This window comes from Schistocerca gregaria, unplaced genomic scaffold (assembly GCF_023897955.1).
Source record: "Schistocerca gregaria isolate iqSchGreg1 unplaced genomic scaffold, iqSchGreg1.2 ptg000066l, whole genome shotgun sequence".
In the NCBI taxonomy this organism is placed as follows: Eukaryota; Metazoa; Arthropoda; class Insecta; order Orthoptera; family Acrididae; genus Schistocerca; species Schistocerca gregaria.
The window spans coordinates 6,954,335-7,026,423 of NW_026061707.1; the positions used below are offsets into that span (position 1 = coordinate 6,954,335).

The 72,089-nt window shown below is 27.0% G+C and overlaps 3 pseudogenes; 2 read left to right on the top strand and 1 right to left on the bottom strand.

Annotated features, from left to right (window-relative positions):
- Positions 1–11,047: 11,047 nt before the first annotated feature.
- On the top strand, positions 11,048–12,761 carry LOC126301267 (NADH-ubiquinone oxidoreductase chain 5-like; annotated as a pseudogene).
- Positions 12,762–13,756: 995 nt separating this feature from the next.
- On the bottom strand, positions 13,757–58,312 carry LOC126301305 (NADH-ubiquinone oxidoreductase chain 5-like; annotated as a pseudogene).
- Positions 58,313–65,172: 6,860 nt separating this feature from the next.
- LOC126301269 (NADH-ubiquinone oxidoreductase chain 5-like) lies at positions 65,173–66,875 on the top strand (annotated as a pseudogene).
- The last annotated feature ends 5,214 nt before the right edge of the window (positions 66,876–72,089 follow it).

A 72,089-nucleotide genomic window follows, 5' to 3' on the forward strand; every position in this document is an offset into this window, starting at 1 on the left:
CAGGATTATAACAATTATTGGAATAATAAATCTAATGAAAACTCTTGTTGATAGAATTAGAATTGTTTTTCTTGATTTATATCAAGCTTTCTGATTGGAAGTCAAATGTACTATTTATACTAGAAAAACAATTATCTACCTCATCAATAAATAGAGATATATAAGAATAATCATACTACGTCTACGAAGTGTCAGTATCGTGCTGCTGCTTCAAATCCAAAGTGATGTCTTGGTGAAAATTGATTTATTGAGTGTCGAAGTAGACATGTTGATAAAAAGATTGTTCCAATAATTACGTGTAAACCATGGAATCCTGTTGCAACAAAGAATGTTGATCCATAAACTGCATCTGCAATGGTAAAAGGTGCTTCTCAATATTCATATGCTTGAAGTATTGTAAAGTATAGTCCTAATAACACTGTGAAGAATAATCCTTGTAGTGCTTGAGTATGATTAGATTCCATTAAACTATGATGTGCTCATGTTACTGTTACTCCTGATGCTAAAAGAATAGCTGTATTAAGTAATGGAATTTGTATAGGGTTAAAGGGTTGAATTCCTATTGGAGGTCATAGTATTCCTAGTTCAATTGTTGGTGCTAATCTTCTTCTAAAGAATGCTCAAAAAAAAGAAACGAAAAATAATACCTCTGATGCAATAAATAAAATTATTCCTCATCGTAATCCAATTGATACAAATCCTGTATGTAATCCTTGATATGTTCCTTCTCGTACTACATCTCGTCATCATTGAATTATAGTTAGTAGGGTAATTCCAAATCCAATTATGAAAAAGTTAATATTAAATAGGTGGAATCATTTTGCTAGTCCTGATACTAGGACTATTGCTCCAATTGCTCCTGTTAATGGTCAAGGTCTATAGTCTACTAAGTGGAATGGGTGGTTTGAGTGAGTTGTTAACATAGGTTTAATATACTTCTCTAGAATATAGAGTTCTTAGAATTGAGAAAACATAGGCTTGAATTATTGCTACTGCTGATTCTAGAATTAATAGAAGTATTTGTCCAATAATTAGTAATGAGATTAAGTTTATTGCTATAGATGGTCCTGTGTTTCCTAATAAGGTTAATAATAAGTGTCCTGCAATTATATTTGCTGCCAACCGTACTGCTAATGTACCTGGTCGAATAACATTACTAATTGTTTCAATTAGTACTATAAATGATATTAATGCAGGCGGTGTACCTTGTGGTACAAGGTGTGTAAATATATGATTAGTATGGTTAATTCATCCAAATAATATAAATCTTAGCCATATAGGTAGGGCAATTGCAAATGTTAATGCTAAATGTCTTGTTCTAGTAAAAATATAAGGGAATAATCCTATGAAATTGTTAAATAATATTATAATAAAAATTGAGATGAAAATGAATGTTGTTCCATTAAATGATTTTGGTCCAAGAAGTGTTTTAAATTCATTATGTAAGGTTAAATTTAGTTTATTTCAGATAATGTTAATTCGTGATGGTGTAAGTCAAAATAGTGATGGGATTAATAATAGTCCTAGAAATGTTCTAGTTCAATTTAATGATAAATTAAAGATGTTAGTTGATGGGTCAAATGTTGAGAATAGATTTGTTATCATTTTCAATTTAAGTTTTTTATTTCAATTGTTCCTTTTTCTGCTCTTTTAATAAGGTTAGGTTTAAATGAGAAGAAGTTTATTTGATTAAACAAGATTAATGTAGCTGAAAATATAATGAATAGTGAGAATCATATAAGAGGGGATATTTGAGGGATTTGGATATAATTTCCCCATCAGAAGTAGTCGTTAATTTACTATTATTTGGTTTAAGAGACCATTACTTACTTTCAGTCATCTGATGAATTTCAAGGTGTACTAATTTTTTTTAGTTACTTTAGATTGACACTCTAATGTTATTTATTTTAACTAACTCCTTAAATTATCTTAGATAATCACTTAATAAATAAATTTACTGAAGTTCTTTCAATTACAATTGGTATAAATATGTGGGTTGCTCCACAGATTTCTGAGCATTGTCCAAAGAATAATCCAGGTCGATTTATTGTGAATGTTCCTTGATTTAACCGACCTGGCGTTGCATCAATTTTAACCCCTAATGCAGGAACTGCTCATGAGTGTAGAACATCTGATGCTCTTGTTAATACTCGTACTTCTGTATTTATTGGTAGGATTGTTCGGTTATCTACATCTAGTAGTCGGAATCCATCATTTTCTAGGTCTTGTTCTGGTGTTATATAAGTGTCAAATTCTACGTCTAAAGTCCTTAGTATAATGAAATTAAGGTTGATGTTGAAATCAATCCTATTGTTGAAATTATTACTGTTATAGGAAGAATGATTCTTGATTTTTGGGACTTTATCTTTATAGATCACGAATTTTCTGTGTATGATATAATTAGAGCTGAGAATCTAATACGTATATAGTAGTAGAGTGTAATTGTAGTTAATACAACTATAATAGTTATAATAGTTGTTATATTGTTTTCTATTAATGATTGTATTACAATTCATTTTGGTAAGAATCCAAGGAATGGTGGTAGTCCACCTAAAGATAATAAAGATAAGAATATTATGAATTTAATTTCGGTTTTTATATTTCTGGCTGAATAAATTTGATTTATAAAAAATAAATTTATTTGCTTAAATAATAAAACTATAATTAATCTTAATAGTGAGTAAATAATGAAGTATAGTTCTCAGATGTTTTCTCTGAATGTTAATGATCTAATTATTCAACCTAGATGTCTGATTGATGAATATGCTAAAAGTTGTCGTAAGGATGTTTGATTTAAACCTCCTATTGCCCCAATAATAATTCTTAAGATAATAATTGTTCAAATAAAAGTTCTTAATTGAATACAATAAGATAAGACCATTATTGGGGCGATTTTTTGTCATGTTATTAATGTTAAACAATTATTTCATCTTGATGCTCCTATAACTTCTGGAAATCAGAAATGGAAAGGTGCAGCTCCAATCTGTAATAATAGTCTAGATCTAATTATTATTGATGGGATAAATTCTGTTTCCCATCCCATGGGATATTTTATTTGAATCAGCAAAATTGAAAATAATAATATTGTCGATGCTATTGCTTGGACAATAAAATATTTAATTGATGATTCATTTATTATTATATTTTTATTTCTTGTTAGGAGCGGAATAAATGAAAGTAAGTTGATCTCAAGTCCTATTCAAACCCCAAATCAGGAATTTGATGAAATGGACAGGATCGTTCCTATCATTAATGTTGATAGGAAGAGAAGTTTTGTAGAGTTGTTGGTCATTAAAAAGGAGAGGATTGATACCTCTATAAATGGGGTATGAACCCATTAGCTTGTTTAGCTTACCTTTTTACATTAAGGTGTATGATGCACGTTAGTTTTTGATACTAAAGGAGGTAGTTTAATTCTATCTTATGTAATTTTAATGAAGGTAATTTTATTTACTTTATTTACCCTATCAAGGTAACCCTTTAATCAGGCACTTCATTTATTTAATATATAAATCGAAAGTTTTTTTTTGAAATTCTTTTATGTATTATTTTGTTTCATTAGGATTAATTTATCCTGCTCATTTTATTTTTTATATATATATATATATATAATAAATAATTTATATTAATATATTACATTTAATTGAAATTAAAGTATTATAAGTTCATCTTACCATTATCAATTGATTATTTTAATGCAATTATTTACCTAGGATTATAGCTACTTATGTTTTTAGCTTAAAATAGGTTATTATAATATAATATATATAATAATATGTAATTTAATATTTAATATTATTATAATTGGATATAATAAATAAAATTATTAATGTAAATATAAAATATTATAATTAATATAAATAATTATATTAATTATAATAAAATAATTATGTAAATTATCTATAATTAGATTATTTAACTAATATATATGAAAGTTAACTTAATATAAAAAAAGAATTCATATTAATAACATATTATATTAAATTACATAATTGTATAAAATATATTTATTATATTATTTAATCTTTCTTTATTTATTAGTGAAAAGAAAGATTAAATAAGAAAGAATATAATACATTTATTGCTATACATGTTCCATATTAATCTTTAATTATATATAATAGAGAAGTTGTTGTGGTCATACATAGGGGCGTTTCTTTTTTTTTGTTAATGTTTGTGGTTTTTTTCTTTTTTTTTCTTTAAGTATTTGAATCTTTTATTTTTTCCTGAATTAATAGATTTAAAATTTTCTTATTTTTTATTTTTAAAAGTTTTATTCTTGCATGTTTATTCACTTTTTCTTTGTATTATATGTAAGTTTTGTTAGACTAAATGTTCTTTTTGCAGTAATTTGATTTAATTATCAAGTGATTTTGGATTTAGCAATTGATTTAGTATCGGCATAATTCGTGCCAGCAGCCGCGGTTATACGATTGATACAAGTGAATATTATTGGTTAAAACAGTTGTTTATATTATTAGGGTTGAAATATAAATTTGTAAGGTGAAATGTTAAAATTTATTTGTGGCCCTTTTTATGAATCTGTGAAATTTAAATAATAAACTAGGATTAGATACCCTATTATTTTAAATGTTAATTATATTTACCAGGGTACTATTAGTTAAGGTCTTTAAACCCAAAGAATTTGGCGGTATCTCATTCCATTCAGAGGAACCTACCCCATGATTGATAATACACGATTTACTCTACTTAATTTATTTGTTTGTATATCTCCGTTATCAGAGAATCTTTTTAGAGTTATAATTCTCAAGATTTTTAATTATAAAATATTTCAGGTCAAGGTGCAGCTTATAGTTAAGAGGAGGTGGGTTACAATAGATTTTTGTTTATAACGGATTTGATAGTGAAATACTGTTAATGAAGGTGGATTTGATAGTAATTTAATTTATTTAATTTAACTGATATTGGCTCTGAGATGTGTACACATCGCCCGTCGCTCTCATTATTGATTATTCCATTTTATTTTAAAGTAGCTTCAATTTAGATGAGATAAGTCGTAACATAGTAGATGTACTGGAAAGTGTATCTAGGAAGAGTTTCAAGATATAACTTATTAGTAAAGTGTTTCATTTACACTGAAAATTTTTCTGTGCAAATCAGGATATCTTGATTATTTATTTTATTATATTTATTTTTTGTTTATTTAATTATTTAATATAAATAATTTTATTGTATTTTTGTCTTAGTATATTTTATAGAATTGATTTTTTAAATTATAGTTTATTGGTAATGTAAGTGTTTTATGAAATATTATTTTAAATTTTTTTAAGTAGATTTTATTTATTGTACCTTTTGTATCAGGGTTTATCAAAATTTTAGTATTTATTTTACTTGTCTCGATTTGGGTTGATTTATAAATAATTTATAGTTAATGTATCATAATTATTATTAAATTATTTATAGAAATGAGATGTTAATCGTTTCCCAAGATATCTAGTTTCTTAAGAAAAAATTTAATTTTTTAAAGTTATTTGTTTTTATTTAATTTTTTAAGTAAAAATATTAACTTATTTATTCTTTAAGGGATAAGCTTTGAAGTTAATAACCTATAATTTATTTTATAGAAATATAATAGTAAGCTTTAAACCAGCTATCTTTAAGATTACGTTTTAGTTCATTATTTTTTATTTTGATTTTATAAATATTTTAGGTTTTTTATTAAGATTATTAATTTAATTTTAAAATTTTTGTAATAATGATAGAATTAGTATATTTATTTGTATGAAATTTTTACCTTGTGAACTTATTATAAGGAACTAGGCAAAATTGATTTCCGCCTGTTTATCAAAAACATGTCCTCTTGTTTATATTTTGAGGTCTGGCCTGCTCACTGAGCGTATTTTTAAAGAGCCGCGGTATTTTGACCTTGCAAAGGTAGCATAATCATTAGTCTCTTAATTAGTGGCTGGAATGAATGGCTTGACGAGAAATCAACTGTCTCTTAATAAATTTTTTAATTTAACTTTTGAGTCAAAAGGCTTAAATTCTTCTTTAGGACAAGAAGACCTTATAGAGCTTGACATTTTACTTTTATATAGTTTTTTGTTTGTCTTTCTATATTTAATGATGATGTTTTGTTGGGGTGACATGAAGAATAGATAAACTCTTCATTATTATATCATTTATTTATGTTTGTTATTTTGATCCATAATTTATGATCATAAGATTAAGTTACCTTAGGGATAACAGCGTAATTGTTTTTGAGAGCTCATATCGACAAAGCAGATTGCGACCTCGATGTTGGATTAAGAAAAATTTTGGGTGCAGGAGCCCAATGATTAGGTCTGTTCGACCTTTAAATTCTTACATGATCTGAGTTCAGACCGGCGTGAGCCAGGTCGGTTTCTATCCTAAGATTGTTAATCCATATCAGTACAAAAGGACCATATGGTTAAAATATTTTTTGTTATATTGATTAATATTAATTTATTTACTATTTTGACAGATTAATGTGTTGAATTTAGAATTCATTTATGTAGATTTTTTCTACAAATAGTATTGATACTTTATGATTTATTTATATTTATTTTGAATTTTCTTTTATTGGTTATTTGTGTTTTAATTAGTGTTGCCTTTTTAACTTTATTAGAGCGTAAGGTTTTAGGTTATATTCAGATTCGAAAGGGTCCAAATAAGGTAGGTTTTGTTGGAATTCCTCAGCCATTTAGAGATGCTATTAAGTTAATTTGTAAGGAGCAGCCAATTCCTATTATATCTAATTACCTACTTTATTATTTTTCCCCTGTTTTTAATTTAATGATTTCTTTAGCCGTTTGAGTAATTTTTCCTTATTTAACTTATATGTGTTCTTTTTCTTATGGATTTTTATTTTTATTATGTTGTACTAAATTAGGTGTTTATACTGTTATAATTGCTGGTTGATCTTCTAATTCAAATTATTCATTATTAGGTTCTCTTCGTTCTGTTGCTCAAACAATTTCTTATGAAGTTAGTTTAGCTTTAATTTTATTGTCTTTAATTATTTTAATTGGTAGTTTTAATATGTTTGATTTTATAAACTATCAGCTTTATTGTTGATTTATTATTATTTCTTTTCCTTTAGCTTTAGCTTGTTTTGCTTCTTGCTTAGCTGAAACTAATCGTACTCCTTTTGATTTTGCTGAAGGGGAATCTGAGTTAGTTTCAGGATTTAATATTGAGTGTGGTGCGGGTGGTTTTACTTTAATTTTTTTAGCTGAATATACTAGAATTGTTATTGGCTTTAATTTTTTTCGGCGGTGATTTTTATTCTTTTATATTTTTTATTAAGCTTGCTATTATATCTTTTGGTTTTATTTGGGTTCGTGGAACATTACCACGGTTCCGTTATGATAAATTAATGTACTTAGCTTGAAAAAGTTTTTTACCTTTATCTTTGAATTTTTTTATTTTCTTTGTTGGTTTAAAGATTTTATTTATCTCATTTGTTTAGTGAAATTTTTTGAGAAAAGTTAATAGAAGAGTTAAACTTCTAATTTTATGTTTTCAAAACATATGCTTTTCCTAAGCTAATTAACTTTATTCCTTAATTAATTTATCTCATGCGTTTGCGACATGGACATTAATTAAGAAATATGTGAAGTAAATAATTGTTAAGATTTGACCTGTTATAATATAAGGTTCTTCAACAGGTCGTTTACCAATTCACGTTAGTAAGCATACAACAACTACTATAATTCAGAATAAAATTTGATGAATAGGGTAAAATTGAATGCCTCGGAATGGTGTTTTATTATAAAATGGTAAAATTATTAAGATTCTAATTGATAAAAATAATGCAATAACACCTCCTAACTTATTAGGGATAGATCGTAGAATTGCATATGCAAATAGGAAATATCATTCTGGTTGAATGTGAACTGGTGTTACTAATGGGTTGGCAGGTACAAAGTTATCTGGATCTCCTAATAGGTAAGGATTAATTAAACATAGTATAATTAATAATGATGTTATTATTACAAATGTAATAGAATCCTTAAAGGTAAAGTATGGATGGAATGGAATTTTTTCAATATCTCCATTTAGTCCAAGAGGATTATTAGATCCTGTTTGGTGAAGAAAAAATAAATGAATTGCTGCTATAGCAGCAATAATAAATGGTAATACAAAATGGAATGTGAAGAATCGATTTAATGTTGCATTATCAACAGCGAATCCTCCTCATACTCATTGGACTAAATCTGTTCCTAAGTATGGGATTGCTGATAATAAATTAGTAATTACTGTTGCACCTCAAAAAGATATTTGGCCTCAGGGTAAGACATATCCTATAAATGCAGTTGCTATAACTAAAAATAAAATCACTGTACCAATTATTCAGGTATGTATATATATATCAGATCCATAGTAAATTCCCCATCCTACATGTAAGTAAATACAAATAAAAAATATAGATGCTCCATTTGCGTGTAAGGTTCGGATAATTCAACCATTATTTACGTCTCGGCAGATGTGTACTACACTACTGAATGCTATTTCAATATTTGATGTATAATGTATAGCTAAAAATAGTCCAGTTACGATTTGAATTACCAAACATAACCCTAATAGGGATCCAAAATTTCATCAAAATGAAATATTTGTTGGGGCAGGTAAGTCAATTAAAGAGTTATTAATAATTTTAATTAAAGGATGTCTTAATCGTAAGGGTTTATTCATTAGTAATTATCTTATTTTACGAATAGGTCCCTGATTAATATTGGTGATTTTAACAACTGCTAGTAGTGCTAAAAATAAATAAATTATTATTATTATTGTAATAATGAATGTTGGTCTATTATATAATTTTTCTAAAGATATTGTTATTTCTTGATAATTGATTGAATTATCAATATTTATAGTTTCGGTGTTTTTGAAAAAGTCTATAAATATAGATATATCTAGAATAATTAATATTAATATGATAAATACTCACATTATTAATGTAATAATTATAGTGATTGATTTAGGCTGAAATATTTCGTTTGATGCAATTCTTGTAATGTAAATAAATAATACTAGTATACCACCAAGAAATGTTAAAAATAAAATATATGATAATCAATATCTTTCTATTATTGTTCCTGTTATTAATCCAACTAGGAAGGTTTGAAGGATAATAAAAAGCATTATTGATATTGGGTGTCTTAATTTAATAAAATTAATATTTATTACATTTGATAATGATATAATTATTATTTTGATCATTTCAGGGGTTAGTTTATTTAAAATACCGGTTTTGGGGACCGATGATGGAAGCTTTTCCACCTCTGAAGTTTTAAAAGTGGGGGCTGGACTTATTTCCGGTTTACAAGACCGGCGTTTTTTTAAACTATTAAAACTAATGTTTATATTCTCTATTTTTACTTCTTTATTGATTTATTTTGCTGGTGTTTATGTTTTTTCTTCTAAACGTAAACATTTATTAATGGTTCTTTTGAGATTAGAATATATTGTTCTTTCTTTATTTATGTTAGTTATTGTTTTTCTTATTGAGTTTGATTATGATTATTTTTTTCCTGTTATTTTTTTAGTTTTTTCTGTTTGTGAGGGTGCTTTAGGTCTTTCTATTTTAGTTTCAATAATTCGTTCTCATGGTAATGATTTTTTTAATTCTTTTGGTTTATCTTTATGTTAAAGTATTTATTTATAACTATTTTTTTGATCCCTCTTTGTTTATTAAATAATTGTTGATGGTTGGTTCATTCTTTAATGTTTCTGTCGGGTTTTGTTTTTATAATTTGTGTTTATTCATATGCTGATTTGAATATAATTAGATATTATTTTGGTATTGATTATTTTTCTTTTAGTTTAATTTTACTTAGTTTTTGGATTTGTTCTTTAATAATCACTGCTAGAGGTTCAGTTTATTTAAGTTCATATCATTCTAATTTTTTTGTTTTTATGGTTTTGATTTTAATAATTATGCTTTATTGTTCATTTGCTAGATTAAGTCTTCTTTCTTTTTATATTTTTTTTGAGGCTAGATTAGTTCCTACTTTACTTTTAATTTTGGGTTGGGGTTATCAACCTGAGCGTTTGCAGGCTGGTGTTTATTTAATTTTTTATACTTTGGTTGCTAGATTACCTTTATTATTAGTTTTATTTAAGGTTTATGATTTTTCTAATACTTTATATTTTCCTTTATTGGTTGATTTTGGTTCTTATTATTTTATGTTTTATGTATTTATAATTTTGGCTTTTTTAGTTGAGATAGCTATGTTTTTGGTTCATTTATGACTTCCTAAGGCTCATGTAGAGGCCCCTATTTCAGGTAGAATAATTCTTGCTGGTGTTTTATTAAAGTTAGGTGGTTATGGTATTTTTCGTGTTATAAAGGTTATTTCTTATTTGGGTTTAAAGTTTAATTATTTTTGATTGTCCTTAGGTTTATCTGCGGGTGTTATTGTAAGATTTATTTGTTTTCGTCAGGTTGATTTAAAGTCTTTAATTGCATATTCTTCTGTTGCTCATATAAGAATGGTTATTGGTGGATTGATGACTATGAATTGATGAGGTTGTGTAGGTTCTCTTTCTCTAATGGTTGGTCATGGTTTATGTTCTTCTGGTTTATTTTGTTTATCTAATATTATTTATGAACGTTTAGGTAGACGAAGATTATTAATTAACAAGGGTATAATTAATTTGATGCCAAGAATGGCTTTATGATGATTTCTTTTAAGATCATCAAATATGGCTGCTCCTCCTTCTTTAAATTTGGTAGGTGAAATTAGATTATTAAATAGAATTATATCTTGATCTTCTTTTAGATTCTTTGCTTTGATTTTTTTATCTTTTTTTAGAGCTGTTTATACTTTGTATATATATTCTTATTCTCAGCATGGGAATTATTATTCTGGTGTTTATACTTGTTCTCTTGGTTATTTTCGTGAATATCATCTTTTACTTTTACATTGATTGCCTTTAAATATTCTCTGTTTAAAGGGTGAATATTTCTTTGTTTAGTTTGCTTAATTATTTTAATTAAAAATATTGTTTTTTGGAATCAATGATATGAAGTTTTTCATCTTAGGCCGTGAATTTATTTTCTATTTGTTCTTTGAGTTTTTTTTCTTTGTTTATTTCGAGAACTATAATTTTTATTTTAGATATTTATTATTTAATAATTGATTATAGAGTTTTTGTTGAGTGAGAGCTTTTCAATTTAAATGGTTCTATAGTTGTTATAACTTTAATTTTGGATTGAATATCTCTTATTTTTATATCTTTTGTTATATATATTTCTTCTTTGGTTATTTATTATAGAGAGGATTATATATCTGGTGAAAAGAATATAAATCGTTTTATTATTATTGTTTTAATATTTATTCTTTCTATAGGTTTTTTAATTATTAGTCCTAATTTAATTAGAATTTTATTAGGTTGAGATGGTTTAGGTTTAGTTTCTTATTGTTTAGTTATTTATTATCAAAATGTAAAATCTTATAGTGCTGGTATATTAACTGCACTTTCTAATCGTATTGGTGATGTTGCTATTTTAATTTCTATTGCATGAATGTTAAATTTTGGTGGTTGAAATTATATTTATTATTATGATTTTATTTCTAATTCTTTTGAAATACAGCTCATTACTATATTAATTGTTTTAGCAGCAATAACTAAGAGAGCTCAGATTCCTTTCTCTTCATGACTTCCTGCTGCTATAGCAGCTCCTACTCCTGTTTCTGCTTTAGTTCATTCTTCTACTCTTGTTACTGCTGGTGTTTATTTATTAATTCGTTTTAGACCAATATTGGATACTTATAATTGTGGTTGATTTTTACTTTTAATTGGTTGTGTAACTATATTTATGGCTGGATTGGGCGCTAATTTTGAGTTTGATTTAAAGAAGATTATTGCTCTTTCTACTTTAAGACAACTTGGTTTAATAATAAGAATTTTGTGCTATAGGTTATCCAAAGCTTGCATTTTTTCATTTATTGGCTCATGCTTTATTTAAGGCATTATTATTTATATGTGCAGGTTCAATAATTCATAATTTGAAGGATTCTCAGGATATTCGTTTTATAGGATCAATTGTTAATTTCATACCTTTAACTTCAGTTTGTTTTAATGTTTCTAGTTTATCTTTGTGTGGAATACCTTTTTTAGCGGGATTTTATTCAAAGGATTTAATTCTTGAGATGGTTTGTTTAAGATGAATTAATTGTTTAATTTTTTTTCTTTATTTTTTTTCTGCTGGTTTAACTGCTTCTTATTCTTTTCGTTTGTTTTATTATTCAATATCTGGTGATAATAATTTTTATTCTAGATTTTCTTTTGATGATAAGGGTTATTATATTTCATTTGGAATAATTGGTCTATTGTTTGTTGCTGTTTTTGGTGGTAGTCTTTTATCTTGATTAATTTTTCCTATTCCTCATGTGATTGCTTTACCTTATTATTTAAAGTTTTTAACTATTACAGTTGTTATTTTAGGTGCTTATTTAGGTTATCTTATTTCTAATTTTGATTTTTCTCATAATTTATTTTCTTTAAGTATACTTTCTTTTGTTAGATTTGCTGGTTCTATATGATTTATACCTTTTCTTTCAACTAAGTTTATTAGATATATTCCTTTAAAAATAGGTTATTATTCATCTAAGTCATTTGATTATGGTTGAGGTGAATTACTTGGTGGTCAAGGTTTATATAGATTATTTATTTATTTAATTGGTTATATTCAAGGTTGATATGATTCTAATTTCAAGATTTATCTTTTAACTTTTATTTTTTGAATATTTATTTTGGTAATATTGTTTTTCGTTTACTTAAATAGCTTATAATTAGAGCGTGACACTGAAGATGTTAAGGAAGTATTTTTACTTTTAAGTATTTATAAATATAGATATATTATTTTTACAGTGAAAATGTAATGTTTTATTTAAACTATATAAATTTTAGAAATGTTAATGGAGTTTAACCGCTAATATAAAAAGTTAGCAGCTTTCATATTGGCTTTACATTTCCTTAATTGGAACTATTATAGTTCAATTATATTATTAACAGTAATACGCCTCTTTTTGGCTTCAATTAATAAGAATAAGGGTAGTACATACCAATCTTCCAGGTCGAAACTGACTGCAATATTTCGCTTCTTATTCTATTTAAGGTTGATTGATAATATCAATACTTTTTGAATGCAACCCAAATGTTATATTTAACTACAACCCTTTATTCTGCTCATTGTAATGCTCCTTGGTTTCATTCATGGTATAGTCCTCCTAATAGAACTAGAATAAAAAATATTGTTGATACTGTTCAGATTATAATGTCTGAAGTTTTAAAAATAATTACAATTGGTAGAATTAGTGCAATTTCTACATCAAAAATTAAAAAGATTACTGCGATTAGGAAGAATCGTATTGAGAATGGTATTCGTGCTGATCTTTTTGGATCAAACCCACATTAGAATGGTGATCTTTTTTCTCGATCATTAATTAATTTTTTTGATAGTGTTGTTGCCAGGATTATAACAATTATTGGAATAATAAATCTAATGAAAACTCTTGTTGATAGAATTAGAATTGTTTTTCTTGATTTATATCAAGCTTTCTGATTGGAAGTCAAATGTACTATTTATACTAGAAAAACAATTATCTACCTCATCAATAAATAGAGATATATAAGAATAATCATACTACGTCTACGAAGTGTCAGTATCATGCTGCTGCTTCAAATCCAAAGTGATGTCTTGGTGAAAATTGATTTATTGAGTGTCGAAGTAGACATGTTGATAAAAAGATTGTTCCAATAATTACGTGTAAACCATGGAATCCTGTTGCAACAAAGAATGTTGATCCATAAACTGCATCTGCAATGGTAAAAGGTGCTTCTCAATATTCATATGCTTGAAGTATTGTAAAGTATAGTCCTAATAACACTGTGAAGAATAATCCTTGTAGTGCTTGAGTATGATTAGATTCCATTAAACTATGATGTGCTCATGTTACTGTTACTCCTGATGCTAAAAGAATAGCTGTATTAAGTAATGGAATTTGTATAGGGTTAAAGGGTTGAATTCCTATTGGATATAAATAATTATATTAATTATAATATTTTATATTTAAATTAATAATTTTATTTATTATATCCAATTATAATTATATTAAATATTAAATTACATATTATTATATATATTATATTATAATAACCTATTTTAAGCTAAAAACATAAGTAGCTATAATCCTAGGTAAATAATTGCATTAACATAATCAATTGATAATGGTAAGATGAACTTATAATACTTTAATTTCAATTAAATGTAATATTTTAATATAAATTATTTATTATATATATATATATATATATATATATATAAAAATAAAATGAGCAGGATAAATTAATCCTAATTAAACAAAATAATACATAAAAGAATTCCAAAAAAAAACTTTCGATTTATATATTAAATAAATGAAGTGCCTGATTAAAGGGTTACCTTGATAGGGTAAATAAAGTAAATAAAATTACCTTCATTAAAATTACATAAGATAGAATTAAACTACCTCCTTTAGTATCAAAAACTAACGTGCATCATACACCTTAATGTAAAAAGGTAAGCTAAACAAGCTAATGGGTTCATACCCCATTTATAGAGGTATCAATCCTCTCCTTTTTAATGACCAACAACTCTACAAAACTTCTCTTCCTATCAACATTAATGATAGGAACGATCCTGTCCATTTCATCAAATTCCTGATTTGGGGTTTGAATAGGACTTGAGATCAACTTACTTTCATTTATTCCGCTCCTAACAAGAAATAAAAATATAATAATAAATGAATCATCAATTAAATATTTTATTGTCCAAGCAATAGCATCGACAATATTATTATTTTCAATTTTGCTGATTCAAATAAAATATCCCATGGGATGGGAAACAGAATTTATCCCATCAATAATAATTAGATCTAGACTATTATTAAAGATTGGAGCTGCACCTTTCCATTTCTGATTTCCAGAAGTTATAGGAGCATCAAGATGAAATAATTGTTTAACATTAATAACATGACAAAAAATCGCCCCAATAATGGTCTTATCTTATTGTATTCAATTAAGAACTTTTATTTGAACAATTATTATCTTAAGAATTATTATTGGGGCAATAGGAGGTTTAAATCAAACATCCTTACGACAACTTTTAGCATATTCATCAATCAGACATCTAGGTTGAATAATTAGATCATTAACAGTCAGAGAAAACATCTGAGAACTATACTTCATTATTTACTCACTATTAAGATTAATTATAGTTTTATTATTTAAGCAAATAAATTTATTTTTCATAAATCAAATTTATTCAGCCAGAAATATAAAAACCGAAATTAAATTCATAATATTCTTATCTTTATTATCTTTAGGTGGACTACCACCATTCCTTGGATTCTTACCAAAATGAATTGTAATACAATCATTAATAGAAAACAATATAACAACTGTTATAACTATTATAGTTGTATTAACTACAATTACACTCTACTACTATATACGTATTTGATTCTCAGCTCTAATTATATCATACACAGAAAATTCGTGATCTATAAAGATAAAGTCCCAAAAATCAAGAATCATTCTTCCCATAACAGTAATAATTTCAACAATAGGATTGATTTCAACATCAACCTTAATTTCATTATACTAAGGACTTAAGTTAATCAAACTAATAACCTTCAAAGTTATAATTAAAAGAATAATCTTTTAGGCCTTAGTAAAATTTTACACCTCTAGAATTGCAGTCTAGAATCATAATTGAATATAAGACCTAAATATGATAAGAGAGAAAACATCTCATAAGTAGATTTACAGTCTACCACCTAAAATTCAGCCATCTTACCGCAAAAATGATTATTCTCAACAAACCATAAGGACATTGGTACTTTATACTTCATATTTGGAGCATGAGCAGGAATAGTAGGAACATCAATAAGAATACTTATTCGTGCTGAACTTGGCCAACCCGGATCTCTAATTGGGGATGACCAGATTTATAATGTTATTATTACAGCTCACGCATTCGTAATAATTTTCTTTATAGTAATACCTATTATAATTGGTGGATTTGGTAATTGACTTGTTCCACTAATAATTGGTGCACCAGATATAGCATTTCCACGAATAAATAATATAAGTTTTTGATTACTACCACCTTCACTAACCCTTCTTCTTACATCTTCTATAGTAGATAATGGTGCTGGTACAGGATGAACAGTTTACTCTCCTCTAGCAGGAGCTATTGCACACGGGGGTGCATCTGTAGATCTAGCTATTTTTTCACTGCACTTAGCAGGTGTATCATCTATTCTTGGTGCAGTGAATTTCATTACAACAGCAATTAATATACGATCAGGAAGTATAACTTTAGATCAAACACCTTTATTTGTATGATCTGTAGCTATTACAGCATTACTTCTCCTTCTTTCACTTCCAGTTTTAGCAGGAGCTATTACTATATTATTAACAGATCGAAATTTAAATACATCATTCTTTGACCCTGCAGGAGGGGGTGACCCAATTCTATATCAACATCTATTTTGATTCTTTGGACACCCAGAAGTTTATATTTTAATTCTACCGGGGTTCGGAATTATTTCACATATTGTATGTCAAGAAAGAGGAAAAATTGAATAATTTGGAACATTAGGTATAATTTATGCTATACTATCAATTGGACTAATAGGATTTATTGTATGAGCACATCATATATTTACAGTAGGAATGGATGTTGACACACGAGCATATTTTACATCAGCAACAATAATTATTGCTGTACCTACAGGAATTAAGGTATTTAGATGATTAGCTACATTATATGGAACTAAATTCAAGTTCAATCCACCATTATTATGAGCTCTAGGATTTATTTTCCTATTTACAATTGGTGGATTAACAGGATTAGTATTAGCAAATTCATCACTTGATATTGTATTACATGATACATATTATGTAGTAGCCCACTTTCATTATGTATTATCTATAGGAGCAGTATTTGCAATTATAGGAGGTGTCATTCAATGATATCCACTATTTACAGGATTAACTATAAATAATACATGATTAAAAATCCAATTTACAATTATATTCATTGGAGTAAATTTAACATTCTTTCCTCAACACTTCCTAGGATTAGCAGGAATACCTCGACGATACTCTGACTACCCAGACGCATATACATCATGAAACGTAGTATCAAGAATTGGGTCTACAATTTCTATTGTAGGAATCATTATATTCATTGTAATTATATGAGAAAGAATGATTACAAACCGAGCAATTATATTTAGAGCTAACATAAGAAGATCAACAGAATGACTACAAAATAACCCTCCTGCAGAACATAGTTACTCAGAATTACCATTAATCTCTAGATTCTAATATGGCAGATTAGTGCAGTAGATTTAAGCTCTACAAATAAAGGTTTGACCTTTTATTAGAAAATATTTATTAATGGCAACATGATCAAATTTATCTCTTCAAGATGGAGCTTCACCATTAATGGAGCAATTATCATTCTTTCATGATCATACTATGGTCGTATTATTATTAATTACAGTAATTGTAGGTTATGCCCTAAGTTATATATTATTTATTGCCTATACTAACCGTAATATACTTCATGGACATTTAATTGAAACAATCTGAACAGCTTTACCAGCAATTACATTAATTTTTATTGCCCTTCCATCATTACGACTATTATATTTACTTGATGATTCAGTAGATGCAATAATTACAATTAAAACCATTGGACGACAATGATATTGAAGATATGAATATTCAGACTTCAGAGACGTAGAATTTGACACTTATATAACACCAGAACAAGACCTAGAAAATGATGGATTCCGACTACTAGATGTTGATAACCGAACAATCCTACCAATAAATACAGAAGTACGAGTATTAACAAGAGCATCAGATGTTCTACACTCATGAGCAGTTCCTGCATTAGGGGTTAAAATTGATGCAACGCCAGGTCGGTTAAATCAAGGAACATTCACAATAAATCGACCTTGATTATTCTTTGGACAATGCTCAGAAATCTGTGGAGCAAACCACAGATTTATACCAATTGTAATTGAAAGAACTTCAGTAAATTTATTTATTAAGTGATTATCTAAGATAATTTAAGGAGTTAGTTAAAATAAATAACATTAGAGTGTCAATCTAAAGTAACTAAAAAAAATTAGTACACCTTGAAATTCATCAGATGACTGAAAGTAAGTAATGGTCTCTTAAACCAAATAATAGTAAATTAACGACTACTTCTGATGGGGAAATTATATCCAAATCCCTCAAATATCCCCTCTTATATGATTCTCACTATTCATTATATTTTCAGCTACATTAATCTTGTTTAATCAAATAAACTTCTTCTCATTTAAACCTAACCTTATTAAAAGAGCAGAAAAAGGAACAATTGAAATAAAAAACTTAAATTGAAAATGATAACAAATCTATTCTCAACATTTGACCCATCAACTAACATCTTTAATTTATCATTAAATTGAACTAGAACATTTCTAGGACTATTATTAATCCCATCACTATTTTGACTTACACCATCACGAATTAACATTATCTGAAATAAACTAAATTTAACCTTACATAATGAATTTAAAACACTTCTTGGACCAAAATCATTTAATGGAACAACATTCATTTTCATCTCAATTTTTATTATAATATTATTTAACAATTTCATAGGATTATTCCCTTATATTTTTACTAGAACAAGACATTTAGCATTAACATTTGCAATTGCCCTACCTATATGGCTAAGATTTATATTATTTGGATGAATTAACCATACTAATCATATATTTACACACCTTGTACCACAAGGTACACCGCCTGCATTAATATCATTTATAGTACTAATTGAAACAATTAGTAATGTTATTCGACCAGGTACATTAGCAGTACGGTTGGCAGCAAATATAATTGCAGGACACTTATTATTAACCTTATTAGGAAACACAGGACCATCTATAGCAATAAACTTAATCTCATTACTAATTATTGGACAAATACTTCTATTAATTCTAGAATCAGCAGTAGCAATAATTCAAGCCTATGTTTTCTCAATTCTAAGAACTCTATATTCTAGAGAAGTATATTAAACCTATGTTAACAACTCACTCAAACCACCCATTCCACTTAGTAGACTATAGACCTTGACCATTAACAGGAGCAATTGGAGCAATAGTCCTAGTATCAGGACTAGCAAAATGATTCCACCTATTTAATATTAACTTATTCATAATTGGATTTGGAATTACCCTACTAACTATAATTCAATGATGACGAGATGTAGTACGAGAAGGAACATATCAAGGATTACATACAGGATTTGTATCAATTGGATTACGATGAGGAATAATTTTATTTATTGCATCAGAGGTATTATTTTTCGTTTCTTTTTTTTGAGCATTCTTTAGAAGAAGATTAGCACCAACAATTGAACTAGGAATACTATGACCTCCAATAGGAATTCAACCCTTTAACCCTATACAAATTCCATTACTTAATACAGCTATTCTTTTAGCATCAGGAGTAACAGTAACATGAGCACATCATAGTTTAATGGAATCTAATCATACTCAAGCACTACAAGGATTATTCTTCACAGTGTTATTAGGACTATACTTTACAATACTTCAAGCATATGAATATTGAGAAGCACCTTTTACCATTGCAGATGCAGTTTATGGATCAACATTCTTTGTTGCAACAGGATTCCATGGTTTACACGTAATTATTGGAACAATCTTTTTATCAACATGTCTACTTCGACACTCAATAAATCAATTTTCACCAAGACATCACTTTGGATTTGAAGCAGCAGCATGATACTGACACTTCGTAGACGTAGTATGATTATTCTTATATATCTCTATTTATTGATGAGGTAGATAATTGTTTTTCTAGTATAAATAGTACATTTGACTTCCAATCAGAAAGCTTGATATAAATCAAGAAAAACAATTCTAATTCTATCAACAAGAGTTTTCATTAGATTTATTATTCCAATAATTGTTATAATCCTGGCAACAACACTATCAAAAAAATTAATTAATGATCGAGAAAAAAGATCACCATTTGAATGTGGGTTTGATCCAAAAAGATCAGCACGAATACCATTCTCAATACGATTCTTCCTAATCGCAGTAATCTTTTTAATTTTTGATGTAGAAATTGCACTAATTCTACCAATTGTAATTATTTTTAAAACTTCAGACATTATAATCTGAACAGTATCAACAATATTTTTTATTCTAGTTCTATTAGGAGGACTATACCATGAATGAAACCAAGGAGCATTACAATGAGCAGAATAAAGGGTTGTAGTTAAATATAACATTTGGGTTGCATTCAAAAAGTATTGATATTATCAATCAACCTTAAATAGAATAAGAAGCGAAATATTGCAGTCAGTTTCGACCTGGAAGATTGGTATGTACTACCCTTATTCTTATTAATTGAAGCCAAAAAGAGGCGTATTACTGTTAATAATATAATTGAACTATAATAGTTCCAATTAAGGAAATGTAAAGCCAATATGAAAGCTGCTAACATTTTATATTAGCGGTTAAACTCCGTTAACATTTCTAAAATTTATATAGTTTAAATAAAACATTACATTTTCACTGTAAAAATAATATATCTATATTTATAAATACTTAAAAGTAAAAATACTTCCTTAACATCTTCAGTGTCACGCTCTAATTATAAGCTATTTAAGTAAACGAAAAACAATATTACCAAAATAAATATTCAAAAAATAAAAGTTAAAAGATAAATCTTGAAATTAGAATCATATCAACCTTGAATATAACCAATTAAATAATAAATAATCTATATAAACCTTGACCACCAAGTAATTCACCTCAACCATAATCAAATGACTTAGATGAATAATAACCTATTTTTAAAGGAATACATCTAATAAACTTAGTTGAAAGAAAAGGTATAAATCATATAGAACCAGCAAATCTAACAAAAGAAAGTATACTTAAAGAAAATAAATTATGAGAAAAATCAAAATTAGAAATAAGATAACCTAAATAAGCACCTAAAATAACAACTGTAATAGTTAAAAACTTTAAATAATAAGGTAAAGCAATCACATGAGGAATAGGAAAAATTAATCAAGATAAAAGACTACCACCAAAAACAGCAACAAACAATAGACCAATTATTCCAAATGAAATATAATAACCCTTATCATCAAAAGAAAATCTAGAATAAAAATTATTATCACCAGATATTGAATAATAAAACAAACGAAAAGAATAAGAAGCAGTTAAACCAGTAGAAAAAAAATAAAGAAAAAAAATTAAACAATTAATTCATCTTAAACAAACCATCAAACCATCATTACGACTATTATATTTACTTGATGATTCAGTAGATGCAATAATTACAATTAAAACCATTGGACGACAATGATATTGAAGATATGAATATTCAGACTTCAGAGACGTAGAATTTGACACTTATATAACACCAGAACAAGACCTAGAAAATGATGGATTCCGACTACTAGATGTAGATAACCGAACAATCCTACCAATAAATACAGAAGTACGAGTATTAACAAGAGCATCAGATGTTCTACACTCATGAGCAGTTCCTGCATTAGGGGTTAAAATTGATGCAACGCCAGGTCGGTTAAATCAAGGAACATTCACAATAAATCGACCTGGATTATTCTTTGGACAATGCTCAGAAATCTGTGGAGCAAACCACAGATTTATACCAATTGTAATTGAAAGAACTTCAGTAAATTTATTTATTAAGTGATTATCTAAGATAATTTAAGGAGTTAGTTAAAATAAATAACATTAGAGTGTCAATCTAAAGTAACTAAAAAAAATTAGTACACCTTGAAATTCATCAGATGACTGAAAGTAAGTAATGGTCTCTTAAACCAAATGATAGTAAATTAACGACTACTTCTGATGGGGAAATTATATCCAAATCCCTCAAATATCCCCTCTTATATGATTCTCACTATTCATTATATTTTCAGCTACATTAATCTTGTTTAATCAAATAAACTTCTTCTCATTTAAACCTAACCTTATTAAAAGAGCAGAAAAAGGAACAATTGAAATAAAAAACTTAAATTGAAAATGATAACAAATCTATTCTCAACATTTGACCCATCAACTAACATCTTTAATTTATCATTAAATTGAACTAGAACATTTCTAGGACTATTATTAATCCCATCACTATTTTGACTTACACCATCACGAATTAACATTATCTGAAATAAACTAAATTTAACCTTACATAATGAATTTAACACATTTCTTGGACCAAAATCATTTAATGGAACAACATTCATTTTCATCTCAATTTTTATTATAATATTATTTAACAATTCCATAGGATTATTCCCTTATATTTTTACTAGAACAAGACATTTAGCATTAACATTTGCAATTGCCCTACCTATATGGCTAAGATTTATATTATTTGGATGAATTAACCATGCTAATCATATATTTATTATATTATTTAATCTTTCTTTATTTATTAGTGAAAAGAAAGATTAAATAAGAAAGAATATAATACATTTATTGCTATACATGTACCATATTAATCTTTAATTATATATAATAGAGAAGTTGTTGTGGTCATACATAGGGGCGTTTCTTTTTTTTTGTTAATGTTTGTGGTTTTTTTTCTTTTTTTTTCTTTAAATATTTGAATCTTTTATTTTTTCCTGAATTAATAGATTTAAAATTTTCTAATTTTTTTTTTAAAAGTTTTATTCTTGCTTGTTTATTCACTTTTTCTTTGTATTATATGTAAGTTTTGTTAGACTAAATGTTCTTTTTGCAGTAATTTGATTTAATTATCAAGTGATTTTGGATTTAGCAATTGATTTAGTATCGGCATAATTCGTGCCAGCAGCCGCGGTTATACGATTGATACAAGTGAATATTATTGGTTAAAACAGTTGTTTATATTATTAGGGTTGAAATATAAATTTGTAAGGTCAAATGTTAAAATTTATTTGTGGCCCTTTTTATGAATCTGTGAAATTTAAATAATAAACTAGGATTAGATACCCTATTATTTTAAATGTTAATTATATTTACCAGGGTACTATTAGTTAAGGTCTTTAAACCCAAAGAATTTGGCGGTATCTCATTCCATTCAGAGGAACCTACCCCATGATTGATAATACACGATTTACTCTACTTAATTTATTTGTTTGTATATCTCCGTTATCAGAGAATCTTTTTAGAGTTATAATTCTCAAGATTTATAATTATAAAATATTTCAGGTCAAGGTGCAGCTTATAGTTAAGAGGAGGTGGGTTACAATAGATTTTTGTTTATAACGGATTTGATAGTGAAATACTGTTAATGAAGGTGGATTTGATAGTAATTTAATTTATTTAATTTAACTGATATTGGCTCTGAGATGTGTACACATCGCCCGTCGCTCTCATTATTGATTATTCTATTTTATTTTAAAGTAGCTTCAATTTAGATGAGATAAGTCGTAACATAGTAGATGTACTGGAAAGTGTATCTAGGAAGAGTTTCAAGATATAACTTATTAGTAAAGTGTTTCATTTACACTGAAAATTTTTCTGTGCAAATCAGGATATCTTGATTATTTATTTTATTATATTAATTTTTTGTTTATTTAATTATTTAATATAAATAATTTTATTGTATTTTTGTCTTAGTATATTTTATAGAATTGATTTTTTAAATTATAGTTTATTGGTAATGTAAGTGTTTTATGAAATATTATTTTAAATTTTTTTAAGTAGATTTTATTTATTGTACCTTTTGTATCAGGGTATATCAAAATTTTAGTATTTATTTTACTTGTCTCGATTTGGGTTGATTTATAAATAATTTATAGTTAATGTATCATTATTATTATTAAATTATTTATAGAAATGAGATGTTAATCGTTTCCCAAGATATCTAGTTTCTTAAGAAAAAATTTAATTTTTTAAAGTTATTTGTTTTTATTTAATTTTTAAGTAAAAATATTAACTTATTTATTCTTTAAGGGATAAGCTTTGAAGTTAATAACCTATAATTTATTTTATAGAAATATAATAGTAAGCTTTAAACCAGCTATCTTTAAGATTACGTTTTAGTTCATTATTTTTTATTTTGATTTTATAAATATTTTAGGTTTTTTATTAAGATTATTAATTTAATTTTAAAATTTTTGTAATAATGATAGAATTAGTATATTTATTTGTATGAAATTTTTACCTTGTGAACTTATTATAAGGAACTAGGCAAAATTGATTTCCGCCTGTTTATCAAAAACATGTCCTCTTGTTTATATTTTGAGGTCTGGCCTGCTCACTGAGCGTATTTTTAAAGAGCCGCGGTATTTTGACCGTGCAAAGGTAGCATAATCATTAGTCTCTTAATTAGTGGCTGGAATGAATGGCTTGACGAGAAATCAACTGTCTCTTAATAAATTTTTGAATTTAACTTTTGAGTCAAAAGGCTTAAATTCTTCTTTAGGACGAGAAGACCCTATAGAGCTTGACATTTTACTTTTATATAGTTTTTTGTTTGTCTTTCTATATTTAATGATGATGTTTTGTTGGGGTGACATGAAGAATAGATAAACTCTTCATTATTATATCATTTATTTATGTTTGTTATTTTGATCCATAATTTATGATCATAAGATTAAGTTACCTTAGGGATAACAGCATAATTGTTTTTGAGAGCTCATATCGACAAAGCAGATTGCGACCTCGATGTTGGATTAAGAAAAATTTTGGGTGCTGGAGCCCAATGATTAGGTCTGTTCGACCTTTAAATTCTTACATGATCTGAGTTCAGACCGGCGTGAGCCAGGTCGGTTTCTATCCTAAGATTGTTAATCCATATTAGTACGAAAGGACCATATGGTTAAAATATTTTTTGTTATATTGATTAATATTAATTTATTTACTATTTTGACAGATTAATGTGTTGAATTTAGAATTCATTTATGTAGATTTTTTCTACAAATAGTATTGATACTTTATGATTTATTTATATTTATTTTGAATTTTCTTTTATTGGTTATTTGTGTTTTAATTAGTGTTGCCTTTTTAACTTTATTAGAGCGTAAGGTTTTAGGTTATATTCAGATTCGAAAGGGTCCAAATAAGGTAGGTTTTGTTGGAATTCCTCAGCCATTTAGAGATGCTATTAAGTTAATTTGTAAGGAGCAGCCAATTCCTATTATATCTAATTACCTACTTTATTATTTTTCCCCTGTTTTTAATTTAATGATTTCTTTAGCCGTTTGAGTAATTTTTCCTTATTTAACTTATATGTGTTCTTTTTCTTATGGATTTTTATTCTTTTTATGTTGTACTAGATTAGGTGTTTATACTGTTATAATTGCTGGTTGATCTTCTAATTCAAATTATTCATTATTAGGTTCTCTTCGTTCTGTTGCTCAAACAATTTCTTATGAAGTTAGTTTAGCTTTAATTTTATTGTCTTTAATTATTTTAATTGGTAGTTTTAATATGTTTGATTTTATAAACTATCAGCTTTATTGTTGATTTATTATTATTTCTTTTCCTTTAGCTTTAGCTTGTTTTGCTTCTTGCTTAGCTGAAACTAATCGTACTCCTTTTGATTTTGCTGAAGGGGAATCTGAGTTAGTTTCAGGATTTAATATTGAGTATGGTGCGGGTGGTTTTACTTTAATTTTTTTAGCTGAATATACTAGAATTGTCTTCATAAGAATGTTATTGGCTTTAATTTTTTTGGCGGTGATTTTTATTCTTTTATATTTTTTATTAAGCTTGCTATTATATCTTTTGGTTTTATTTGGGTTCGTGGAACATTACCACTGTTCCGTTATGATAAATTAATGTACTTAGCTTGAAAAAGTTTTTTACCTTGATCTTTGAATTTTTTTTATTTTCTTTGTTGGTTTAAAGATTTTATTTATCTCATTTGTTTAGTGAAATTTTTTGAGAAAATTTAATAGAAGAGTTAAACTTCTAATTTTATGTTTTCAAAACATATGCTTTTCCTAAGCTAATTAACTTTATTCCTTAATTAATTTATCTCATGCGTTTGCGACATGGACATTAATTAAGAAATATGTGAAGTAAATAATTGTTAAGATTTGACCTGTTATAATATAAGGTTCTTCAACAGGTCGTTTACCAATTCACGTTAGTAAGCATACAACAACTACTATAATTCAGAATAAAATTTGATTAATAGGGTAAAATTGAATGCCTCGGATTGGTGTTTTATTATAAAATGGTAAAATTATTAAGATTCTAATTGATAAAAATAATGCAATAACACCTCCTAACTTATTAGGGATAGATCGTATTGCATATGCAAATAGGAAATATCATTCTGGTTGAATGTGAACTGGTGTTACTAATGGGTTGGCAGGTACAAAGTTATCTGGATCTCCTAATAGGTAAGGATTAATTAAACATAGTATAATTAATAATGATGTTATTATTACAAATGTAATAGAATCCTTAAAGGTAAAGTATGGATGGAATGGAATTTTTTCAATATCTCCATTTAGTCCAAGAGGATTATTAGATCCTGTTTGGTGAAGAAAAAATAAATGAATTGCTGCTATAGCAGCAATAATAAATGGTAATACAAAATGGAATGTGAAGAATCGATTTAATGTTGCATTATCAACAGCGAATCCTCCTCATACTCATTGGACTAAATCTGTTCCTAAGTATGGGATTGCTGATAATAAATTAGTAATTACTGTTGCACCTCAAAAAGATATTTGGCCTCAGGGTAAGACATATCCTATAAATGCAGTTGCTATAACTAAAAATAAAATCACTGTACCAATTATTCAGGTATGTATATATATATAAGATCCATAGTAAATTCCCCGTCCTACATGTAAGTAAATACAAATAAAACATATAGATGCTCCATTTGCGTGTAAGGTTCGGATAATTCAACCATTATTTACGTCTCGGCAGATGTGTACTACACTACTGAATGCTATTTCAATATTTGATGTATAATGTATAGCTAAAAATAGTCCAGTTACGATTTGAATTACCAAACATAACCCTAATAGGGATCCAAAATTTCATCAAAATGAAATATTTGTTGGGGCAGGTAAGTCAATTAAAGAGTTATTAATAATTTTAATTAAAGGATGTCTTAATCGTAAGGGTTTATTCATTAGTAATTATCTTATTTTACGAATAGGTCCCTGATTAATATTGGTGATTTTAACAACTGCTAGTAGTGCTAAAAATAAATAAATTATTATTATTATTGTAATAATGAATGTTGGTCTATTATATAATTTTTCTAAAGATATTGTTATTTCTTGATAATTGATTGAATTATCAATATTTATAGTTTCGGTGTTTTTGAAAAAGTCTATAAATATAGATATATCTAGAATAATTAATATTAATATGATAAATACTCACATTATTAATGTAATAATTATAGTGATTGATTTAGGCTGAAATATTTCGTTTGATGCAATTCTTGTAATGTAAATAAATAATACTAGTATACCACCAAGAAATGTTAAAAATAAAATATATGATAATCAATATCTTTCTTTTATTGTTCCTGTTATTAATCCAACTAGGAAGGTTTGAAGGATAATAAAAAGCATTATTGATATTGGGTGTCTTAATTTAATAAAATTAATATTTATTACATTTGATAATGATATAATTATTATTTTGATCATTTCAGGGGTTAGTTTATTTAAAATACCGGTTTTGGGGACCGATGATGGAAGCTTTTCCACCTCTGAAGTTTTAAAAGTGGGGGCTGGACTTATTTCCGGTTTACAAGACCGGCGTTTTTTTTAAACTATTAAAACTAATGTTTATATTCTCTATTTTTACTTCTTTATTGATTTATTTTGCTGGTGTTTATGTTTTTTCTTCTAAACATAAACATTTATTAATGGTTCTTTTGAGATTAGAATATATTGTTCTTTCTTTATTTATGTTAGTTATTGTTTTTCTTATTGAGTTTGATTATGATAATTTTTTCCTGTTATTTTTTTAGTTTTTTCTGTTTGTGAGGGTGCTTTAGTTTCAATAATTCGTTCTCATGGTAATGATTTTTTTAATTCTTTTGGTTTATCTTTATGTTAAAGTATTTATTTATAACTATTTTTTTGATCCCTCTTTGTTTATTAAATAATTGTTGATGGTTGGTTCATTCTTTAATGTTTCTGTCGGGTTTTGTTTTTATAATTTGTGTTTATTTATATGCTGATTTGAATATAATTAGATATTATTTTGGTATTGATTATTTTTCTTTTAGTTTAATTTTACTTAGTTTTTGGATTTGTTCTTTAATAGTCACTGCTAGAGGTTCAGTTTATTTAAGTTCATATCATTCTAATTTTTTTGTTTTTATGGTTTTGATTTTAATAATTATGCTTTATTGTTCATTTGCTAGATTAAGTCTTCTTTCTTTTTATATTTTTTTTGAGGCTAGATTAGTTCCTACTTTACTTTTAATTTTGGGTTGGGGTTATCAACCTGAGCGTTTGCAGGCTGGTGTTTATTTAATTTTTTATACTTTGGTTGCTAGATTACCTTTATTATTAGTTTTATTTAAGGTTTATGATTTTTCTAATACTTTATATTTTCCTTTATTGGTTGATTTTGGTTCTTATTATTTTATTATTTATGTATTTATAATTTTGGCTTTTTTAGTTAAGATACCTATGTTTTTGGTTCATTTATGACTTCCTAAGGCTCATGTAGAGGCCCCTATTTCACGTAGAATAATTCTTGCTGGTGTTTTATTAAAGTTAGGTGGTTATGGTATTTTTCGTGTTATAAAGGTTATTTCTTATTTGGGTTTAAAGTTTAATTATTTTTGATTGTCTTTAGGTTTATCTGGGGGTGTTATTGTAAGATTTATTTGTTTTCGTCAGGTTGATTTAAAGTCTTTAATTGCATATTCTTCTGTTGCTCATATAAGAATGGTTATTGGTGGATTGATGACTATGAATTGATGAGGTTGTGTAGGTTCTCTTTCTCTAATGGTTGGTCATGGTTTATGTTCTTCTGGTTTATTTTGTTTATCTAATATTATTTATGAATGTTTAGGTAGACGAAGATTATTAATTAACAAGGGTATAATTAATTTGATGCCAAGAATGGCTTTATGATGATTTCTTTTAAGATCATCAAATATGGCTGCTCCTCCTTCTTTAAATTTGGTAGGTGAAATTAGATTATTAAATAGAATTATATCTTGATCTTCTTTTAGATTCTTTGCTTTGATTTTTTTATCTTTTTTTAGAGCTGTTTTTACTTTGTATATATATTCTTATTCTCAGCATGGGAATTATTATTCTGGTGTTTATACTTGTTCTCTTGGTTATTTTCGTGAATATCATCTTTTACTTTTACATTGATTGCCTTTAAATATTCTCTGTTTAAAGGGTGAATATTTCTTTGTTTAGTTTGCTTAAGTATTTTAATTAAAAATATTGTTTTGTGGAATCAATGATATGAAGTTTTTCATCTTAGGCCGTGAATTTATTTTCTATTTGTTCTTTGAGTTTTTTTTCTTTGTTTATTTCGAGAACTATAATTTTTATTTTAGGTATTAATTATTTAATAATTGATTATAGAGTTTTTGTTGAGTGAGAGCTTTTCAATTTAAATGGTTCTATAGTTGTTATAACTTTAATTTTGGATTGAATATCTCTTATTTTTATATCTTTTGTTATATATATTTCTTCCTTGGTTATTTATTATAGAGAGGATTATATATCTGGTGAAAAGAATATAAATCGTTTTATTATTATTGTTTTAATATTTATTCTTTCTATAGGTTTTTTAATTATTAGTCCTAATTTAATTAGAATTTTATTAGGTTGAGATGGTTTAGGTTTAGTTTCTTATTGTTTAGTTATTTATTATCAAAATGTAAAATCTTATAGTGCTGGTATATTAACTGCACTTTCTAATCGTTTTGGTGATGTTGCTATTTTAATTTCTATTGTATGAATGTTAAATTTTGGTGGTTGAAATTATATTTATTATTATGATTTTATTTCTAATTCTTTTGAAATAAAGCTCATTACTATATTAATTGTTTTAGCAGCTATAACTAAGAGAGCTCAGATTCCTTTCTCTTCATGACTTCCTGCTGCTATAGCAGCTCCTACTCCTGTTTCTGCTTTAGTTCATTCTTCTACTCTTGTTACTGCTGGTGTTTATTTATTAATTCGTTTTAGACCAATATTGGATACTTATAATCGTGGTTGATTTTTACTTTTAATTGGTTGTATAACTATATTTATGGCTGGATTGGGCGCTAATTTTGAGTTTGATTTAAAGAAGATTATTGCTCTTTCTACTTTAAGACAACTTGGTTTAATAATAAGAATTTTGACTATAGGTTATCCAAAGCTTGCATTTTTTCATTTATTGGCTCATGCTTTATTTAAGGCATTATTATTTATATGTGCAGGTTCAATAATTCATAATTTGAAGGATTCTCAGGATATTCGTTTTATAGGATCAATTGTTAATTTCATACCTTTAACTTCAGTTTGTTTTAATGTTTCTAGTTTATCTTTGTGTGGAATACCTTTTTTAGCGGGATTTTATTCAAAGGATTTAATTCTTGAGATGGTTTGTTTAAGATGAATTAATTGTTTAATTTTTTTCTTTATTTTTTTTCTACTGGTTTAACTGCTTCTTATTCTTTTCGTTTGTTTTATTATTCAATATCTGGTGATAATAATTTTTATTCTAGATTTTCTTTTGATGATAAGGGTTATTATATTTCATTTGGAATAATTGGTCTATTGTTTGTTGCTGTTTTTGGTGGTAGTCTTTTATCTTGATTAATTTTTCCTATTCCTCATGTGATTGCTTTACCTTATTATTTAAAGTTTTTAACTATTACAGTTGTTATTTTAGGTGCTTATTTAGGTTATCTTATTTCTAATTTTGATTTTTCTCATAATTTATTTTCTTTAAGTATACTTTCTTTTGTTAGATTTGCTGGTTCTATATGATTTATACCTTTTCTTTCAACTAAGTTTATTAGATATATTCCTTTAAAAATAGGTTATTATTCATCTAAGTCATTTGATTATGGTTGAGGTGAATTACTTGGTGGTCAAGGTTTATATAGATTATTTATTTATTTAATTGGTTATATTCAAGGTTGATATGATTCTAATTTCAAGATTTATCTTTTAACTTTTATTTTTTGAATATTTATTTTGGTAATATTGTTTTTCGTTTACTTAAATAGCTTATAATTAGAGCGTGACACTGAAGATGTTAAGGAAGTATTTTTACTTTTAAGTATTTATAAATATAGATATATTATTTTTACAGTGAAAATGTAATGTTTTATTTAAACTATATAAATTTTAGAAATGTTAACGGAGTTTAACCGCTAATATAAAAAGTTAGCAGCTTTCATATTGGCTTTACATTTCCTTAATTGGAACTATTATAGTTCAATTATATTATTAACAGTAATACGCCTCTTTTTGGCTTCAATTAATAAGAATAAGGGTAGTACATACCAATCTTCCAGGTCGAAACTGACTGCAATATTTCGCTTCTTATTCTATTTAAGGTTGATTGATAATATCAATACTTTTTGAATGCAACCCAAATGTTATATTTAACTACAACCCTTTATTCTGCTCATTGTAATGCTCCTTGGTTTCATTCATGGTATAGTCCTCCTAATAGAACTAGAATAAAAAATATTGTTGATACTGTTCAGATTATAATGTCTGAAGTTTTAAAAATAATTACAATTGGTAGAATTAGTGCAATTTCTACATCAAAAATTAAAAAGATTACTGCGATTAGGAAGAATCGTATTGAGAATGGTATTCGTGCTGATCTTTTTGGATCAAACCCACATTAGAATGGTGATCTTTTTTCTCGATCATTAATTAATTTTTTTGATAGTGTTGTTGCCAGGATTATAACAATTATTGGAATAATAAATCTAATGAAAACTCTTGTTGATAGAATTAGAATTGTTTTTCTTGATTTATATCAAGCTTTCTGATTGGAAGTCAAATGTACTATTTATACTAGAAAAACAATTATCTACCTCATCAATAAATAGAGATATATAAGAATAATCATACTACGTCTACGAAGTGTCAGTATCATGCTGCTGCTTCAAATCCAAAGTGATGTCTTGGTGAAAATTGATTTATTGAGTGTCGAAGTAGACATGTTGATAAAAAGATTGTTCCAATAATTACGTGTAAACCATGGAATCCTGTTGCAACAAAGAATGTTGATCCATAAACTGCATCCGCAATGGTAAAAGGTGCTTCTCAATATTCATATGCTTGAAGTATTGTAAAGTATAGTCCTAATAACACTGTGAAGAATAATCCTTGTAGTGCTTGAGTATGATTAGATTCCATTAAACTATGATGTGCTCATGTTACTGTTACTCCTGATGCTAAAAGAATAGCTGTATTAAGTAATGGAATTTGTATAGGGTTAAAGGGTTGAATTCCTATTGGAGGTCATAGTATTCCTAGTTCAATTGTTGGTGCTAATCTTCTTCTAAAGAATGCTCAAAAAAAAGAAACGAAAAATAATACCTCTGATGCAATAAATAAAATTATTCCTCATCGTAATACGATTGATACAAATCCTGTATGTAATCCTTGATATGTTCCTTCTTGTACTACATCTCGTCATCATTGAATTATAGTTAGTAGGGTAATTCCAAATCCAATTATGAATAAGTTAATATTAAATAGGTGGAATCATTTTGCTAGTCCTGATACTAGGACTATTGCTCCAATTGCTCCTGTTAGTGGTCAAGGTCTATAGTCTACTAAGTGGAATGGGTGGTTTGAGTGAGTTGTTAACATAGGTTTAATATACTTCTCTAGAATATAGAGTTCTTAGAATTGAGAAAACATAGGCTTGAATTATTGCTACTGCTGATTCTAGAATTAATAGAAGTATTTGTCCAATAATTAGTAATGAGATTAAGTTTATTGCTATAGATGGTCCTGTGTTTCCTAATAAGGTTAATAATAAGTGTCCTGCAATTATATTTGCTGCCAACCGTACTGCTAATGTACCTGGTCGAATAACATTACTAATTGTTTCAATTAGTACTATAAATGATATTAATGCAGGCGGTGTACCTTGTGGTACAAGGTGTGTAAATATATGATTAGTATGGTTAATTCATCCAAATAATATAAATCTTAGCCATATAGGTAGGGCAATTGCAAATGTTAATGCTAAATGTCTTGTTCTAGTAAAAATATAAGGGAATAATCCTATGAAATTGTTAAATAATATTATAATAAAAATTGAGATGAAAATGAATGTTGTTCCATTAAATGATTTTGGTCCAAGAAGTGTTTTAAATTCATTATGTAAGGTTAAATTTAGTTTATTTCAGATAATGTTAATTCGTGATGGTGTAAGTCAAAATAGTGATGGGATTAATAATAGTCCTAGAAATGTTCTAGTTCAATTTAATGATAAATTAAAGATGTTAGTTGATGGGTCAAATGTTGAGAATAGATTTGTTATCATTTTCAATTTAAGTTTTTTATTTCAATTGTTCCTTTTTCTGCTCTTTTAATAAGGTTAGGTTTAAATGAGAAGAAGTTTATTTGATTAAACAAGATTAATGTAGCTGAAAATATAATGAATAGTGAGAATCATATAAGAGGGGATATTTGAGGGATTTGGATATAATTTCCCCATCAGAAGTAGTCGTTAATTTACTATCATTTGGTTTAAGAGACCATTACTTACTTTCAGTCATCTGATGAATTTCAAGGTGTACTAATTTTTTTTAGTTACTTTAGATTGACACTCTAATGTTATTTATTTTAACTAACTCCTTAAATTATCTTAGATAATCACTTAATAAATAAATTTACTGAAGTTCTTTCAATTACAATTGGTATAAATCTGTGGTTTGCTCCACAGATTTCTGAGCATTGTCCAAAGAATAATCCAGGTCGATTTATTGTGAATGTTCCTTGATTTAACCGACCTGGCGTTGCATCAATTTTAACCCCTAATGCAGGAACTGCTCATGAGTGTAGAACATCTGATGCTCTTGTTAATACTCGTACTTCTGTATTTATTGGTAGGATTGTTCGGTTATCTACATCTAGTAGTCGGAATCCATCATTTTCTAGGTCTTGTTCTGGTGTTTATAAGTGTCAAATTCTACGTCTATGAAGTCTGAATATTCATATCTTCAATATCATTGTCGTCCAATGGTTTTAATTGTAATTATTGCATCTACTGAATCATCAAGTAAATATAATAGTCGTAATGATGGAAGGGCAATAAAAATTAATGTAATTGCTGGTAAAGCTGTTCAGATTGTTTCAATTAAATGTCCATGAAGTATATTACGGTTAGTATAGGCAATAAATAATATATAACTTAGGGCATAACCTACAATTACTGTAATTAATAATAATACGACCATAGTATGATCATGAAAGAATGATAATTGCTCCATTAATGGTGAAGCTCCATCTTGAAGAGATAAATTTGATCATGTTGCCATTAATAAATATTTTCTAATAAAAGGTCAAACCTTTATTTGTAGAGCTTAAATCTACTGCACTAATCTGCCATATTAGAATCTAGAGATTAATGGTAATTCTGAGTAACTATGTTCTGCAGGAGGGTTATTTTGTAGTCATTCTGTTGATCTTCTTATGTTAGCTCTAAATATAATTGCTCGGTTTGTAATCATTCTTTCTCATATAATTACAATGAATATAATGATTCCTACAATAGAAATTGTAGACCCAATTCTTGATACTACGTTTCATGATGTATATGCGTCTGGGTAGTCAGAGTATCGTCGAGGTATTCCTGCTAATCCTAGGAAGTGTTAAGGAAAGAATGTTAAATTTACTCCAATGAATATAATTGTAAATTGGATTTTTAATCATGTATTATTTATAGTTAATCCTGTAAATAGTGGATATCATTGAATGACACCTCCTATAATTGCAAATACTGCTCCTATAGATAATACATAATATTAGATAAACAAAATAAACCAGAAGAACATAAACCATGACCAACCATTAGAGAAAGAGAACCTACACAACCTCATCAATTCATAGTCATCAATCCACCAATAACCATTCTTATATGAGCAACAGAAGAATATGCAATTAAAGACTTTAAATCAACCTGACGAAAACAAATAAATCTTACAATAACACCCCCAGATAAACCTAAAGACAATCAAAAATAATTAAACTTTAAACCCAAATAAGAAATAACCTTTATAACACGAAAAATACCATAACCACCTAACTTTAATAAAACACCAGCAAGAATTATTCTACCTGAAATAGGGGCCTCTACATGAGCCTTAGGAAGTCATAAATGAACCAAAAACATAGGTATCTTAACTAAAAAAGCCAAAATTATAAATACATAAAACATAAAATAATAAGAACCAAAATCAACCAATAAAGGAAAATATAAAGTATTAGAAAAATCATAAACCTTAAATAAAACTAATAATAAAGGTAATCTAGCAACCAAAGTATAAAAAATTAAATAAACACCAGCCTGCAAACGCTCAGGTTGATAACCCCAACCCAAAATTAAAAGTAAAGTAGGAACTAATCTAGCCTCAAAAAAAATATAAAAAGAAAGAAGACTTAATCTAGCAAATGAACAATAAAGCATAATTATTAAAATCAAAACCATAAAAACAAAAAAATTAGAATGATATGAACTTAAATAAACTGAACCTCTAGCAGTGATTATTAAAGAACAAATCCAAAAACTAAGTAAAATTAAACTAAAAGAAAAATAATCAATACCAAAATAATATCTAATTATATTCAAATCAGCATATGAATAAACACAAATTATAAAAACAAAACCCGACAGAAACATTAAAGAATGAACCAACCATCAACAATTATTTAATAAACAAAGAGGGATCAAAAAAATAGTTATAAATAAATACTTTAACATAAAGATAAACCAAAAGAATTAAAAAAATCATTACCATGAGAACGAATTATTGAAACTAAAATAGAAAGACCTAAAGCACCCTCACAAACAGAAAAAACTAAAAAAATAACAGGAAACAAATAATCATAATCAAACTCAATAAGGAAAACAATAACTAACATAAATAAAGAAAGAACAATATATTCTAATCTCAAAAGAACCATTAATAAATGTTTACGTTTAGAAGAAAAAACATAAACACCAGCAAAATAAATCAATAAAGAAGTAAAAATAGAGAATATAAACATTAGTTTTAATAGTTTAAAAAAAACGCCGGTCTTGTAAACCGGAAATAAGTCCAGCCCCCACTTTTAAAACTTCAGAGGTGGAAAAGCTTCCATCATCGGTCCCCAAAACCGGTATTTTAAATAAACTAACCCCTGAAATGATCAAAATAATATTTTTATCATTATCAAATGTAATAAATATTAATTTTATTAAATTAAGACACCCAATATCAATAATGCTTTTTATTATCCTTCAAACCTTCCTAGTTGGATTAATAACAGGAACAATAATAGAAAGATATTGATTATCATATATTTTATTTTTAACATTTCTTGGTGGTATACTAGTATTATTTATTTACATTACAAGAATTGCATCAAACGAAATATTTCAGCCTAAATCAATCACTATAATTATTACATTAATAATGTGAGTATTTATCATATTAATATTAATTATTCTAGATATATCTATATTTATAGACTTTTTCAAAAACACCGAAACTATAAATATTGATAATTCAATCAATTATCAAGAAATAACAATATCTTTAGAAAAATTATATAATAGACCAACATTCATTATTACAATAATAATAATAATTTATTTATTTTTAGCACTACTAGCAGTTGTTAAAATCACCAATATTAATCAGGGACCTATTCGTAAAATAAGATAATTACTAATGAATAAACCCTTACGATTAATTAAAATTATTAATAACTCTTTAATTGACTTACCTGCCCCAACAAATATTTCATTTTGATGAAATTTTGGATCCCTATTAGGGTTATGTTTGGTAATTCAAATCGTAACTGGACTATTTTTAGCTATACATTATACATCAAATATTGAAATAGCATTCAGTAGTGTAGTACACATCTGCCGAGACGTAAATAATGGTTGAATTATCCGAACCTTACACGCAAATGGAGCATCTATATTTTTTATTTGTATTTACTTACATGTAGGACGGGGAATTTACTATGGATCTTATATATATATACATACCTGAATAATTGGTACAGTGATTTTATTTTTAGTTATAGCAACTGCATTTATAGGATATGTCTTACCCTGAGGCCAAATATCTTTTTGAGGTGCAACAGTAATTACTAATTTATTATCAGCAATCCCATACTTAGGAACAGATTTAGTCCAATGAGTATGAGGAGGATTCGCTGTTGATAATGCAACATTAAATCGATTCTTCACATTCCATTTTGTATTACCATTTATTATTGCTGCTATAGCAGCAATTCATTTATTTTTTCTTCACCAAACAGGATCTAATAATCCTCTTGGACTAAATGGAGATATTGAAAAAATTCCATTCCATCCATACTTTACCTTTAAGGATTCTATTACATTTGTAATAATAACATCATTATTAATTATACTATGTTTCATTAATCCTTACCTATTAGGAGATCCAGATAACTTTGTACCTGCCAACCCATTAGTAACACCACTTCACATTCAACCAGAATGATATTTCCTATTTGCATATGCAATTCTACGATCTATCCCTAATAAGTTAGGAGGTGTTATTGCATTATTTTTATCAATTAGAATCTTAATAATTTTACCATTTTATAATAAAACACCATTCCGAGGCATTCAATTTTACCCTATTAATCAAATTTTATTCTGAATTATAGTAGTTGTTGTATGCTAACTAACGTGAATTGGTAAACGACCTGTTGAAGAACCTTATATTATAACAGGTCAAATCTTAACAATTATTTACTTCACATATTTCTTAATTAATGTCCATGTCGCAAACGCATGAGATAAATTAATTAAGGAATAAAGTTAATTAGCTTAGGAAAAGCATATGTTTTGAAAACATAAAATTAGAAGTTTAACTCTTCTATTAACTTTTCTCAAAAAATTTCACTAAACAAATGAGATAAATAAAATCTTTAAACCAACAAAGAAAATAAAAAAATTCAAAGATAAAGGTAAAAAACTTTTTCAAGCTAAGTACATTAATTTATCATAACGGAACCGTGGTAATGTTCCACGAACCCAAATAAAACCAAAAGATATAATAGCAAGCTTAATAAAAAATATAAAAGAATAAAAATCACCGCCCAAAAAAATTAAAGCCAATAACATTCTTATGAAGACAATTCTAGTATATTCAGCTAAAAAAATTAAAGTAAAACCACCCGCACCATACTCAATATTAAATCCTGAAACTAACTCAGATTCCCCTTCAGCAAAATCAAAAGGAGTACGATTAGTTTCAGCTAAGCAAGAAGCAAAACAAACTACAGCTAAAGGAAAAGAAATAATAATAAATCAACAATAAAGCTGATAGTTTATAAAATCAAACATATTAAAACTACCAATTAAAATAATTAAAGACAATAAAATTAAAGCTAAACTAACTTCATAAGAAATTGTTTGAGCAACAGAACGAAGAGAACCTAATAATGAATAATTTGAATTAGAAGATCAACCAGCAATTATAACAGTATAAACACCTAATGTAGTACAACATAAAAAAAATAAAAATCCATAAGAAAAAGAACACATATAAGTTAAATAAGGAAAAATTACTCAAACGGCTAAAGAAATCATTAAATTAAAAACAGGGGAAAAATAATAAAGTAGGTAATTAGATATAATAGGAATTGGCTGCTCCTTACAAATTAACTTAATAGCATCTCTAAATGGCTGAGGAATTCCAACAAAACCTACCTTATTTGGACCCTTTCGAATCTGAATATAACCTAAAACCTTACGCTCTAATAAAGTTAAAAAGGCAACACTAATTTAAACACAAATAACCAATAAAAGAAAATTCAAAATAAATATAAATAAATCATAAAGTATCAATACTATTTGTAGAAAAAATCTACATAAATGAATTCTAAATTCAACACATTAATCTGTCAAAATAGTAAATAAATTAATATTAATCAATATAACAAAAAATATTTTAACCATATGGTCCTTTCGTACTAATATGGATTAACAATCTTAGGATAGAAACCGACCTGGCTCACGCCGGTGTGAACTCAGATCATGTAAGAATTTAAAGGTCGAACAGACCTAATCATTGGGCTCCTGCACCCAAAATTTTTCTTAATCCAACATCGAGGTCGCAATCTGCTTTGTCGATATGAGCTCTCAAAAACAATTACGCTGTTATCCCTAAGGTAACTTAATCTTATGATCATAAATTATGGATCAAAATAACAAACATAAATAAATGATATAATAATGAAGAGTTTATCTATTCTTCATGTCACCCCAACAAAACATCATCATTAAATATAGAAAGACAAACAAAAAACTATATAAAAGTAAAATGTCAAGCTCTATAGGGGCTTCTCGTCCTAAAGAAGAATTTAAGCCTTTTGACTCAAAAGTTAAATTCAAAAATTTATTAAGAGACAGTTGATTTCTCGTCAAGCCATTCATTCCAGCCACTAATTAAGAGACTAATGATTATGCTACCTTTGCACGGTCAAAATACCGCGGCTCTTTAAAAATACGCTCAGTGAGCAGGCCAGACCTCAAAATATAAACAAGAGGACATGTTTTTGATAAACAGGCGGAAATCAATTTTGCCTAGTTCCTTATAATAAGTTCACAAGGTAAAAATTTCATACAAATAAATATACTAATTCTATCATTATTACAAAAATTTTAAAATTAAATTAATAATCTTAATAAAAAACCTAAAATATTTATAAAATCAAAATAAAAAATAATGAACTAAAACGTAATCTTAAAGATAGCTGGTTTAAAGCTTACTATTATATTTCTATAAAATAAATTATAGGTTATTAACTTCAAAGCTTATCCCTTAAAGAATAAATAAGTTAATATTTTTACTTAAAAAATTAAATAAAAACAAATAACTTTAAAAAATTAAATTTTTTCTTAAGAAACTAGATATCTTGGGAAACGATTAACATCTCATTTCTATAAATAATTTAATAATAATTATGATACATTAACTATAAATTATTTATAAATCAACCCAATTCGAGACAAGTAAAATAAATACTAAAATTTTGATAAACCCTGATACAAAAGGTACAATAAATAAAATCTACTTAAAAAAATTTAAAATAATATTTCATAAAACACTTACATTACCAATAAACTATAATTTAAAAAATCAATTCTATAAAATATACTAAGACAAAAATACAATAAAATTATTTATATTAAATAATTAAATAAACAAAAAATAAATATAATAAAATAAATAATCAAGATATCCTGATTTGCACAGAAAAATTTTCAGTGTAAATGAAACACTTTACTAATAAGTTATATCTTGAAACTCTTCCTAGATACACTTTCCAGTACATCTACTATGTTACGACTTATCTCATCTAAATTAAAGCTACTTTAAAATAAAATAGAATAATCAATAATGAGAGCGACGGGCGATGTGTACACATCTCAGAGCCAATATCAGTTAAATTAAATAAATTAAAATACTATCAAATCCACCTTCATTAACAGTATTTCACTATCAAATCCGTTATAAACAAAAATCTATTGTAACCCACCTCCTCTTAACTATAAGCTGCACCTTGACCTGAAATATTTTATAATTATAAATCTTGAGAATTATAACTCTAAAAAGATTCTCTGATAACGGAGATATACAAACAAATAAATTAAGTAGAGTAAATCGTGTATTATCAATCATGGGGTAGGTTCCTCTGAATGGAATGAGATACCGCCAAATTCTTTGGGTTTAAAGACCTTAACTAATAGTACCCTGGTAAATATAATTAACATTTAAAATAATAGGGTATCTAATCCTAGTTTATTATTTAAATTTCACAGATTCATAAAAAGGGCCACAAATAAATTTTAACATTTCACCTTACAAATTTATATTTCAACCCTAATAATATAAACAACTGTTTTAACCAATAATATTCACTTGTATCAATCGTATAACCGCAGCTGCTGGCACGAATTATGCCGATACTAAATCAATTGCTAAATCCAAAATCACTTGATAATTAAATCAAATTACTGCAAAAAGAACATTTAGTCTAACAAAACTTACATATAATACAAAGAAAAAGTGAATAAACAAGCAAGAATAAAACTTTTAAAAATAAAAAATAAGAAAATTTTAAATCTATTAATTCATGAAAAAATAAAAGATTAAAATATTTAAAGAAAAAAAAAGAAAAAAACCACAAACATTAACAAAAAAAAGATACGCCCCTATGTATGACCACAACAACTTCTCTATTATATATAATTAAAGATTAATATGGAACATGTATAGCAATAAATGTATTATATTCTTTCTTATTTAATCTTTCTTTTCACTAATAAATAAAGAAAGATTAAATAATATAATAAATATATTTTATACAATTATGTAATTTAATATAATATGTTATTAACATGAATTCTTTTTTTTATATGAAGTTAACCTTCATATATATTAGTTAAATAAACTAATTATAGATAATTTACATAATTATATTATTATAATTAATATAATTCTTTATATTAATTATAATATTTTATTTTTAAATTAATAATTTTATTTATTATATCCAATTATAATAATATTAGATATTAAATTACATATTATTATATATATTATATTATAATAACCTATTTTAAGCTAAAAACATAAGTAGCTATAATCCTAGGTAAATAATCAATTGATAATGGTAAGATGAACTTATAATACTTTAATTTCAATTAAATGTAATATATTAATATAAATTATTTATTATATATATATATAAAAAATAAAATGAGCAGGATAAATTAATCCTAATTAAACAAAATAATACATAAAAGAATTTCAAAAAAAAACTTTCGATTTATATATTAAATAAATGAAGTGCCTGATTAAAGGGTTACCTTGATAGGGTAAATAAAGTAAATAAAATTACCTTCATTAAAATTACATAAGATAGAATTAAACTACCTCCTTTAGTATCAAAAACTAACGTGCATCATACACCTTAATGTAAAAAGGTAAGCTAAACAAGCTAATGGGTTCATACCCCATTTATAGAGGTATCAATCCTCTCCTTTTTAATGACCAACAACTCTACAAAACTTCTCTTCCTATAACATTAATGATAGGAACGGTCCTGTCCATTTCATCAAATTCCTGATTTGGGGTTTGAATAGGACTTGAGATCAACTTACTTTCATTTATTCCGCTCGTAACAACAAATAAAAATATAATAATAAATGAATCATCAATTAAATATTTTATTGTCCAAGCAATAGCATCGACAATATTATTATTTTCAATTTTGCTGATTCAAATAAAATATCCCATGGGATGGGAAACAGAATTTATCCCATCAATAATAATTAGATCTAGACTATTATTAAAGATTGGAGCTGCACCTTTCCATTTCTGATTTCCAGAAGTTATAGGAGCATCAAGATGAAATAATTGTTTAACATTAATAACATGACAAAAAATCGCCCCAATAATGGTCTTATCTTATTGTATTCAATAAAGAACTTTTATTTGAACAATTATTATCTTAAGAATTATTATTGGGGCAATAGGAGGTTTAAATCAAACATCCTTACGACAACTTTTAGCATATTCATCAATCAGACATCTAGGTTGAATAATTAGATCATTAACAGTCAGAGAAAACATCTGAGAACTATACTTCATTATTTACTCACTATTAAGATTAATTATAGTTTTATTATTTAAGCAAATAAATTTATTTTTCATAAATCAAATTTATTCAGCCAGAAATATAAAAACCGAAATTAAATTCATAATATTCTTATCTTTATTATCTTTAGGTGGACTACCACCATTCCTTGGATTCTTACCAAAATGAATTGTAATACAATCATTAATAGAAAACAATATAACAACTATTATAACTATTATAGTTGTATTAACTACAATTACACTCTACTACTATATACGTATTAGATTCTCAGCTCTAATTATATCATACACAGAAAATTCGTGATCTATAAAGATAAAGTCCCAAAAATCAAGAATCATTCTTCCTATAACAGTAATAATTTCAACAATAGGATTGATTTCAACATCAACCTTAATTTCATTATACTAAGGACTTAAGTTAATCAAACTAATAACCTTCAAAGTTATAATTAAATAATTAATAAAATTAATGTAATTGCTGGTAAAGCTGTTCAGATTGTTTCAATTAAATGTCCATGAAGTATATTACGGTTACTATAGGCAATAAATAATATATAACTTAGGGCATAACCTACAATTACTGTAATTAATAATAATACGACCATAGTATGATCATGAAAGAATGATAATTGCTCCATTAATGGTGAAGCTCCATCTTGAAGAGATAAATTTGATCATGTTGCCATTAATAAATATTTTCTAATAAAAGGTCAAACCTTTATTTGTAGAGCTTAAATCTACTGCACTAATCTGCCATATTAGAATCTAGAGATTAATGGTAATTCTGAGTAACTATGTTCTGCAGGAGGGTTATTTTGTAGTCATTCTGTTGATCTTCTTATGTTAGCTCTAAATATAATTGCTCGGTTTGTAATCATTCTTTCTCATATAATTACAATGAATATAATGATTCCTACAATAGAAATTGTAGACCCAATTCTTGATACTACGTTTCATGATGTATATGCGTCTGGGTAGTCAGAGTATCGTCGAGGTATTCCTGCTAATCCTAGGAAGTGTTGAGGAAAGAATGTTAAATTTACTCCAATGAATATAATTGTAAATTGGATTTTTAATCATGTATTATTTATAGTTAATCCTGTAAATAGTGGATATCATTGAATGACACCTCCTATAATTGCAAATACTGCTCCTATTGATAATACATAATGAAAGTGGGCTACTACATAATATGTATCATGTAATACAATATCAAGTGATGAATTTGCTAATACTAATCCTGTTAATCCACCAATTGTAAATAGGAAAATAAATCCTAGAGCTCATAATAATGGTGGATTGAACTTGAATTTAGTTCCATATAGTGTAGCTAATCATCTAAATACCTTAATTCCTGTAGGTACAGCAATAATTATTGTTGCTGATGTAAAATATGTCCGTGTGTCAACATCCATTCCTACTGTAAATATATGATGTGCTCATACAATAAATCCTATTAGTCCAATTGATAGTATAGCATAAATTATACCTAATGTTCCAAATGATTCAATTTTTCCTCTTTCTTGACGTACAATATGTGAAATAATTCCGAACCCCGGTAGAATTAAAATATAAACTTCTGGGTGTCCAAAGAATCAAAATAGATGTTGATATAGAATTGGGTCACCCCCTCCTGCAGGGTCAAAGAATGATGTATTTAAATTTCGATCTGTTAATAATATAGTAATAGCTCCTGCTAAAACTGGAAGTGAAAGAAGGAGAAGTAATGCTGTAATAGCTACAGATCATACAAATAAAGGTGTTTGATCTAAAGTTATACTTTCTGATCGTATATTAATTGCTGTTGTAATGAAATTCACTGCACCAAGAATAGATGATACACCTGCTAAGTGCAGTGAAAAAATAGCTAGATCTACAGATGCACCCCCGTGTGCAATAGCTCCTGCTAGAGGAGGGTAAACTGTTCATCCTGTACCAGCACCATTATCTACTATAGAAGATGTAAGAAGAAGGGTTAGTGAAGGTGGTAGTAATCAAAAACTTATATTATTTATTCGTGGAAATGCTATATCTGGTGCACCAATTATTAGTGGAACAAGTCAATTACCAAATCCACCAATTATAATAGGTATTACTATAAAGAAAATTATTACGAATGCGTGAGCTGTAATAATAACATTATAAATCTGGTCATCCCCAATTAGAGATCCGGGTTGGCCAAGTTCAGCACGAATAAGTATTCTTATTGATGTTCCTACTATTCCTGCTCATGCTCCAAATATGAAGTATAAAGTACCAATGTCCTTATGGTTTATTGAGAATAATCATTTTTGCGGTAAGATGGCTGAATTTTAGGTGGTAGACTGTAAATCTACTTATGAGATGTTTTCTCTCTTATCATATTTAGGTCTTATATTCAATTATGATTCTAGACTGCAATTCTAGAGGTGTAAAATTTTACTAAGGCCTAAAAGATTATTCTTTTAATTATAACTTTGAAGGTTATTAGTTTGATTAACTTAAGTCCTTAGTATAATGAAATTAAGGTTGATGTTGAAATCAATCCTATTGTTGAAATTATTACTGTTATAGGAAGAATGATTCTTGATTTTTGGGACTTTATCTTTATAGATCACGAATTTTCTGTGTATGATATAATTAGAGCTGAGAATCTAATACGTATATAGTAGTAGAGTGTAATTGTAGTTAATACAACTATAATAGTTATAATAGTTGTTATATTGTTTTCTATTAATGATTGTATTACAATTCATTTTGGTAAGAATCCAAGGAATGGTGGTAGTCCACCTAAAGATAATAAAGATAAGAATATTATGAATTTAATTTCGGTTTTTATATTTCTGGCTGAATAAATTTGATTTATGAAAAATAAATTTATTTGCTTAAATAATAAAACTATAATTAATCTTAATAGTGGGTAAATAATGAAGTATAGTTCTCAGATGTTTTCTCTGACTGTTAATGATCTAATTATTCAACCTAGATGTCTGATTGATGAATAAGCTAAAAGTTGTCGTAAGGATGTTTGATTTAAACCTCCTATTGCCCCAATAATAATTCTTAAGATAATAATTGTTCAAATAAAAGTTCTTAATTGAATACAATAAGATAAGACCATTATTGGGGCGACTTTTTGTCATGTTATTAATGTTAAATAATTATTTCATCTTGATGCTCCTATAACTTCTGGAAATCAGAAATGGAAAGGTGCAGCTCCAATCTTTAATAATAGTCTAGATCTAATTATTATTGATGGGATAAATTCTGTTTCCCATCCCATGGGATATTTTATTTGAATCAGCAAAATTGAAAATAATAATATTGTCGATGCTATTGCTTGGACAATAAAATATTTAATTGATGATTCATTTATTATTATATTTTTATTTCTTGTTAGGAGCGGAATAAATGAAAGTAAGTTGATCTCAAGTCCTATTCAAACCCCAAATCAGGAATTTGATGAAATGGACAGGATCGTTCCTATCATTAATGTTGATAGGAAGAGAAGTTTTGTAGAGTTGTTGGTCATTAAAAAGGAGAGGATTGATACCTCTATAAATGGGGTATGAACCCATTAGCTTGTTTAGCTTACCTTTTTACATTAAGGTGTATGATGCACGTTAGTTTTTGATACTAAAGGAGGTAGTTTAATTCTATCTTATGTAATTTTAATGAAGGTAATTTTATTTACTTTATTTACCCTCTCAAGTTGTTGTGGTCATACATAGGAGCGTTTCTTTTTTTTTGTTAATGTTTGTGGTTTTTTTCTTTTTTTTTCTTTAAATATTTGAATCTTTTATTTTTTCCTGAATTAATAGATTTAAAATTTTCTTATTTTTTATTTTTAAAAGTTTTATTCTTGCTTGTTTATTCACTTTTTCTTTGTATTATATGTAAGTTTTGTTAGACTAAATGTTCTTTTTGCAGTAATTTGATTTAATTATCAAGTGATTTTGGATTTAGCAATTGATTTAGTATCGGCATAATTCGTGCCAGCATCTGCGGTTATACGATTGATACAAGTGAATATTATTGGTTAAAACAGTTGTTTATATTATTAGGGTTGAAATATAAATTTGTAAGGTCAAATGTTAAAATTTATTTGTGGCCCTTTTTATGAATCTGTGAAATTTAAATAATAAACTAGGATTAGATACCCTATTATTTTAAATGTTAATTATATTTACCAGGGTACTATTAGTTAAGGTCTTTAAACCCAAAGAATTTGGCGGTATCTCATTCCATTCACAGGAACCTACCCCATGATTGATAATACACGATTTACTCTACTTAATTTATTTGTTTGTATATCTCCGTTATCAGGGAATCTTTTTAGAGTTATAATTCTTAAGATTTATAATTATAAAATATTTCAGGTCAAGGTGCAGCTTATAGTTAAGAGGAGGTGGGTTACAATAGATTTTTGTTTATAACGGATTTGATAGTGAAATAATGTTAATGAAGGTGGATTTGATAGTAATTTAATTTATTTAATTTAACTGATATTGGCTCTGAGATGTGTACAAATCGCCCGTCGCTCTCATTATTGATTATTCTATTTTATTTTAAAGTAGCTTCAATTTAGATGAGATAAGTCGTAACATAGTAGATGTACTGGAAAGTGTATCTAGGAAGATTTTCAAGATATAACTTATTAGTAAAGTGTTTCATTTACACTGAAAATTTTAATGTATCATAATTATTATTAAATTATTTATAGAAATGAGATGTTAATCGTTTCCCAAGATATCTAGTTTCTTAAGAAAAAATTTAATTTTTTAAAGTTATTTGTTTTTATTTAATTTTTTAAGTAAAAATATTAACTTATTTATTCTTTAAGGGATAAGCTTTGAAGTTAATAACCTATAATTTATTTTATAGAAATATAATAGTAAGCTTTAAACCAGCTATCTTTAAGATTACGTTTTAGTTCATTATTTTTTATTTTGATTTTATAAATATTTTAGGTTTTTTATTAAGATTATTAATTTAATTTTAAAATTTTTGTAATAATGATAGAATTAGTATATTTATTTGTATGAAATTTTTACCTTGTGAACTTATTATAAGGAACTAGGCAAAATTGATTTCCGCCTGTTTATCAAAAACATGTCCTCTTGTTTATATTTTGAGGTCTGGCCTGCTCACTGAGCGTATTTTTAAAGAGCCGCGGTATTTTGACCGTGCAAAGGTAGCATAATCATTAGTCTCTTAATTAGTGGCTGGAATGAATGGCTTGACGAGAAATCAACTGTCTCTTAATAAATTTTTGAATTTAACTTTTGAGTCAAAAGGCTTAAATTCTTCTTTAGGACGAGAAGACCCTATAGAGCTTGACATTTTACTTTTATATAGTTTTTTGTTTGTCTTTCTATATTTAATGATGATGTTTTGTTGGGGTGACATGAAGAATAGATAAACTCTTCATTATTATATCATTTATTTATGTTTGTTATTTTGATCCATAATTTATGATCATAAGATTAAGTTACCTTAGGGATAACAGCGTAATTGTTTTTGAGAGCTCATATCGACAAAGCAGATTGCGACCTCGATGTTGGATTAAGAAAAATTTTGGGTGCAGGAGCCCAATGATTAGGTCTGTTCGACCTTTAAATTCTTACATGATCTGAGTTCACACCGGCGTGAGCCAGGTCGGTTTCTATCCTAAGATTGTTAATCCATATTAGTACGAAAGGACCATATGGTTAAAATATTTTTTGTTATATTGATTAATATTAATTTATTTACTATTTTGACAGATTAATGTGTTGAATTTAGAATTCATTTATGTAGATTTTTTCTACAAATAGTATTGATACTTTGTGATTTATTTATATTTATTTTGAATTTTCTTTTATTGGTTATTTGTGTTTTAATTAGTGTTGCCTTTTTAACTTTATTAGAGCGTAAGGTTTTAGGTTATATTCAGATTCGAAAGGGTCCAAATAAGGTAGGTTTTGTTGGAATTCCTCAGCCATTTAGAGATGCTATTAAGTTAATTTGTAAGGAGCAGCCAATTCCTATTATATCTAATTACCTACTTTATTATTTTTCCCCTGTTTTTAATTTAATGATTTCTTTAGCCGTTTGAGTAATTTTTCCTTATTTAACTTATATGTGTTCTTTTTCTTATGGATTTTTATTTTTTTTATGTTGTACTAGATTAGGTGTTTATACTGTTATAATTGCTGGTTGATCTTCTAATTCAAATTATTCATTATTAGGTTCTCTTCGTTCTGTTGCTCAAACAATTTCTTATGAAGTTAGTTTAGCTTTAATTTTATTGTCTTTAATTATTGTAATTGGTAGGTTTAATATGTTTGATTTTATAAACTATCAGCTTTATTGTTGATTTATTATTATTTCTTTTCCTTTAGCTTTAGCTTGTTTTGCTTCTTGCTTAGCTGAAACTAATCATACTCCTTTTGATTTTGCTGAAGGGGAATCTGAGTTAGTTTCAGGATTTAATATTGAGTATGGTGCAGGTGGTTTTACTTTAATTTTTTTAGCTGAATATACTAGAATTGTCTTCATAAGAATGTTATTGGCTTTAATTTTTTTGGGCGGTGATTTTTATTCTTTTATATTTTTTATTAAGCTTGCTATTACATCTTTTGGTTTTATTTGGGTTCGTGGAACATTACCACGGTTCCGTTATGATAAATTAATGTACTTAGCTTGAAAAAGTTTTTTACCTTTATCTTTGAATTTTTTTATTTTCTTTGTTGGTTTAAAGATTTTATTTATCTCATTTGTTTAGTGAAATCTTTTGAGAAAAGTTAATAGAAGAGTTAAACTTCTAATTTTATGTTTTCAAAACATATGCTTTTCCTAAGCTAATTAACTTTATTCCTTAATTAATTTATCTCATGCGTTTGCGACATGGACATTAATTAAGAAATATGTGAAGTAAATAATTGTTAAGATTTGACCTGTTATAATATAAGGTTCTTCAACAGGTCGTTTACCAATTCACGTTAGTAAGCATACAACAACTACTATAATTCAGAATAAAATTTGATTAATAGGGTAAAATTGAATGCCTCGGAATGGTGTTTTATTATAAAATGGTAAAATTATTAAGATTCTAATTGATAAAAATAATGCAATAACACCTCCTAACTTATTAGGGATAGATCGTAGAATTGCATATGCAAATAGGAAATATCATTCTGGTTGAATGTGAACTGGTGTTACTAATGGGTTGGCAGGTACAAAGTTATCTGGATCTCCTAATAGGTAAGGATTAATGAAACATAGTATAATTAATAATGATGTTATTATTACAAATGTAATAGAATCCTTAAAGGTAAAGTATGGATGGAATGGAATTTTTTCAATATCTCCATTTAGTCCAAGAGGATTATTAGATCCTGTTTGGTGAAGAAAAAATAAATGAATTGCTGCTATAGCAGCAATAATAAATGGTAATACAAAATGGAATGTGAAGAATCGATTTAATGTTGCATTATCAACAGCGAATCCTCCTCATACTCATTGGACTAAATCTGTTCCTAAGTATGGGATTGCTGATAATAAATTAGTAATTACTGTTGCACCTCAAAAAGATATTTGGCCTCAGGGTAAGACATATCCTATAAATGCAGTTGCTATAACTAAAAATAAAATCACTGTACCAATTATTCAGGTATGTATATATATATAAGATCCATAGTAAATTCCCCGTCCTACATGTAAGTAAATACAAATAAAAAATAAAGATGCTCCATTTGCGTGTAAGGTTCGGATAATTCAACCATTATTTACGTCTCGGCAGATGTGTACTACACTACTGAATGCTATTTCAATATTTGATGTATAATGTATAGCTAAAAATAGTCCAGTTACGATTTGAATTACCAAACATAACCCTAATAGGGATCCAAAATTTCATCAAAATGAAATATTTGTTGGGGCAGGTAACTCAATTAAAGAGTTATTAATAATTTTAATTAAAGGATGTCTTAATCGTAAGGGTTTATTCATTAGTAATTATCTTATTTTACGAATAGGTCCCTGATTAATATTGGTGATTTTAACAACTGCTAGTAGTGCTAAAAATAAATAAATTATTATTAATATTGTAATAATGAATGTTGGTCTATTATATAATTTTTCTAAAGATATTGTTATTTCTTGATAATTGATTGAATTATCAATATTTATAGTTTCGGTGTTTTTGAAAAAGTCTATAAATATAGATATATCTAGAATAATTAATATTAATATGATAAATACTCACATTATTAATGTAATAATTATAGTGATTGATTTAGGCTGAAATATTTCGTTTGATGCAATTCTTGTAATGTAAATAAATAATACTAGTATACCACCAAGAAATGTTAAAAATAAAATATATGATAATCAATATCTTTCTATTATTGTTCCTGTTATTAATCCAACTAGGAAGGTTTGAAGGACAATAAAAAGCATTATTGATATTGGGTGTCTTAATTTAATAAAATTAATATTTATTACATTTGATAATGATATAATTATTATTTTGATCATTTCAGGGGTTAGTTTATTTAAAATACCGGTTTTGGGGACCGATGATGGAAGCTTTTCCACCTCTGAAGTTTTAAAAGTGGGGGCTGGACTTATTTCCGGTTTACAAGACCGGCGTTTTTTTTAAACTATTAAAACTAATGTTTATATTCTCTATTTTTACTTCTTTATTGATTTATTTTGCTGGTGTTTATGTTTTTTCTTCTAAACGTAAACATTTATTAATGGTTCTTTTGAGATTAGAATATATTGTTCTTTCTTTATTTATGTTAGTTATTGTTTTTCTTATTGAGTTTGATTATGATTATTTTTTTCCTGTTATTTTTTTAGTTTTTTCTGTTTGTGAGGGTGCTTTAGGTCTTTCTATTTTAGTTTCAATAATTCGTTCTCATGGTAATGATTTTTTTAATTCTTTTGGTTTATCTTTATGTTAAAGTATTTATTTATAACTATTTTTTTGATCCCTCTTTGTTTATTAAATAATTGTTGATGGTTGGTTCATTCTTTAATGTTTCTGTCGGGTTTTGTTTTTATAATTTGTGTTTATTCATATGCTGATTTGAATATAATTAGATATTATTTTGGTATTGATTATTTTTCTTTTAGTTTAATTTTACTTAGTTTTTGGATTTGTTCTTTAATAATCACTGCTAGAGGTTCAGTTTATTTAAGTTCATATCATTCTAATTTTTTTGTTTTTATGGTTTTGATTTTAATAATTATGCTTTATTGTTCATTTGCTAGATTAAGTCTTCTTTCTTTTTATATTTTTTTTGAGGCTAGATTAGTTCCTACTTTACTTTTAATTTTGGGTTGGGGTTATCAACCTGAGCGTTTGCAGGCTGGTGTTTATTTAATTTTTTATACTTTGGTTGCTAGATTACCTTTATTATTAGTTTTATTTAAGGTTTATGATTTTTCTAATACTTTATATTTTCCTTTATTGGTTGATTTTGGTTCTTATTATTTTATGTTTTATGTATTTATAATTTTGGCTTTTTTAGTTAAGATACCTATGTTTTTGGTTCATTTATGACTTCCTAAGGCTCATGTAGAGGCCCCTATTTCAGGTAGAATAATTCTTGTTGGTGTTTTATTAAAGTTAGGTGATTATGGTATTTTTCGTGTTATAAAGGTTATTTCTTATTTGGGTTTAAAGTTTAATTATTTTTGATTGTCTTTAGGTTTATCTGGGGGTGTTATTGTAAGATTTATTTGTTTTCGTCAGGTTGATTTAAAGTCTTTAATTGCATATTCTTCTGTTGCTCATATAAGAATGGTTATTGGTGGATTGATGACTATGAATTGATGAGGTTGTGTAGGTTCTCTTTCTCTAATGGTTGGTCATGGTTTATGTTCTTCTGGTTTATTTTGTTTATCTAATATTATGTATTATCTATAGGAGCAGTATTTGCAATTATAGGAGGTGTCATTCAATGATATCCACTATTTACAGGATTAACTATAAATAATACATGATTAAAAATCCAATTTACAATTATATTCATTGGAGTAAATTTAACATTCTTTCCTCAACACTTCCTAGGATTAGCAGGAATACCTCGACGATACTCTGACTACCCAGACGCATATACATCATGAAACGTAGTATCCAGAATTGGGTCTACAATTTCTATTGTAGGAATCATTATATTCATTGTAATTATATGAGAAAGAATGATTACAAACCGAGCAATTATATTTAGAGCTAACATAAGAAGATCAACAGAATGACTACAAAATAACCCTCCTGCAGAACATAGTTACTCAGAATTACCATTAATCTCTACATTCTAATATGGCAGATTAGTGCAGTAGATTTAAGCTCTACAAATAAAGGTTTGACCTTTTATTAGAAAATATTTATTAATGGCAACATGATCAAATTTATCTCTTCAAGATGGAGCTTCATCATTAATGGAGCAATTATCATTCTTTCATGATCATACTATGGTCGTATTATTATTAATTACAGTAATTGTAGGTTATGCCCTAATTTATATATTTTTTATTGCCTATACTAACCGTAATATACTTCATGGACATTTAATTGAAACAATCTGAACAGCTTTACCTGCAATTACATTAATTTTTATTGCCCTTCCATCATTACGACTATTATATTTACTTGATGATTCAGTAGATGCAATAATTACAATTAAAACCATTGGACGACAATGATATTGAAGATATGAATATTCAGACTTCATAGACGTAGAATTTGACACTTATATAACACCAGAACAAGACCTAGAAAATGATGGATTCCGACTACTAGATGTAGATAACCGAACAATCCTACCAATAAATACAGAAGTACGAGTATTAACAAGAGCATCAGATGTTCTACACTCATGAGCAGTTCCTGCATTAGGGGTTAAAATTGATGCAACGCCAGGTCGGTTAAATCAAGGAACATTCACAATAAATCGACCTGGATTATTCTTTGGACAATGCTCAGAAATCTGTGGAGCAAACCACAGATTTATACCAATTGTAATTGAAAGAACTTCAGTAAATTTATTTATTAAGTGATTATCTAAGATAATTTAAGGAGTTAGTTAAAATAAATAACATTAGAGTGTCAATCTAAAGTAACTAAAAAAATTAGTACACCTTGAAATTCATCAGATGACTGAAAGTAAGTAATGGTCTCTTAAACCAAATAATAGTAAATTAACGACTACTTCTGATGGGGAAATTATATCCAAATCCCTCAAATATCCCCTCTTATATGATTCTCACTATTCATTATATTTTCAGCTACATTAATCTTGTTTAATCAAATAAACTTCTTCTCATTTAAACCTAACCTTATTAAAAGAGCAGAAAAAGGAACAATTGAAATAAAAAACTTAAATTGAAATTGATAACAAATCTATTCTCAACATTTGACCCATCAACTAACATCCTTAATTTATCATTAAATTGAACTAGAACATTTCTAGGACTATTATTAATCCCATCACTATTTTGACTTACACCATCACGAATTAACATTATCTGAAATAAACTAAATTTAACCTTACATAATGAATTTAAAACACTTCTTGGACCAAAATCATTTAATGGAACAACATTCATTTTCATCTCAATTTTTATTATAATATTATTTAACAATTTCATAGGATTATTCCCTTATATTTTTACTAGAACAAGACATTTAGCATTAACATTTGCAATTGCCCTACCTATATGGCTAAGATTTATATTATTTGGATGAATTAACCATACTAATCATATATTTACACACCTTGTACCACAAGGTACACCACCTGCATTAATATCATTTATAGTACTAATTGAAACAATTAGTAATGTTATTCGACCAGGTACATTAGCAGTACGGTTGGCAGCAAATATAATTGCAGGACACTTATTATTAACCTTATTAGGAAACACAGGACCATCTATAGCAATAAACTTAATCTCATTACTAATTATTGGACAAATACTTCTATTAATTCTAGAATCAGCAGTAGCAATAATTCAAGCCTATGTTTTCTCAATTCTAAGAACTCTATATTCTAGAGAAGTATATTAAACCTATGTTAACAACTCACTCAAACCACCCATTCCACTTAGTAGACTATAGACCTTGACCATTAACAAGAGCAATTGGAGCAATAGTCCTAGTATCAGGACTAGCAAAATGATTCCACCTATTTAATATTAACTTATTCATAATTGGATTTGGAATTACCCTTCTAACTATAATTCAATGATGACGAGATGTAGTACGAGAAGGAACATATCAAGGATTACATACAGGATTTGTATCAATTGGATTACGATGAGGAATAATTTTATTTATTGCATCAGAGGTATTATTTTTCGTTTCTTTTTTTTGAGCATTCTTTAGAAGAAGATTAGCACCAACAATTGAACTAGGAATACTATGACCTCCAATAGGAATTCAACCCTTTAACCCTATTAAATTCCATTACTTAATACAGCTATTCTTTTAGCATCAGGAGTAACAGTAACATGAGCACATCATAGTTTAATGGAATCTAATCATACTCAAGCACTACAAGGATTATTCTTCACAGTGTTATGAGAACTATACTTTACAATACTTCAAGCATATGAATATTGGGAAGCACCTTTTACCATTGCAGATGCAGTTTATAGATCAACATTCTTTGTTGCAACAGGATTCCATGGTTTACACGTAATTATTGGAACAATCTGTTTATCAACATGTCTACTTCGACACTCAATAAATCAATTTTCACCAAGACATCACTTTGGATTTGAAGCAGCAGCATGATACTGACACTTCGTAGACGTAGTATGATTATTCTTATATATCTCTATTTATTGATGAGGTAGATAATTGTTTTTCTAGTATAAATAGTACATTTGACTTCCAATCAGAAAGCTTGATATAAATCAAGAAAAACAATTCTAATTCTATCAACAAGAGTTTTCATTAGATTTATTATTCCAATAATTGTTATAATCCTGGCAACAACACTATCAAAAAAATTAATTAATGATCGAGAAAAAAGATCACCATTTGAATGTGGGTTTGATCCAAAAAGATCAGCACGAATACCATTCTCAATACGATTCTTCCTAATCGCAGTAATCTTTTTAATTTTTGATGTAGAAATTGCACTAATTCTACCAATTGTAATTATTTTTAAAACTTCAGACATTATAATCTGAACAGTATCAACAATATTTTTTATTCTAGTTCTATTAGGAGGACTATACCATGAATGAAACCAAGGAGCATTACAATGAGCAGAATAAAGGGTTGTAGTTAAATATAACATTTGGGTTGCATTCAAAAAGTATTGATATTATCAATCAACCTTAAATAGAATAAGAAGCGAAATATTGCAGTCAGTTTCGACCTGGAAGATTGGTATGTACTACCCTTATTCTTATTAATTGAAGCCAAAAAGAGGCGTATTACTGTTAATAATATAATTGAACTATAATAGTTCCAATTAAGGAAATGTAAAGCCAATATGAAAGCTGCTAACTTTTTATATTAGTGGTTAAACTCCGTTAACATTTCTAAAATTTATATAGTTTAAATAAAACATTACATTTTCACTGTAAAAATAATATATCTATATTTATAAATACTTAAAAGTAAAAATACTTCCTTAACATCTTCAGTGTCACGCTCTAATTATAAGCTATTTAAGTAAACGAAAAACAATATTACCAAAATAAATATTCAAAAAATAAAAGTTAAAAGATAAATCTTGAAATTAGAATCATATCAACCTTGAATATAACCAATTAAATAAATAAATAATCTATATAAACCTTGACCACCAAGTAATTCACCTCAACCATAATCAAATGACTTAGATGAATAATAACCTATTTTTAAAGGAATACATCTAATAAACTTAGTTGAAAGAAAAGGTATAAATCATATAGAACCAGCAAATCTAACAAAAGAAAGTATACTTAAAGAAAATAAATTATGAGAAAAATCAAAATTAGAAATAAGATAACCTAAATAAGCACCTAAAATAACAACTGTAATAGTTAAAAACTTTAAATAATAAGGTAAAGCAATCACATGAGGAATAGGAAAAATTAATCAAGATAAAAGACTACCACCAAAAACAGCAACAAACAATAGACCAATTATTCCAAATGAAATATAATAACCCTTATCATCAAAAGAAAATCTAGAATAAAAATTATTATCACCAGATATTGAATAATAAAACAAACGAAAAGAATAAGAAGCAGTTAAACCAGTAGAAAAAAAATAAAGAAAAAAAATTAAACAATTAATTCATCTTAAACAAACCATCTCAAGAATTAAATCCTTTGAATAAAATCCCGCTAAAAAAGGTATTCCACACAAAGATAAACTAGAAACATTAAAACAAACTGAAGTTAAAGGTATGAAATTAACAATTGATCCTATAAAACGAATATCCTGAGAATCCTTCAAATTATGAATTATTGAACCTGCACATATAAATAATAATGCCTTAAATAAAGCATGAGCCAATAAATGAAAAAATGCAAGCTTTGGATAACCTATAGCCAAAATTCTTATTATTAAACCAAGTTGTCTTAAAGTAGAAAGAGCAATAATCCTCTTTAAATCAAACTCAAAATTAGCGCCCAATCCAGCCATAAATATAGTTATACAACCAATTAAAAGTAAAAATCAACCACAATTATAAGTATCCAATATTGGTCTAAAACGAATTAATAAATAAACACCAGCAGTAACAAGAGTAGAAGAATGAACTAAAGCAGAAACAGGAGTAGGAGCTGCTATAGCAGCAGGAAGTCATGAAGAGAAAGGAATCTGAGCTCTCTTAGTTATAGCTGCTAAAACAATTAATATAGTAATGAGCTTTATTTCAAAAGAATTAGAAATAAAATCATAATAATAAATATAATTTCAACCACCAAAATTTAACATTCATGCAATAGAAATTAAAATAGCAACATCACCAATACGATTAGAAAGTGCAGTTAATATACCAGCACTATAAGATTTTACATTTTGATAATAAATAACTAAACAATAAGAAACTAAACCTAAACCATCTCAACCTAATAAAATTCTAATTAAATTAGGACTAATAATTAAAAAACCTATAGAAAGAATAAATATTAAAACAATAATAATAAAACGATTTATATTCTTTTCACCAGATATATAATCCTCTCTATAATAAATAACCAAAGAAGAAATATATATAACAAAAGATATAAAAATAAGAGATATTCAATCCAAAATTAAAGTTATAACAACTATAGAACCATTTAAATTGAAAAGCTCTCACTCAACAAAAACTCTATAATCAATTATTAAATAATAAATACCTAAAATAAAAATTATAGTTCTCGAAATAAACAAAGAAAAAAAACTCAAAGAACAAATAGAAAATAAATTCACGGCCTAAGATGAAAAACTTCATATCATTGATTCCACAAAACAATATTTTTAATTAAAATACTTAAGCAAACTAAACAAAGAAATATTTACCCTTTAAATAGAGAATATTTAAAGGCAATCAATGTAAAAGTAAAAGATGATATTCACGAAAATAACCAAGAGAACAAGTATAAACACCAGAATAATAATTCCCATGCTGAGAATAAGAATATATATACAAAGTATAAACAGCTCTAAAAAAAGATAAAAAAATCAAAGCAAAGATTCTAAAAGAAGATCAAGATATAATTCTATTTAATAATCTAATTTCACCTACCAAATTTAAAGAAGGAGGAGCAGCCATATTTGATGATCTTAAAAGAAATCATCATAAAGCCATTCTTGGCATCAAATTAATTATACCCTTGTTAATTAATAATCTTCGTCTACCTAAACGTTCATAAATAATATTAGATAAACAAAATAAACCAGAAGAACATAAACCATGACCAACCATTAGAGAAAGAGAACCTACACAACCTCATCAATTCATAGTCATCTATCAACCAATAACCATTCTTATATGAGCAACAGAAGAATATGCAATTAAAGACTTTAAATCAACCTGACGAAAACAAATAAATCTTACAATAACACCCCCAGAAAAACCTAAAGACAATCAAAAATAATTAAACTTTAAACCCAAATAAGAAATAACCTTTATAACACGAAAAATACCATAACCACCAAACTTTAATAAAACACCAGCAAGAATTATTCTACCTGAAATAGGGGCCTCTACATGAGCCTTAGGAAGTCATAAATGAACCAAAAACATAGGTATCTTAACTAAAAAAGCCAAAATTATAAATACATAAAACATAAAATAATAAGAACCAAAATCAACCAATAAAGGAAAATAAAAAGTATTAGAAAAATCATAAACATTAAATAAAACTAATAATAAAGGTAATCTAGCAACCAAAGTATAAAAAATTAAATAAACACCAGCCTGCAAACGCTCAGGTTGATAACCCCAACCCAAAATTAAAAGTAAAGTAGGAACTAATCTAGCCTCAAAAAAAATATAAAAAGAAAGAAGACTTAATCTAGCAAATGAACAATAAAGCATAATTATTAAAATCAAAACCATAAAAACAAAAAAATTATAATGATATGAACTTAAATAAACTGAACCTCTAGCAGTGATTATTAAAGAACAAATCCAAAAACTAAGTAAATTTAAACTAAAAGAAAAATAATCAATACCAAAATAATATCTAATTATATTCAAATCAGCATATGAATACACACAAATTATAAAAACAAAACCCGACAGAAACATTAAAGAATGAACCAACCATCAACAATTATTTAATAAACAAAGAGGGATCAAAAAATAGTTATAAATAAATACTTTAACATAAAGATAAACCAAAAGAATTAAAAAAATCATTACCATGAGAACGAATTATTGAAACTAAAATAGAAAGACCTAAAGCACCCTCACAAACAGAAAAAACTAAAAAAATAACAGGAAAAAAATAATCATAATCAAACTCAATAAGAAAAACAATAACTAACATAAATAAAGAAAGAACAATATATTCTAATCTCAAAAGAACCATTAATAAATGTTTACGTTTAGAAGAAAAAACATAAACACCAGCAAAATAAATCAATAAAGAAGTAAAAATAGAGAATATAAACATTAGTTTTAATAGTTTAAAAAAACGCCGGTCTTGTAAACCGGAAATAAGTCCAGCCCCCACTTTTAAAACTTCAGAGGTGGAAAAGCTTCCATCATCGGTCCCCAAAACCGGTATTTTAAATAAACTAACCCCTAAAATGATCAAAATAATAATTATATCATTATCAAATGTAATAAATATTAATTTTATTAAATTAAGACACCCAATATCAATAATGCTTTTTATTATCCTTCAAACCTTCCTAGTTGGAATAATAACAGGAACAATAATAGAAAGATATTGATTATCATATATTTTATTTTTAACATTTCTTGGTGGTATACTAGTATTATTTATTTACATTACAAGAATTGCATCAAACGAAATATTTTGGGTGCAGGAGCCCAATGATTAGGTCTCTTCGACCTTTAAATTCTTACATGATCTGAGTTCAGACCGGCGTGAGCCAGGTCGGTTTCTATCCTAAGATTGTTAATCCATATTAGTACGAAAGGACCATATGGTTAAAATAATTTTTGTTATATTGATTAATATTAATTTATTTACTATTTTGACAGATTAATGTGTTGAATTTAGAATTCATTTATGTAGATTTTTTCTACAAATAGTATTGATACTTTATGATTTATTTATATTTATTTTGAATTTTCTTTTATTGGTTATTTGTGTTTTAATTAGTGTTGCCTTTTTAACTTTATTAGAGCGTAAGGTTTTAGGTTATATTCAGATTCGAAAGGGTCCAAATAAGGTAGATTTTGTTGGAGTTCCTCAGCCATTTAGAGATGCTATTAAGTTAATTTGTAAGGAGCAGCCAATTCCTATTATATCTAATTACCTACTTTATTATTTTTCCCCTGTTTTTAATTTAATGATTTCTTTAGCCGTTTGAGTAATTTTTCCTTATTTAACTTATATGTGTTCTTTTTCTTATGGATTTTTATTTTTTTTATGTTGTACTAGATTAGGTGTTTATACTGTTATAAATTGCTGGTTGATCTTCTAATTCAAATTATTCATTATTAGGTTCTCTTCGTTCTGTTGCTCAAACAATTTCTTATGAAGTTAGTTTAGCTTTAATTTTATTGTCTTTAATTATTTTAATTGGTAGTTTTAATATGTTTGATTTTATAAACTATCAGCTTTATTGTTGATTTATTATTATTTCTTTTCCTTTAGCTTTAGCTTGTTTTGCTTCTTGCTTAGCTGAAACTAATCGTACTCCTTTTGATTTTGCTGAAGGGGAATCTGAGTTAGTTTCAGGATTTAATATTGAGTATGGTGCGGGTGGTTTTACTTTAATTTTTTTAGCTGAATATACTAGAATTGTCTTCATAAGAATGTTATTGGCTTTAATTTTTATTCTGTTATATTTTTTATTAAGCTTGCTATTATATCTTTTGGTTTTATTTGGGTTCGTGGAACATTACCACGGTTCCGTTATGATAAATTAATGTACTTAGCTTGAAAAAGTTTTTTACCTTTATCTTTGAATTTTTTTATTTTCTTTGTTGGTTTAAAGATTTTATTTATCTCATTTGTTTAGTGAAATTTTTTGAGAAAAGTTAATAGAAGAGTTAAACTTCTAATTTTATGTTTTCAAAACATGTGCTTTTCCTAAGCTAATTAACTTTATTCCTTAATTAATTTATCTCATGCGTTTGCGACATGGACATTAATTAAGAAATATGTGAAGTAAATAATTGTTAAGATTTGACCTGTTATAATTTAAGGTTCTTCAACAGGTCGTTTACCAATTCACGTTAGTAAGCATACAACAACTACTATAATTCAGAATAAAATTTGATTAATAGGGTAAAATTGAATGCCTCGGAATGGTGTTTTATTATAAAATGGTAAAATTATTAAGATTCTAATTGATAAAAATAATGCAATAACACCTCCTAACTTATTAGGGATAGATCGTAGAATTGCATATGCAAATAGGAAATATCATTCTGGTTGAATGTGAACTGGTGTTACTAATGGGTTGGCAGGTACAAAGTTATCTGGATCTCCTAATAGGTAAGGATTAATTAAACATAGTATAATTAATAATGATGTTATTATTACAAATGTAATAGAATCCTTAAAGGTAAAGTATGGATGGAATGGAATTTTTTCAATATCTCCATTTAGTCCAAGAGGATTATTAGATCCTGTTTGGTGAAGAAAAAATAAATGAATTGCTGCTATAGCAGCAATAATAAATGGTAATACAAAATGGAATGTGAAGAATCGATTTAATGTTGCATTATCAACAGTGAATCCTCCTCATACTCATTGGACTAAATCTGTTCCTAAGTATGGGATTGCTGATAATAAATTAGTAATTACTGTTGCACCTCAAAAAGATATTTGGCCTCAGGGTAAGACATATCCTATAAATGCAGTTGCTATAACTAAAAATAAAATCACTGTACCAATTATTCAGGTATGTATATATATATATAAGATCCATAGTAAATTCCCCGTCCTACATGTAAGTAAATACAAATAAAAAATATAGATGCTCCATTTGCGTGTAAGGTTCGGATAATTCAACCATTATTTACGTCTCGGCAGATGTGTACTACACTACTGAATGCTATTTCAATATTTGATGTATAATGTATAGCTAAAAATAGTCCAGTTACGATTTGAATTACCAAACATAACCCTAATAGGGATCCAAAATTTCATCAAAATGAAATATTTGTTGGGGCAGGTAAGTCAATTAAAGAGTTATTAATAATTTTAATTAAAGGATGTCTTAATCGTAAGGGTTTATTCATTAGTAATTTTCTTATTTTACGAATAGGTCCCTGATTAATATTGGTGATTTTAACAACTGCTAGTAGTGCTAAAAATAAATGAATTATTATTATTATTGTAATAATGAATGTTGGTCTATTATATAATTTTTCTAAAGATATTGTTATTTCTTGATAATTGATTGAATTATCAATATTTATAGTTTCGGTGTTTTTGAAAAAGTCTATAAATATAGATATATCTAGAATAATTAATATTAATATGATAAATACTCACATTATTAATGTAATAATTATAGTGATTGATTTAGGCTGAAATATTTCGTTTGATGCAATTCTTGTAATGTAAATAAATAATACTAGTATACCACCAAGAAATGTTAAAAATAAAATATATGATAATCAATATCTTTCTATTATTGTTCCTGTTATTAATCCAACTAGGAAGGTTTGAAGGATAATAAAAAGCATTATTGATATTGGGTGTCTTAATTTAATAAAATTAATATTTATTACATTTGATAATGATATAATTATTATTTTGATCATTTTAGGGGTTAGTTTATTTAAAATACCGGTTTTGGGGACCGATGATGGAAGCTTTTCCACCTCTGAAGTTTTAAAAGTGGGGGCTGGACTTATTTCCGGTTTACAAGACCGGCGTTTTTTTTAAACTATTAAAACTAATGTTTATATTCTCTATTTTTACTTCTTTATTGATTTATTTTGCTGGTGTTTATGTTTTTTCTTCTAAACGTAAACATTTATTAATGGTTCTTTTGAGATTAGAATATATTGTTCTTTCTTTATTTATGTTAGTTATTGTTTTTCTTATTGAGTTTGATTATGATTATTTTTTTCCTGTTATTTTTTTAGTTTTTTCTGTTTGTGAGGGTGCTTTAGGTCTTTCTATTTTAGTTTCAATAATTCGTTCTCATGGTAATGATTTTTTTAATTCTTTTGGTTTATCTTTATGTTAAAGTATTTATTTATAACTATTTTTTGATCCCTCTTTGTTTATTAAATAATTGTTGATGGTTGGTTCATTCTTTAATGTTTCTGTCGGGTTTTGTTTTTATAATTTGTGTTTATTCATATGCTGATTTGAATATAATTAGAAATTATTTTGGTATTGATTATTTTTCTTTTAGTTTAATTTTACTTAGTTTTTGGATTTGTTCTTTAATAATCACTGCTAGAGGTTCAGTTTATTTAAGTTCATATCATTCTAATTTTTTTGTTTTTATGGTTTTGATTTTAATAATTATGCTTTATTGTTCATTTGCTAGATTAAGTCTTCTTTCTTTTTATATTTTTTTTGAGGCTAGATTAGTTCCTACTTTACTTTTAATTTTGGGTTGGGGTTATCAACCTGAGCGTTTGCAGGCTGGTGTTTATTTAATTTTTTATACTTTGGTTGCTAGATTACCTTTATTATTAGTTTTATTTAAGGTTTATGATTTTTCTAATACTTTTTATTTTCCTTTATTGGTTGATTTTGGTTCTTATTATTTTATGTTTTATGTATTTATAATTTTGGCTTTTTTAGTTAAGATACCTATGTTTTTGGTTCATTTATGACTTCCTAAGGCTCATGTAGAGGCCCCTATTTCAGGTAGAATAATTCTTGCTGGTGTTTTATTAAAGTTTGGTGGTTATGGTATTTTTCGTGTTATAAAGGTTATTTCTTATTTGGGTTTAAAGTTTAATTATTTTTGATTGTCTTTAGGTTTTTCTGGGGGTGTTATTGTAAGATTTATTTGTTTTCGTCAGGTTGATTTAAAGTCTTTAATTGCATATTCTTCTGTTGCTCATATAAGAATGGTTATTGGTGGATTGATGACTATGAATTGATGAGGTTGTGTAGGTTCTCTTTCTCTAATGGTTGGTCATGGTTTATGTTCTTCTGGTTTATTTTGTTTATCTAATATTATTTATGAACGTTTAGGTAGACGAAGATTATTAATTAACAAGGGTATAATTAATTTGATGCCAAGAATGGCTTTATGATGATTTCTTTTAAGATCATCAAATATGGCTGCTCCTCCTTCTTTAAATTTGGTAGGTGAAATTAGATTATTAAATAGAATTATATCTTGATCTTCTTTTAGAATCTTTGCTTTGATTATTTTATCTTTTTTTAGAGCTGTTTATACTTTGTATATATATTCTTATTCTCAGCATGGGAATTATTATTCTGGTGTTTATACTTGTTCTCTTGGTTATTTTCGTGAATATCATCTTTTACTTTTACATTGATTGCCTTTAAATATTCTCTGTTTAAAGGGTGAATATTTCTTTGTTTAGTTTGCTTAAGTATTTTAATTAAAAATATTGTTTTGTGGAATCAATGATATGAAGTTTTTCATCTTAGGCCGTGAATTTATTTTCTATTTGTTCTTTGAGTTTTTTTTCTTTGTTTATTTCGAGAACTATAATTTTTATTTTAGGTATTTATTATTTAATAATTGATTATAGAGTTTTTGTTGAGTGAGAGCTTTTCAATTTAAATGGTTCTATAGTTGTTATAACTTTAATTTTGGATTGAATATCTCTTATTTTTATATCTTTTGTTATATATATTTCTTCTTTGGTTATTTATTATAGAGAGGATTATATATCTGGTGAAAAGAATATAAATCGTTTTATTATTATTGTTTTAATATTTATTCTTTCTATAGGTTTTTTAATTATTAGTCCTAATTTAATTAGAATTTTATTAGGTTGAGATGGTTTAGGTTTAGTTTCTTATTGTTTAGTTATTTATTATCAAAATGTAAAATCTTATAGTGCTGGTATATTAACTGCACTTTCTAATCGTATTGGTGATGTTGCTATTTTAATTTCTATTGCATGAATGTTAAATTTTGGTGGTTGAAATTATATTTATTATTATGATTTTATTTCTAATTCTTTTGAAATAAAGCTCATTACTATATTAATTGTTTTAGCAGCTATAACTAAGAGAGCTCAGATTCCTTTCTCTTCATGACTTCCTGCTGCTATAGCAGCTCCTACTCCTGTTTCTGCTTTAGTTCATTCTTCTACTCTTGTTACTGCTGGTGTTTATTTATTAATTCGTTTTAGACCAATATTGGATACTTATAATTGTGGTTGATTTTTACTTTTAATTGGTTGTATAACTATATTTATGGCTGGATTGGGCGCTAATTTTGAGTTTGATTTAAAGAGGATTATTGCTCTTTCTACTTTAAGACAACTTGGTTTAATAATAAGAATTTTGGCTATAGGTTATCCAAAGCTTGCATTTTTTCATTTATTGGCTCATGCTTTATTTAAGGCATTATTATTTATATGTGCAGGTTCAATAATTCATAATTTGAAGGATTCTCAGGATATTCGTTTTATAGGATCAATTGTTAATTTCATACCTTTAACTTCAGTTTGTTTTAATGTTTCTAGTTTATCTTTGTGTGGAATACCTTTTTTAGCGGGATTTTATTCAAAGGATTTAATTCTTGAGATGGTTTGTTTAAGATGAATTAATTGTTTAATTTTTTTCTTTATTTTTTTTCTACTGGTTTAACTGCTTCTTATTCTTTTCGTTTGTTTTATTATTCAATATCTGGTGATAATAATTTTTATTCTAGATTTTCTTTTGATGATAAGGGTTATTATATTTCATTTGGAATAATTGGTCTATTGTTTGTTGCTGTTTTTGGTGGTAGTCTTTTATCTTGATTAATTTTTCCTATTCCTCATGTGATTGCTTTACCTTATTATTTAAAGTTTTTAACTATTACAGTTGTTATTTTAGGTGCTTATTTAGGTTATCTTATTTCTAATTTTGATTTTTCTCATAATTTATTTTCTTTAAGTATACTTTCTTTTGTTAGATTTGCTGGTTCTATATGATTTATACCTTTTCTTTCAACTAAGTTTATTAGATATATTCCTTTAAAAATAGGTTATTATTCATCTAAGTCATTTGATTATGGTTGAGGTGAATTACTTGGTGGTCAAGGTTTATATAGATTATTTATTTATTTAATTGGTTATATTCAAGGTTGATATGATTCTAATTTCAAGATTTATCTTTTAACTTTTATTTTTTGAATATTTATTTTGGTAATATTGTTTTTCGTTTACTTAAATAGCTTATAATTAGAGCGTGACACTGAAGATGTTAAGGAAGTATTTTTACTTTTAAGTATTTACAAATATAGATATATTATTTTTACAGTGAAAATGTAATGTTTTATTTAAACTATATAAATTCTAGAAATGTTAACGGAGTTTAACCGCTAATATAAAAAGTTAGCAGCTTTCATATTGGCTTTACATTTCCTTAATTGGAACTATTATAGTTCAATTATATTATTAACAGTAATACGCCTCTTTTTGGCTTCAATTAATAAGAATAAGGGTAGTACATACCAATCTTCCAGGTCGAAACTGACTGCAATATTTCGCTTCTTATTCTATTTAAGGTTGATTGATAATATCAATACTTTTTGAATGCAACCCAAATGTTATATTTAACTACAACCCTTTATTCTGCTCATTGTAATGCTCCTTGGTTTCATTCATGGTATAGTCCTCCTAATAGAACTAGAATAAAAAATATTGTTGATACTGTTCAGATTATAATGTCTGAAGTTTTAAAAATAATTACAATTGGTAGAATTAGTGCAATTTCTACATCAAAAATTAAAAAGATTACTGCGATTAGGAAGAATCGTATTGAGAATGGTATTCGTGCTGATCTTTTTGGATCAAACCCACATTCAACTGGTGATCTTTTTTCTCGATCATTAATTAATTTTTTTGATAGTGTTGTTGCCAGGATTATAACAATTATTGGAATAATAAATCTAATGAAAACTCTTGTTGATAGAATTAGAATTGTTTTTCTTGATTTATATCAAGTTTTCTGATTGGAAGTCAAATGTACTATTTATACTAGAAAAACAATTATCTACCTCATCAATAAATAGAGATATATAAGAATAATCATACTACGTCTACGAAGTGTCAGTATCATGCTGCTGCTTCAAATCCAAAGTGATGTCTTGGTGAAAATTGATTTATTGAGTGTCAAAGTAGACATGTTGATAAAAAGATTGTTCCAATAATTACGTGTAAACCATGGAATCCTGTTGCAACAAAGAATGTTGATCCATAAACTGCATCTGCAATGGTAAAAGGTGCTTCTCAATATTCATATGCTTGAAGTATTGTAAAGTATAGTCCTAATAACACTGTGAAGAATAATCCTTGTAGTGCTTGAGTATGATTAGATTCCATTAAACTATGATGTGCTCATGTTACTGTTACTCCTGATGCTAAAAGAATAGCTGTATTAAGTAATGGAATTTGTATAGGGTTAAAGGGTTGAATTCCTATTGGAGGTCATAGTATTCCTAGTTCAATTGTTGGTGCTAATCTTCTTCTAAAGAATGCTCAAAAAAAAGAAACGAAAAATAATACCTCTGATGCAATAAATAAAATTATTCCTCATCGTAATCCAATTGATACAAATCCTGTATGTAATCCTTGATATGTTCCTTCTCGTACTACATCTCGTCATCATTGAATTATAGTTAGTAGGGTAATTCCAAATCCAATTATGAATAAGTTAATATTAAATAGGTGGAATCATTTTGCTAGTCCTGATACTAGGACTATTGCTCCAATTGCTCCTGTTAATGGTCAAGGTCTATAGTCTACTAAGTGGAATGGGTGGTTTGAGTGAGTTGTTAACATAGGTTTAATATACTTCTCTAGAATATAGAGTTCTTAGAATTGAGAAAACATAGGCTTGAATTATTGCTACTGCTGATTCTAGAATTAATAGAAGTATTTGTCCAATAATTAGTAATGAGATTAAGTTTATTGCTATAGATGGTCCTGTGTTTCCTAATAAGGTTAATAATAAGTGTCCTGCAATTATATTTGCTGCCAACCGTACTGCTAATGTACCTGGTCGAATAACATTACTAATTGTTTCAATTAGTACTATAAATGATATTAATGCAGGCGGTGTACCTTGTGGTACAAGGTGTGTAAATATATGATTAGTATGGTTAATTCATCCAAATAATATAAATCTTAGCCATATAGGTAGGGCAATTGCAAATGTTAATGCTAAATGTCTTGTTCTAGTAAAAATATAAGGGAATAATCCTATGAAATTGTTAAATAATATTATAATAAAAATTGAGATGAAAATGAATGTTGTTCCATTAAATGATTTTGGTCCAAGAAGTGTTTTAAATTCATTATGTAAGGTTAAATTTAGTTTATTTCAGATAATGTTAATTCGTGATGGTGTAAGTCAAAATAGTGATGGGATTAATAATAGTCCTAGAAATGTTCTAGTTCAATTTAATGATAAATTAAAGATGTTAGTTGATGGGTCAAATGTTGAGAATAGATTTGTTATCATTTTCAATTTAAGTTTTTTATTTCAATTGTTCCTTTTTCTGCTCTTTTAATAAGGTTAGGTTGAAATGAGAAGAAGTTTATTTGATTAAACAAGATTAATGTAGCTGAAAATATAATGAATAGTGAGAATCATATAAGAGGGGATATTTGAGGGATTTGGATATAATTTCCCCATCAGAAGTAGTCGTTAATTTACTATTATTTGGTTTAAGAGACCATTACTTACTTTCAGTCATCTGATGAATTTCAAGGTGTACTAATTTTTTTTAGTTACTTTAGATTGACACTCTAATGTTATTTATTTTAACTAACTCCTTAAATTATCTTAGATAATCACTTAATAAATAAATTTACTGAAGTTCTTTCAATTACAATTGGTATAAATCTGTGGTTTGCTCCACAGATTTCTGAGCATTGTCCAAAGAATAATCCAGGTCGATTTATTGTGAATGTTCCTTGATTTAACCGACCTGGCGTTGCATCAATTTTAACCCCTAATGCAGGAACTGCTCATGAGTGTAGAACATCTGATGCTCTTGTTAATACTCGTACTTCTGTATTTATTGGTAGGATTGTTCGGTTATCTACATCTAGTAGTCGGAATCCATCATTTTCTAGGTCTTGTTCTGGTGTTATATAAGTGTCAAATTCTACGTCTATGAAGTCTGAATATTCATATCTTCAATATCATTGTCGTCGAATGGTTTTAATTGTAATTATTGCATCTACTGAATCATCAAGTAAATATAATAGTCGTAATGATGGAAGGGCAATAAAAATTAATGTAATTGCTGGTAAAGCTGTTCAGATTGTTTCAATTAAATGTCCATGAAGTATATTACGGTTAGTATAGGCAATAAATAATATATAACTTAGGGCATAACCTACAATTACTGTAATTAATAATAATACGACCATAGTATGATCATGAAAGAATGATAATTGCTCCATTAATGGTGAAGCTCCATCTTGAAGAGATAAATTTGATCATGTTGCCATTAATAAATATTTTCTAATAAAAGGTCAAACCTTTATTTGTAGAGCTTAAATCTACTGCACTAATCTGCCATATTAGAATCTAGAGATTAATGGTAATTCTGAGTAACTATGTTCTGCAGGAGGGTTATTTTGTAGTCATTCTGTTGATCTTCTTATGTTAGCTCTAAATATAATTGCTCGGTTTGTAATCATTCTTTCTCATATAATTACAATGAATATAATGATTCCTACAATAGAAATTGTAGACCCAATTCTTGATACTACGTTTCATGATGTATATGCGTCTGGGTAGTCAGAGTATCGTCGAGGTATTCCTGCTAATCCTAGGAAGTGTTGAGGAAAGAATGTTATATTTACTCCAATGAATATAATTATAAATTGGATTTTTAATCATGTATTATTTATAGTTAATCCTGTAAATAGTGGATATCATTGAATGACACCTCCTATAATTGCAAATACTGCTCCTATAGATAATACATAATGAAAGTGGGCTACTACATAATATGTATCATGTAATACAATATCAAGTGATGAATTTGCTAATACTAATCCTGTTAATCCACCAATTGTAAATAGGAAAATAAATCCTAGAGCTCATAATAATGGTGGATTGAACTTGAATTTAGTTCCATATAATGTAGCTAATCATCTAAATACCTTAATTCCTGTAGGTACAGCAATAATTATTGTTGCTGATGTAAAATATGCTCGTGTGTCAACATCCATTCCTACTGTAAATAAATTGATAGTATAGCATAAATTATACCTAATGTTCCAAATTATTCAATTTTTCCTCTTTCTTGACATACAATATGTGAAATAATTCCGAACCCCGGTAGAATTAAAATATAAACTTCTGGGTGTCCAAAGAATCAAATTAGATGTTGATATAGAATTGGGTCACCCCCTCCTGCAGGGTCAAAGAATGATGTATTTAAATTTCGATCTGTTAATAATATAGTAATAGCTCCTGCTAAAACTGGAAGTGAAAGAAGGAGAAGTAATGCTGTAATAGCTACAGATCATACAAATAAAGGTGTTTGATCTAAAGTTATACTTTCTGATCGTATATTAATTGCTGTTGTAATGAAATTCACTGCACCAAGAATAGATGATACACCTGCTAAGTGCAGTGAAAAAATAGCTAGATCTACAGATGCACCCCCATGTGCAATAGCTCCTGCTAGAGGAGGGTAAACTGTTCATCCTGTACCAGCACCATTATCTACTATAGAAGATGTAAGAAGAAGGGTTAGTGAAGGTGGTAGTAATCAAAAACTTATATTATTTATTCGTGGAAATGCTATATCTGGTGCACCAATTATTAGTGGAACAAGTCAATTACCAAATCCACCAATTATAATAGGTATTACTATAAAGAAAATTATTACGAATGCGTGAGCTGTAATAATAACATTATAAAACTGGTCATCCCCAATTAGAGATCCGGGTTGGCCAAGTTCAGCACGAATAAGTATTCTTATTGATGTTCCTACTATTCCTGCTCATGCTCCAAATATGAAGTATAAAGTACCAATGTCCTTATGGTTTGTTGAGAATAATCATTTTTGCGGTAAGATGGCTGAATTTTAGGTGGTAGACTGTAAATCTACTTATGAGATGTTTTCTCTCTTATCATATTTAGGTCTTATATTCAATTATGATTCTAGACTGCAATTCTAGAGGTGTAAAATTTTACTAAGGCCTAAAAGATTATTCTTTTAATTATAACTTTGAAGGTTATTAGTTTGATTAACTTAAGTCCTTAGTATAATGAAATTAAGGTTGATGTTGAAATCAATCCTATTGTTGAAATTATTACTGTTATAGGAAGAATGATTCTTGATTTTTGGGACTTTATCTTTATAGATCACGAATTTTCTGTGTATGATATAATTAGAGCTG